The sequence below is a fragment of the Hordeum vulgare genome, chromosome 6H (assembly GCF_904849725.1).
Source record: "Hordeum vulgare subsp. vulgare chromosome 6H, MorexV3_pseudomolecules_assembly, whole genome shotgun sequence".
Lineage (NCBI taxonomy): Eukaryota > Viridiplantae > Streptophyta > Magnoliopsida > Poales > Poaceae > Hordeum > Hordeum vulgare.
The window spans coordinates 495,643,869-495,715,957 of NC_058523.1; the positions used below are offsets into that span (position 1 = coordinate 495,643,869).

The 72,089-nt window shown below is 45.4% G+C and overlaps 1 protein-coding gene across 1 annotated transcript; it reads left to right on the forward strand.

Annotated features, from left to right (window-relative positions):
- Positions 1–28,412: 28,412 nt before the first annotated feature.
- Positions 28,413–36,041, forward strand: LOC123401429 (microtubule-associated protein 70-2). Its single transcript, XM_045095238.1, has 11 exons — positions 28,413–28,771; positions 28,893–28,978; positions 31,369–31,434; positions 31,510–31,680; positions 31,843–32,013; positions 32,108–32,263; positions 32,359–32,505; positions 33,585–33,656; positions 33,747–34,277; positions 34,360–34,547; positions 35,501–36,041. Exons 1-11 carry the CDS (start codon positions 28,609–28,611, stop codon positions 35,538–35,540), a joined length of 1,791 nt encoding a protein of 596 aa, XP_044951173.1. The 5' UTR covers positions 28,413–28,608; the 3' UTR covers positions 35,541–36,041.
- Positions 36,042–72,089: the final 36,048 nt, after the last annotated feature.

Below are 72,089 nucleotides of genomic sequence, written 5' to 3' on the forward strand. Positions count from 1 at the left end.
CATAAACACTAGCATCACACATAATTTCAAATGGTAAGTTCCAATTAGGTGGTTGAACAATAGGTGCAGTGATTAAGGCTTTCTTAAGTATTTCAACGACTTCTACACAATCATCATAAAAAATGGAATATCTTTTTGAAGAATATTAGTTGATGGCCTAGAAATCTTTGAGAAATCTTTAATGAAACGCCTATAGAAACCAGCATAACCAAGAAAACTTCTTATATCTTAACATCTGTAGGACATGACATTTTATATATTACATCAACTTTAGCTTTGTCTACCTCAATACCTCGTTCAGAAATTTTATGCCCAAGTACTATAACTTCATTCACCATAAAGTGGCACTTCTCCAAATTGAAGACAAGATTAGTTTCTTCACTTCTCTGCAAAACTCGATCAAGGTTGCTTAGGCCATTATCAAAAGAAGTCCCATAAATGGAAGAATCATCCATGAATACCTCAACAATATTTTCACAGAAGTTAGAGAATATAGTAGCCATACATTATTGAAAGGTAGCACGTGCATTGCATAGAGCAAAAGGCGCACGTCTATAAACATAAGTTCCAAATGGGCATGTAAAAGTAGTTTTCTCTCGGTCTTCTTTTCACACACACATTTGAGAAAAAAAACCCGAGAATATTCATCAAGGAAGCAAAAGTGTGTGTGCTTAGATAATCTTTCTAACATTTGATCAATAAAGGGAATGGGGTAATGACAGTTTCTAGTAGCTTTGTTTAATTTCCTGAAATCAATTACCATCCTATAACCATTCACAATTCTTTGTAGCATAGGTATTTTTATCATTACGAATAACAGTTATACCTCCTTTCTTGGGAACACAATGAACAAGACTTACCCATCTACTATCAACAATAGGATAAATTATACATGCCTCCAGAAGCTTTATTATTTCAGTTGTTACCACTTCCTTTATTTTAGGATTCAAGCGACGTTGATGATCAATAACAGGTTTAGCGTCCGGTTCCATATTAATCATGTGTTGTCATAGAGTGGGACTAATGCCTTTAAGATCATCAAGAGTATAACCAATAGCAGCTTGGTGCTTCCTAAGAGTTTTGAGTAATCTCTTTTCTTCATGTTGTAAAAGGTTAGCACTAATAATAAGAGGATATATCTTCATTTCATCAAGATAAGAATATTTCAAAGTATCAGGTAATTTCTTGAGCTTAAACACGATATCTCCTTTAGGTGGGGGAGCATCTCCTAGAAAGTTAACATGCAAGTTGTTTTAAGAATAGGTGTTTGTCTAAAGAGTACTTCATCTATTTCATTCCTTTCATTCATGTACATATCATTCTCATGGTCTAGCAGATATTGTTCAAACGGGTCAGTAGGAGGTACGACAACAGAAGCAAGACAAATAATTTCATCCTTACTAGACAATTCTTTCTCACGTGGTTGTCTACCAAACTTAGAGAAATTTAATTCATGAGACTCATCACCAAATCCCACTTTAACCTTCTCTGTAACACAATTAATTTTAGCATTAATGGTATTCAAGAATTGTCTACCAAATATAATGGAACAAAAATTATCTTGTTGTTAACCAAGTACTAAGAAATCAATGGGGTACTTAATTTTTCCACACAAGACTTCAACTTCACTAACAATCCCAAGTGGTGAAATAGTGTCTCTATTTGCAAGTTTAATCATGAAGTCAATGTCTTCAATCTTAGAGGGTGCTATGTCATTCATAATTTTTTGGTATAAGGTAAAAGGTATAGCACTAACACAAGCACCCATGTCACACAAGCCATGATAGAAATGATCTCCAGTCTTAACAGAAACAACATGCATGCTAACAAACTGGTTTGTTTTTATCTAACTCATCATGCTCGTTTCTAACAGGTTTCAAAATTCTAGGAGCTTCATCACAAAAGTAAATAACATGTCCATCAATATTATCAACTAGGAGATCCTTAACCATAGTAATCTTAGGTTATACATTTATTTGTTCAGAAGGTTTAGGTGTCCTAATATGGCTTTTATTAACCATAGTCGTAGCTTTAGCATATTCCTTAATCCTAATAGGAAAATGTGGTTTCTCAATATAACCAGTAGGCATAACTGGATCAACATGGTAAATAATTGTTTCTTCTTTAAATTTAATGGGCCCCTCTAATAATTCTTCAATATATAGTAAGCAACCCAATCACTTACACTTTTGTTTGTTGCCTCCGCAACAGTTCCTCTGATACTTCCTTCGTCCGAAATTAGCTAACGCTCAACATCTAGCATTTGAACATCAACTGGACATGTTTGGTTACATGCACGGATTTCTGGGTGGTTGCATTGAAAAAACAAGAGAGGCTAAATGGAGACTGACTGAGAGAATACATGGGAAAAACATCATTTGCGTGTTGTTTGATTGCGTGCATGAGGGGTCTTGTCACTAAAAACCAAATTCTACCTCATGTTTAATAGCCTACCTCACATGGTTATTAGGACTTCACAACTACACTTAAACTAAAGCACCTCGGCCAGCACAAAGGCGAAAGGAGGCCATGTTGCAGAGGAGCACGAACGCTGGTGCGAGGCTCGACTCTTCTCCTTGATCCATGGCGCGGCCACCAAATCCAACCGCCCATCTGCAGTCGCCCGAGCGCCACCACGTCTAGCAACACACCATGGCGGATGCTGGCTAGCTAGCAAGCAAGCAACGTAGAAGCTAGCTAGTAACGAGGCATGGCAGACGTTGACCTCGAGAGCTTGTCCGGCCTCGTCTTGCACGCACATCCTTCAGCTCAACGGAACAAATAGCCTTGTTGTAGCTCGCCCCATGTTCGTCGTGCTTGCGCGCTCATACTCTGTCGCACCCTGTCGCAATAACTCACCTCACGACCGCCACGCCCGCGCGCTCCCCATTGTCGCGCATGCCCCGTGCTTCCGCCACCCGCCGCAGCCCTTGCTGGTCGACCGTGTCATGCCTGGCTCCCTGCCGGATCTGAAGCGAGCAGGCGAGATCGATGGCGTGGACAATAACGCCTAGAGGTGCTTTAAGAACCGTGCAAGGCACACCCAATAGTATATGAAGGTAAACCAAATAGCCCAATACCAGAAAAATGTTGCATCCAACGAGCCTGGTTGCAGCTTTGTGGGCAACCAAACGTGCCCTTAGGAGCAACTCCAATTCGGGCGACCCATTTCGTCCGCCACACTGTGTTTGGGTTGCCGCAGACAAAAGTGAAGGCCCAAAGTGCCGACCCATTTCCAAAACGCGTCCGTTCCTCGTCGGCGTGGACCCATTTTAGGCCCAAATTTGGGGCTAAAATGCGTCGATGCAGATGCGGCGCGCGCCCTCTCATGTCTGCGCCCATCCACATGTGGCGTCTAGTCAACATATTTATTAATGACGACTGCCCACCATGGGCCCACATGCCAGCGATCTGAGCTGTCCTTTTTTAATCCGAGCGTGCGGGAGGGATGGCCTCATCCTCTTCAAGAAGTCGTCCCCATCTAGCCACCCGTTGCTCCCCGTCGGCGACAAGACCTAGCCACCACCATGGGTTTCTTATCTGGCTCGAGCTATCGCAAAGACAAGGGCAAGTCCCCCGCCGTCCCTGTCCAAGCGTTCCCCTCGCCGACGTCTCCTCGTCCGCCTCGGCAGCGGATCAGTGTACGAGTGCACCAAGCGAGGTGGCACTTGGAGCACGACACCGCCCTCCCCTATCATGATGTCATGCTGCCACACGACTCATGTTTGGGTCCACAGAGGATTGATACGTCTCCAACGTATCTATAATTTTTGATGGTTTCATGCTATTATCTTGTCAAACTTTGGATGTTTTGTATGCCTTTTATATCTTTTTCGGGACTAACTTATTAACTCAGTGCCAAGTGCCAGTTCCTGTTTTTTCCGTGTTTTTGACCCTTTTCAGAGGAGGATTTTAAACAGAGTCCAAACAGAACGAAACTTCCAAAAAGATTTTTTCCGAAACAGAAGAAGTTCAGGGAACCGGAGAACCAGGGCAGGGGGCCACTAGGGACCCCACAAGCCCCCTAGCCGCAGCGAGGGGGCCCGCGCCTCCGAGGCTTGTGGGCTCCCTGGGCCACCTCTTCCCTAGGTCTTTCGCCTATATATTTCCAAACATTCTAGAAAAAATTAGGAGATCATCGAAAGTACTTTTCCGCCGCCGCAAGCTTCTATCTCCGCAAGATCTCATCCGGGGCATGTTCTGGTGCCCTGCCGGAGGGGGGATTCGGATACGGAGGGCTTCTTCATCAACACCATGACCTCTCCGATGATGCGTGAGTAGTTCACCATAGACCTACGGGTCCATAGCTAGTAGCTAGATGGCTTCTTCTCTCTCTTGGATCTTGAATACAAAGTTCTCCATGATCATCATGGAGATCTATCCGATGTAATCTTCTTTTGCGGTGTCTTTGTCGAGATCCGATGAATTGTGGATTTCTGATCAGATTGTGTGTGAACCTTATTTGAGTTTCTTCTGATCTCTTATATGCATGATTTCATATCCTTGTAATTCTCTTTGAGTTGTGGGTTTTGTCTGGCCAGCTTGACCTATGATTCTTGCAATGGGAGAAGTGCTTGGTTTTGGGTTCATACCGTGCGGTGACCTCCCCTAGTGATAGAAGGGGTAGCGAGGCACGCATCCTGTTGTCGCCATCAAGGGTAAAAAGATGGGGTTTTCATCATTGGTTTGAGATTATCCCTCTACGTCATGTCATCTTGCTTAAGGCGTTACTCTATTCGTCATGAACTCAATACACTAGATGCATGCTGCATAGCGGTCGATGTGTGGAGTAATAGTAGTAGATGCAGAAAGTATCGGTCTACTTGTCTCGGACGTGATGCCTATATGTATGATCATTGCCTAGATATTGTCATGACTTTGCGCGGTTCTATCAATTGCTCGACAGTAATTTGTTCACCCACCGTAATATTTGCTATTTTGAGAGAAGCCTCTAGTGAACACTATGGCCCCCAGGTCTACTCCACACCATATTTTCAGCCTTACTCTGTTACTTCGTTGCACTTTCCGCCTTCAGATCTCACTTTGTAATCAATCTTAAAGGGATTGACAACCCCTTTATAGCGTTGGGTGCAAGCTCTTTGTGTTTGTGTAGGTACTCTGGACTTGACGAGATTCTCCTACTAGATTGATACCTTGGTTCTCAAACTGAGGGAAATACTTATTGCTCCTGTGCTGCACCACCCTTTCCTCTTCAAGGGAAAAACCAACGCAAGCCCAGTCTCCGTCAACGTGTCAATCTCTGGCGCTGTTGTCTGTTGCCGTAGCACAAGAATTTCTCGCGCCGTTGTCGGGGAGGATCAAGTCAAGAACTCATCCAAGTAAGTGTCGCAAACTCATCTCTTGCATTTACTTTTTTGCCTCTCGTTTTCCTATCCCCCACTTCTGAAAAGCAAAAATTTACAAAAAAATATTTGCCTTTTTCGTTTGCCCTTTTCTCTCGCTTGCTTTCTGTTCGCTTGCCTGCTTGTTTGCTTGCTGAAGTCACCATGACTTAAAGCACCAAACTTTGTGACTTCTCTAATACTAATAATAATGATTTTATTAGTACTCCGATTGCTCCCGCCACTAGTGCGGAGTCATACGAAATCAATGCCGCTTTGCTGAATCTTGTTATGAAAGAGAAATTTTCCGGCCTTCCTAGTGAAGATGTCGAATCCCATCTTAATACCTTCATAGAGCTTTGCAATATGCAAAAGAAGAAATATGTGCATAATGATGTGATTAAATTGAAGCTTTTTCCTTTCTCATTGCGAGATCGAGCAAAAACTTCATTTTCGTCTTTGCCCAAAAATAGTATCGATTCTTGGGATAAGTGCAAAGATGCTTATATATCCAAGTATTTTCTGCCGGCTAAGATTATCTCTCTCCGTAATGATATCATGAATTTTAAGCAACTTGATCATGAACATGTTGCACAATCTTGGGAGAGAATGAAATTGATGATTAGAAATTGTCCCGCTCATGGCTTGAGTCTTTGGATGATTATACGAATCTTCTACGCTGGCTTGAATTTCGCTTCTAGAAATATCTTGGACTCCGTCTCAGGTGGAACGTTCATGGAAATGACGTTAGTAGAAGACACAAAACTCCTAGACAATATCATGATGAACTACTCTCAGTGGCACACTGAAAGGTCACCTACTAGTAAGAAGGTACACGCTATAGAAGAAATTACTCGTTGAGTGCTCAGATGGATGAGTTAATGAATTTGGTTGCTAGTAAAAGTGCTCCTTTAGATCCTAATGATATGCCCTTGTCTTCCTTGATTGAGAGTAGCAATGCTAGCTTGGACGTTAACTTTGTTGGTAGGAATAATTTTGACAACAACAATGCTTTTAGAGGAAACCATGTTCCTAGGCCTTTTCCTAGTAACCCCTCTAATAACTTTGGCAACTCGTACAACAATACTCATGGAAATTACAATAGATTACCGTGTGATCTAGAGAGTAATATCAAAGAGTTTATCAACTCGCAAAAGATTTTCAATGCATCCATAGAGGAAAAACTACTCAAAATTGATGATTTGGCTAAGAGCGTTGATAGAATGTCTAGTGATATTGATGCTTTGAAAGTTAGATGTGCTCCTCCCGAGATCAATATGGATGAAACTTTGAAAGCTATGCGTGTTTCCATGAGTGAGAGCAAAGAAAGAACCGCCCAAATTTGGGCTAGACATGAATGGCTTAAAAAAGCGTGTTCTCGTGATAAGAATCACGAAGATCTTAAAGTGCTTGGTGTGACTCCCATTGAATCTCCGTGGATTTCATTGTGCTTGACATTGATTGCAATCCTACATGCCCTATCATTCTTGGTAGACCTTTCCTAAGGACTATCGGTGCTATCATCGATATGAAGGAAGGGAATATTACATTTCAATTTCCTTTAAAGAAGGGCATGGAGCAATTTCCTAGAAATAAAATAAGATTGCCTTATGAATCCATGATGAGGGCTACTTATGGTTTGAGCACCAAAAACGACGATACGTGATTCTATCGCCTTATGTTGGGAGGCAACCCAATGAATTTATTTCTTTTTGTTTTTGTTTTGTTGCGTCCACACTATCATAATTCTGTTATGATTGTGTCTTTTGTGTTTCTTTTTGCGTTTGAGCCAAGCAAAACCTTTATGACTAGTCTTGGTGATGGTTGTTTGATCCCGCTGGAAAAAGACACAAGCTTTTCGCTCACGAGATTATTTTTAATTTTATTCAGAAAGAGCTTTTGAGTTGATTCTTTTTGCTGCTGGTTGATATGCCTTTTTCCCATACAGTCAAAATTATTCAGAATTTTTTAGGTAACAGAAGTATACGAAGTATACAGATTGCTATAGACTGGTCTCTTTTTGATAGATTCTGTTTTTCTTGAGTTGGTTGCTTGTTTTGATGAAACTATGGATAGTATCGGGGGGTACTAGCCATGGAAAAGTGAGAATACATTAATCTAACACCAATATAAATAGAAATCAAGATTGCTACACTACCTAAAGGGATGGTAGTTTGTTTTCTTGTGCTAATGATATCACGAGTTTTTGTTTAAGTTTTGTGTTGTGAAGTTTTCAAGTTTTGGGTGATATTCTCATGGACAAATAGATAAGGAGTGGAAAGAGCTCAAGCTTGGGGATTCCCAAGGCATCCCAAGACAAATTCAAGGACACCAAAAATCCTAAGCTTGGGGATGCCCCGGGAAGGCATCCCCTCTTTCGTCTTCAATCCATCGGTAACATTACTTGGAAATATATTTTTATTCACCACATGATATGTGCTTTGCTTGGAGCGTCTTGTATCTTAGGAGTCTTTTCTTTTTGTTGTGTCACAATCATCCTTGCTGCACCCCTTTAGAGAGATACATGCACTCATCGTGATTTTGCTAGAATGCTCATCGTGCTTCACTTATATCTTTTGAGCTAGATAATTTTGCTCTGTGTGCTTCACTAAGATCTTTTAGAGCACGACGGTGCGTGACTTGGTAGTTGGCTTATGCTATGAAAGTAGTCCCAAAGGTGATAGGTACCAAAAGAGGATACAAAAACTTCCATCTTCATGTGCATTGAGTAGAAAGAGAAGTCTTGATTCCTCTCAATTAGTTTTGAGACATGGATTTGGTAATATTAAGAGTTACGTTAGTAGGGTGTTGTGAATCTGGAAATACCTGTGTTAAAGTTAGTGATTCCCATAGCATGCACGTATGGTGAACCGCTATGTTAGGAAGTCGGAGCATAATTGATCTATTGATTGTCATCCTTTGTGTTGAGGTCGGGATCACGCGACGGTTAACACCTACAACCCTTCCCCTAGGAGTATGCTTTTAGCACTTTGTTTCGATTACTAATAAAAACTTTCGAAACAAGTATATGAGTTCTTCACGACTAATGTGAGTCCATGGTATAGATGCACTTTCACCTTCCACCATTGCTAGCCTCTCTAGTGTCGCGCAACTTTCGCCGGTACACAAACCCACCATATGCCTTCCTCAAAACAGACACCATACCTACCTATTATGGCATTTTCATAGCCATTCCGAGATATATTGCCATGCAACTCCCACCGTTCCGTCTCATTGATACGTCCATTTTGCATCATGTTTTCATGTTGATATTTATCGCTTCTTGGGCTGTTATTTCACTTCACGGTACAATACTTATGCCATTTCTCTCTTATTTTGGAAGGTTTACATGAAGAGGGAGAACGTCGGCAGCTGGAATTCTGGCCTGAAAGTGGAGCAAGTTTGAGATACCTATTCTACGGAACTCCAAACGCCGTAAAAATCAACGATGATTTTTATCTGGATTTATAAAAATACTGGGCCGAAGAAGTGCCACAGGAGCGCAACCAGGGGGGCACAAGCCTGGTAGGCGTGACCACCCCCCTGGTCGCGCCTAGGGGGCTTGTGGGCTCCCTGCTGGCCCACTGGCCCCCTCTTCTGCTATATGAAGGGCTTCGTCCGGAAAAAAATCAAGAGGAGGTTTTTTCGTGGATTCGCCGCCGCCACGAGGCGGAACTTGAGCAGAACCAATCTAGAGCTCCCGCAGGACGATCCTTCCGGGGAAACTTCCCTCCAAGAGGGGGAAATCATCGCAATCGTCATCACCAATACTCCTCTCATCGGAGGGGACTTATCACCATCAACATCTTCATCAGCACCATCCCATCTCCAAACCCTAGTTCATCACTTGTAACCAATCTCCGTCTCGCGACTCCGATTAGTACTTGTAAGGTTGCTAGTAGTGTTAATTACTCCTTGTAGTTGATGCTAGTTGGATTACATGGTGGAAGAGTTTATGTTCAGATACTTGATGCTACTCATTACCTCTCACTACTGAAATTCAGAAATTTGCCGTCTGTCAAGGCGGACGGCAAAGGGGGCAACCACGGACGGCAAAGGCTTTGCCGTCTGCCCCCTCATGGCAAAGTAGACGGTAAAAATAAATCCGGTGAAGAGGCTCTTTGCCGTCAGCTTTCACACCACGGACGGCAAAGAATCTTTGCCATGAGGGGACAGACGGCAAAATAGATGGGACGGCATATATTGCAACGTCCCCGTTAAGTGTTAACGGCATGCCTCCTCTCTTTGCCGTCTGCCTTACCCCCTTTGCCATGTGGGGGCAGACGGCAAAGAGGGGAGAGAGAGGGGCTGATTCCCCCCTTTGCCGTCTGCCTTCCCCCCTTTGCCATGTGGGGGCAGACGTCAAAGAGGGGAGAGAGAGGGGCAGATTCCCCCTTTGCCATGTGCCTTCCCCCTTTGCCATGTGTTGGCAGACGGCAAAGAGGGGAGAGAGAGGGGGCAGATTCCCCCTTTGCCATGTGCCTTCCCCCCTTTGCCATGTGGGGGCAGACGGCAAAGAGGGGAGAGAGAGGGGGCAGATTCCCCCTTTGCCATGTGCCTTCCCCCCTTTGCCATGTGTTGGCACACGGCAAAGAGGGGAGAGAGAGGGGGCAGATTCCCCGTTTGCCATGTGCCTTTCCCCCTTTGCCATGTGTTGGCACACGGCAAAGAGGGGAACCAGCCCCTTTTTTATTTATTTTTTGTTATATCCAGCATTTTTAACAATAATCAGGATATATATATATATATATTTGACATAAATAAATTTCTTTCCGTACTCATAACCATATTAAAATAACTCTCATCCATAGTGCATACATATTATGCAAGTTACATCCATACCAAACCATATATTACACCAGTTTCATCCACGTGCATACAAAGTTTCATATATTCATATACTACAATAGTTTCAATACAACCCATGGTACAAGAAATCATCTTCAAGCATTCCATCAACCAAGCTTCCCGTGAAGTGAAGGTAATCTGCAAAATGACAAATAAGAAAGTTAGAAAAATAATACTAGATGAAGTAGTGTATATATAGGTTATTTCAGAGAGAAATTAGCTAAGTATAGACCATTTAGGAGCTAACTAAGCTAATTATGTCATTTAGGTGGAACCCTAGATAACTATAGGAGAAGAGAAAGAGAAGAAGAAGTAAAAGAAGGAGGAGGAGGAGGAGGAGGAGGAGGAGAAGGAGAAGGAAGAGGAGAAGAAGAAGTAAAAGGAGGAGGAGGAGGAGGAGGAGGAGAAGGAGAAGGAAGAGGAGAAGGAGAAGGAAGAGGAGAAGAATAAGAAAAGAAGAAGGAGAAGGAGAAGAAGAAGGAGAAGGAGAAGGAGGAAGAAGGAGGAAGAAGAAGGAGAAGGAGGAGCTCCTTCTCCTTCTCCTCCTTCTTCTCCTTCTTCTTCTCCTCCTCCCTCTCCTCCTTCTTCTTCTTCTCATTTTTCCTCTTCCTTCCTTTCATTTTTCCTCTTTTTCTCTTCTTGTCCCCTTCTTCGGGCAAAATTGGCTAAGAATGCCTTTTTGGAGCTAATTATGTCATTTCGAGGATAATTAGCTAAGTATAGGTCATTTTTTATTAAATAGGCCATTTTGGAGCTAACTAAGCTAATTATGTCATTTCGTAGGATAATTAGCCAATTTAGCCTTTCTTGGATGAGTCTAAGCTACGTAGAAGAAGAGATAGAGAAGAAGAAGTAAAAGAAGGAGGAGGAGGAGGAGGAGGAGGAGGAGAAGAAGGAAGAGGAGAAGAAGAAGAAAAGAAGAAGGAGAAGGAGAAGCAGAAGGAGAAGGAGAAGGAGGAAGAAGGAGGAAGAAGAAGGATAAGGAGGAGCTCCTTCTCCTTCTCCTCCTTCTTCTCCTTCTACTTCTCCTCCTTCTTCTTCTTCTCATTTTTCCTCTTCCTTCCTTTCATTTTCCTCTTTTTCTCTTCTTGTCCCCTTCTTCGGGCTAAATTGGGTAAGAATGCCTTTTTGGAGCTAATTATGTCATTTCGAGGATAATTAGCTAAGTATAGGTCATTTTTTATTAAATAGGCTATTTTGGAGCTAACTAAGCTAATTATGTCATTTCGTACGATAATTAGCCAATTTAGCCTTTCTTGGATGAGTCTAAGCTACATAGAAGAAGAGATAGAGAAGAAGAAGTAAAAGAATGAGGAGGAGTAGAAGAAGAAGGAAGAGGAGAAGAAGAAGAAAAGAAGAAGGAGAAGGAGAAGAAGAAGGAGAAGGAGAAGGAGGAAGAAGGAGGAAGAAGAAGGAGAAGGAGGAGCTCCTTCTCCTTCTCCTCCTTCTTCTCCTTCTACTTCTCCTCCTCCCTCTCCTCCTTCTTCTTCTTCTCATTTTTCCTCTTCCTTCCTTTCATTTTTCCTCTTTTTCTCTTCTTGTCCCCTTCTTCGGGCTAAATTGGCTAAGAATGCCTTTTTGGAGCTAATTATGTCATTTCGAGGATAATTAGCTAAGTATAGGTCATTTTTTATTAAATAGGCCATTTTGGAGCTAACTAAGCTAATTATGTCATTTCGTAGGATAATTAGCCAGTTTAGCCTTTCTTGGATGAGTCTAAGCTACGTAGAAGAAGAGATAGAGAAGAAGAAGTAAAAGAAGGAGGAGGAGGAGGAGAAGAAGAAGGAAGAGGAGAAGAAGAAGAAAAGAAGAAGGAGAAGGAGAAGAAGAAGGAGAAGGAGAAGGAGGAAGAAGAAGGAGAAGGAGGAGCTCCTTCTCCTTCTCCTCCTTCTTCTCCTTCTTCTTCTCCTCCTCCCTCTCCTCCTTCTTCTTCTTCTTCTCATTTTTCCTCTTCCTTCCTTTCATTTTTCCTCTTTTTCTCTTCTTGTCCCCTTCTTCGGGCAAAATTGGCTAAGAATGCCTTTTTGGAGCTAATTATGTCATTTCGAGGATAATTAGCTAAGTATAGGTCATTTTTTATTAAATAGGCCATTTTGGAGCTAACTAAGCTAATTATGTCATTTCGTAGGATAATTAGCCAATTTAGCCTTTCTTGGATGAGTCTAAGCTACGTAGAAGAAGAGATAGATAAGAAGAAGTAAAAGAAGGAGGAGGAGGAGGAGGAGGAGAAGAAGAAGAAAGAGGAGAAGAAGAAGAAAAGAAGAAGGAGAAGGAGAAGGAAGAGGAGAAGAAGAAGAAAAGAAGAAGGAGAAGGAGAAGGAGGAAGAAGGAGGAAGAAGAGGGAGAAGGAAGAAGTAAAAGAAGGAGGAGGAGGAGGAGGAGGAGGAGGAGAAGGAAGAGGGGAAGAAGAAGAAAAGAAGAAGGAGAAGGAGAAGGAGGAAGAAGAAGCAATTATGTCATTAGATGGAAGTCTAGCTATTTTGGAGCTAACTAAGCTAATTATGTCATTAGATGGAAGTCTAGCTATTTTTGAGCTAACTAAGCTAATTATGTCATTAGATGGAAGTCTAGCTATTTTGGAGCTAACTAAGCTAATTATGTCATTAGATGGAAGTCTAGCTATTTTTGAGCTAACTAAGCTAATTATGTCATTAGATGGAAGTCTAGCTATTTTGGAGCTAACTAAGCTAATTATGTCATTAGATGGAAGTCTAGCTATTTTGAGCTAACTAAGCTAATTATGTCATTAGATGGAAGTCTAGCTATTTTGGAGCTAACTAAGCTAATTATGTCATTAGATGGAAGTCTAGCTATTTTTTATTAAAACACTAGAAATAACATACCTAAGTTAGGGTGAAGCACGGTGGCTCTGGCTTGTTTCACCTGGAGAAGGCTGCCCTGGAGAAGGCTCGAATTCCGGTACCATGCTCGTCGGCCATTTGCAGATTCCTCCATCTCATCGTCCGAATCACGAGCATCATCAAAGTCTTGCACCATTTCTTCAATCCCGGTACCATGCTCGTCGGTGCGACGACGAATCACCTCAGCTCTGGCACGTTGGTCAGACTCACCATGAAAAGTCCACACCGTATAATTAGGCGTAAAACCCCACTTCTGCAGGTGTTTACCCATTTCAAACTCTGTCTGCTTTTTCCAGTTGTCGCAGTTGGGACAGGGGCACCATGTTTTATGCTGGCCATTTGCAAATGCGGCTCTCACAAACCCCCTGGTTTTTGTTAACCATTCATGGGTCATGTCTTTCTGACTAAGGTGACCAGTGTATATCCATCATCTATATTCATACGCTAATCAAGTTTGTCAGTTTTATTACATCCATGCAACCTACACGCTAATAGGTAAAGATAGGTCCTAATCCCACCCGAGTATGTGTAGACTGGGGTCGTTTTCCCATGCTCTGCTCCAGATGCGACGCAGAATTTCGACAGCACCTCCCCGCTGTTCTCCTGATACACGTCTCGGCAATAAGCAGAGAGGATGTGTACCCGGAGAACAACAGGGGAGGCACTGACGAAATTCCGCATCGGATCCGGAGCACAGCATACGGGAAAACAAACCCAATCTACACATACTCGGGCTGTCCATGGATAATGTTGGACAATTCGAAAGGATGGCGGTTATAAATATGCAAAGAAATGCATATTTATAGATGTCGCCCTTTCGAATGGGAGACGCATACTGGTCACGCATACTCATGATTGAAAAAACCTATAGCTAGCAAGTTTCATCGGCACGAAGACCGGGACAGAGCAAATTAAGGGGGTAGGAGGAGAAGTCATTTGTGCTCACCAACAAACGCAAGGGCGGAGCTCGTCCAACGCACGTGGAGGTCGTCGAACAACTGCACATTGAAATTCACCCGATCAACACAAATATGATGTTTTTATAATTAACATAACTATATGACCTAACTCATAACTATGTGGGTCAGTGTCATCGGGGGTCGAAGGTCACTAGCGTCGGGGATTGGGGTCTTTTCGGTCAACAAGAGGCCGAAGAGGTGTCGGGGCTCGGGGGTTGGGGGTCAGTGGCGTCGGGGGTCGGGGTAGGGGGTCGGGGGTCGAGGGTGAGTGTTGTCGGGGTCGGGGGTCAGTGGCGTCGGGGGCCGGGGTAGGGGGTCGGGGGTCGAGGGTGAGTGTTGTCGGGGGTCGGGGGTTGAGGGTCAGTGGCGTCGGGCGTCGGGGATCGGGGGTCAGTGGCGTCGGGGGTCGGGGTAGGGGGTCGGGGGTCGAGGGTGAGTGTTGTCGGGGGTCGGGGGTCGGGGGTCGAGGTTACCTATAAAACTTTCCAGGTCACCTATAAAACTTTCCAGCTCCAACTAGCTAAAACTAGCTCTAGCGGTGGCATCCAAACAGGGCCATTGTGTCGTGCTTTCTTACCATGTTCTCCTAATCTTTTCAAATGTGACGTGGTAGTAATTTTAAATTATTTTATTCACAAACCAGATTACTTACTCAGTCTTCTATTGTATATACGATGCACTTTTTTCCATGACCTCTACTTATACATTGGTTTTGTTCACTAGATTCCTGAATTCAGGGCACGTGCGTCTGCTCGGATTGATGCATGGATAGTACTTGATGTCCTCTACATGCGCGATGAGTGTATAACTCTTTAACATCACATATTAGGGGCACTTCTACCCATCTTAACATCACATTGAGTTGGTGTAAATATAGAGAGTCGATGCCAGGGTCTATATAATTGATATGCATACAACCAACAGGAAGTTAACACGCGCATATCAAAACGGCCAAACATAGAGCCATGACACAAACTAAGCGCCATAGGGTATGGAGGGCTAATGACATGCTCCACATGCAGACACGCACCATTATTCGCAGCAGTCCCAGAATTTATTTTGTTGAACACTAAATCATTAGGAAAATCAATTAAACCAAAGTTGTCACATGTCACTGTAAATTTTGGGAACTTGGTATGGCCTTTGTTTAACACAACGCATTAAGTAAAACTGACATTTATATGTTAATCATATTTCCACAGCAGACAAAAAGATATTTGTATTTGCATAATTTCTATAACAACATTGTGCCATTCTACATATTCGAAGGTGTCACCTCCTTTATTTTGTATCATTTATTCAAAGAGAATAGATATTAGCATGAGAATATTTTCTTTGTGTAGGTATGATGTGTCATGTGTCCAAGAATTACTACCAAATTGATGGTAAATAGCAGTACGAACTCATTTTTTTCATTTTCTCCTATACAGATGAATCTCACCGTTTTTGCTGGCAGGGGAGAGGAGTTCCTCCGGGGAGGTGGCTGCTCCGGCTAGGCGGCGGAGGAGGGCGCGGGCGACGGAGGGGGGTGGCGACGAGGCTCCAGGGCGTCCGAGGCGAGGAGGAGCGTCAGGGGGGCTGCTCGTGCTCCTGACGGCGTGGCCGGATCGGAGGAGAGATGCGGCCTGCAGGGGGGAGCCGATGAGGAGGGGAGCCGATGGGGAGGGGGGGTGGCGACGGTGGGGAGGGCGGGGAGGCGGGGAGGCGCTGGCCGGTGGGGGAGGGCGGGGAGGCGCCGGTCGGTGGGGGAGGAGGTGGCGACAGTGGGGAGGGCGGGGAGGGCGGGGAGGCGCCGACCGGTGGGGAGGGCGGGGAGGCGCCGGCCGGTGGGGGAGGCGCCGGCCGGTGGGGGAGGCGCCGGCTCGTGGGGAGGGCGGGGAGGCGACGGCAGGTGGGCGCAAGCTGGATGGGGGAGGGAGCGTGCGGGAGGAGGGCGACGAGGTGGGTTTTTTCTTCTTTTTTTTGAAACAACGAGGTGGGGTTGGAGCGTTAGTGGGCAGCCGTTAGTGGGGGAAGAAGCTCTTTGCCGTCCGCTGTGCTCCAAGGCAGGCGGCAAAGGAGCTTTTGGCGGACGGCAAAGAGACGGCGGATGGCAAACGTAATGGCTACAACTCGATTTTTCTTTGCCGTCTGCATGGGTCATCTTTGCCGTCAGCCGTTTCTTTGCCATCAGCTTGGTCCATCTTTGTCGTCCGCTAGCTGACGGCAAAGAAGCGACTCATGGCAAAGCACTTCTTTGCCATCTGTCAGATCTTTGCCATCTATTTTTTGGTAGCTGACGGCAAAGAGCTTCTTTGCCATCAGCCAGCAGACGACAAAGACCCGGCAGATGACAAATTCTCTGATTCCAGTAGTGTCTCTTGTCATGAATATTAGTATGCTTTGTGAGTAGTTACTTTTGTTCCCGAGGACATGGGATAAGTCATGCTAATAGTAGTCATGTGAATTTGGTATTCGTTCGATATTTTGATGTGTTGTATGTTGCTTTTCCTCTAGTGGTGTTATGTGAACGTCGACTACATAACACTTCACCATTATTTGGGCCTAGAGGAAGGCATTGGGAAGTAGTAAGTAGATGATGGGTTGCTAGAGTGACAGAAGCTTAAACCCTAGTTTATGCGTTGCTTCGTAAGGGGCTGATTTGGATCCATGATTTTAATGTTGTGGTTAGACTTTGTCTTAATTCTTCTTTCGTAGTTGCAGATGCTTGCGAGAGGGGTTAATCATAAGTGGGATGCTTGTCCAAGTAAGGGCAGTACCCAAGCAACAGTCCACCCACATATCAAACTATCAAAGTAACGAACGCGAATCATATGAACATGATGAAAACTAGCATGACAGAAGTTCCCGTGTGTCCTCGGAAGTGTTTTTCCTCCTATAAGACTTTGTCCAGGCTTGTCCCTTGCTACAAAAGGGACTGGGCCACTTTGCTGCACCGTTGCTACTTTTGTTACTTGTTGCTTGCTACGAATCATCTCACCACACAATCACTTGTTACCGACAATTTCAGTGCTTGCAGATTTCACCTTGCTGAAAACCACTTGTTAGATCCTTCTGCTCCTCGTTGGGTTCGACACTCTTACTTATCGAAAGGACTACGATTGATCCGCTATACTTGTGGGTCATCACTCATGACTTGTGTCGTCACTCTCATATTGCCATTGCATGATCGTAAGATAGCTAGCGAGATGTTTCAACGTCATACGCCAAGCTAGGTCGTTGCACATCCCGGTACACTGCCGGAGACATTTCCCATAGAGTCATCATCGTTCTAAGCTTTGAGCTGTGAGTAAATAAAAGTGTGATGATCATCATTATTAGAGCATTGTCCCATGTGAGGAAAAAAGAGAGCCCAAAGAGCCCAAATAAAAAAAAGAGAAAAAGAGAGGCCCAAGAGCCGAAATAAAAAAAAGAGAAAAAGAGAGAAGGGACAATGCTACTATCCTTTTCCACACTTATGCTTCATAATAGCACCATGTTCTTCATGATTGAGAGCCTCTCTTTTCGTCACCACCATATGCTAGTGGGAATCTTTCTTATATAACTTGGCTTGTATATTCCAATGATGGGTTTCCTCAAAATTGCCCTAGGTCTTCGTGAGCAAGCAAGTTAGATGCACACCCACTAGTTCTCCTTTTGAGCTTTCAAATACTTATAGCTCTAGTGCATCCTTTGTATGGCAATCCCTACTCATTCACATTTATATATATTAATGGGCATCTCCATAGCCCTTTGATACGCCGAGTCAATGTGACCATCTCCTCCTTTTTGTCTCACAACCACCACCACATTCTATTCCACCTATAGTGCTATATCCATGGCTCATGCTCATGTATTGCGTGATAGTTATAAAAAGTTTGAGAAAGTAAGAGTGCGAAGACAATTACTTGGCCAATACCGGGGTTGTGCATGATTTACATTAGTTGTGTGAGGATGATGGAGCATAGCCAGACTATATGATTTTGTAGGGATAACTTTCCTTGGCCTTGTTATTTTGAAAGTTCATGATTACCTTGCTAGTTTGCTTGAAGTATTATTGTTTTCATGTCAATAGCAAACTATTTTTTTCAATATTACGGATATGAACATTCATGTCACATGAATGAAGTTACAAAGGACAACTATGCTAGGTAGCATTCCACATCAAAAATTCAGTCTTTATCACTTCCCTACTCGAGGACGAGCACGAGTTAAGCTTGGGGATGCTTGATACGTCTGCAACGTATCTATAGTTTTTGATGGTTTCATGCTATTATCTTGTCAAACTTTGGATGTTTTGTATGCCTTTTATATCTTTTTTGGGACTAACTTATTAACTCAGTGCCAAGTGCCAGTTCCTGTTTTTTCCATGTTTTTCACCCTTTTCAGAGGAGGATTTTAAACGGAGTCCAAACAGAACGAAACTTCTAAAAAGATTTTTTCCGAAACAGAAGAAGATCGGAGAACCTGAGAACCAGGGCAGGGGGCCACCAGGGACCCTACAAGCCCCCAAGTCGCGGCCAGGGGGGCCCACGCCTCCCAGGCTTGTGGGCTCCCTCGCCCACCTCTGCCCTAGGTCTTTCGCCTATATATTCCCAAAAATTCCAGAAAAAATCAGGAGATCATCGAAAACTTTTCCGCCGCCGCAAGCTTCTGTGTCCGCAAGATCTCATATGGGGCACGTTCTGGTGCCCTGCCGGAGGGGGGATTCGGATACGGAGGGCTTCTTCATCAACACCATGACCTTCTCGATGATGCGTGAGTAGTTCACCATAGACCTACGGGTCCATAGCTAGTAGCTAGATGGCTTCTTCTCTCTCTTGGATCTTCAATACAAATCATGGAGATCTATCCGATGTAATCTTCTTTTGCGGTGTGTTTGTCAAGATCCGATGAATTGTGGATTTATGATAAGATTATCTATGAATCTTATTTGAGTTTCTTCTGGTCTCTTATATGCATGATTTCATATGCTTGTAACTCTCTTCGAGTTGTGGGTTTTGTTTGGCCAGCTTGATCTATGATTCTTGCAATGGGAGAAGTGCTTGGTTTTGGGTCCATACTGTGCGGTGACCTCACCCAGTGACATAAGGGGTAGCGAGGCACGCATCGTGTTGTCGCCATCAAGGGTAAAAAGATGGGGTTTTCATCATTGGTTTGAGATTATCCCTCTACATCATGTCATCTTGCTTAAGGCGTTACTCTGTTCGTCATGAACTCAATACACTAGATGCATGATGGATAGCGGTCGATGTGTGGAGTAATAGTAGTAGATGCAGAAAGTATCGGTCTACTTGTCTCGGACGTGATGCCTATATGTATGATCATTGCCTAGATATTGTCATGACTTTGCGCGGTTCTATCAATTGCTCGACAGTAATTTGTTCACCCACCGTAATATTTGCTATTTTGAGAGAAGCCTCTAGTGAACACTATGGCCCCGGGGTCTACTCCACACCATATTTTCAGCCTTACTCTTTTACTTCGTTGCACTTTCCGCATTCAGATCTCACTTTGCAATCAATCTTAAAGGGATTGACAACCCCTTTATAGCGTTGGGTGCAAGCTCTTTGTGTTTGTGCACGTACTCTGGACTTGACGAGATTCTCCTACTGGATTGATACATCGGTTCTCAAACTGAGGGAAAATACTTACTGCTCCTATGCTGCACCACCCTTTCCTCTTCAAGGGGAAAAACCAACGCAAGCCCATTCTCCGTCAACGTGTCAATCTCTCGCACGGTTGTCTGTTGCCGTAGCAAGGATCCAGGCGCATGCGGAGGAGGTGAGGTGTTGGTGGCGGTCCGATGGCAGATGATACGTCCCAAACGTATCTATAATTTCTCCTTGTTCCATGATCTTTTGGGTGACATTGTTATATGTTTTGTTACACATTTATATCTTTTTACACATATTTGGACTAACCTACTAACTTAGTGCACCAAGTGCCAGTTTCTGTCTGTTGATGTCTTTTTTTGCACGGACTTTTAGCCCAATTTACAAAGTGCCAAAAATCCCAAGAAAAATATAAAAAAATCAGCGTGACAGAAACTTCCAGAGCACCAAAGGTGGGCCAGAGGGGAGCTAGGGCCTGCCCAGGCTGCCTCCCTGCGCGACCTACCCCCTGGCCGTGCCCACAGGTCGCGTGGGTGGGGTCCACCTCCTCTGGTGCCCTCCTTCGGCCTATATTTACCTCCCCGATCGAAAATCCTTCCATCATACCGAGAATCATGAATTTCTCCATCGTTCCGCCGTCGCAGCGCTCCTGAGATCGGGAGCGCCAAGAGACCTCTTCCCCGCACCCTGCCGGAGGGAGGATTGACCTCCGGGAGCTTCTCCACCACCATGGATGCTTCTCGGACGTGCCGTGAGTAGTCCTTCTTGGACCATGGGTCCATGACCAATAGCTATGTGATGTCTTCTCTCCAATCTTGTGCTTCAATGTTTAGCCCTTGTGAGTTGCCCTACATGATCAAGGCATCTATGTAATTTTCCTGCTATTGCTATGCTTGGTTTGTTGGGATCCGATGGATTATGAGATTATGTTCAGATTGTCATGAGTTATATATTTGATTATTCTTTTATATTATGTGCTTTAGTGATTCATGCATGTTCTCCGTTGCTTTTTATTTCTTTGGCCGAGTAGTAGATTGTAACTCCAAGAGGGAGCGTTATGCATGATTGTGGGTTCATGACCCCTGATGTCTAGCTTGAGTGACGGAAACATGAGACTAGGGGATGTGTTGTTGCCACCAGGGAGAAAACAACAGTGCATGTGATCGCGGTTGCAAGTATTGTTTACCTTACGCAAAGTTCGTTAATGCAGTTGTCCGTTGCTTTGAGTTTACACTTTGGGTGGGGCTCGCAACTTAATACTAGCGAGATGTTCTGGATAGATATCTCAAGGTGGATGATTAGTAAGTAGATGTTGATGAATAAACGGTCTACTTGTCCTGGCGTACTGCCCATTACTTTTGAGCCTCTAACTTTCTAGTAGCATGATTAGCATTGCGGTGCGTTCATAATTCTGTTAATTGCCCAGCTATAATTTGTTTGCCCATGCATATTTGTTTGTCGTATTTTGGGAGAGAGACATCACTAGTGAACATCATGTGACTCCGGTTCGTATTACCATCATTGCTTACACCTCCACCATTTACTGCTTTCATTTACTTTTCCGTTGCAATCACTATCAGTATTCCCGCTTGTGTTTTGATCCTTTGCAAACTACAAGGCCGGAGAGATTGATAACCACTCTGTACTTGTTGGGAGCAAAGTCATTTGTTGAGTGTGTAGGTCCACGTCTTCTCCTAGCACCAGAGTAGTGAACGCCTACTTGTTGATCCTCGGAGTCCTCCTGGTTCGATAAACCTTACAGTCCCTGTGTAAGGGAAATCTGCTGCTGACAACATCTCCACCTTCCACTTGGGGTAACCAACGACGGGCGAGAAGTATATCCATCAACTCGCCATCAAGCAAATTTCTGGCGTCGTTGCCGAGGACTCCAGTCTTCAAGATAGGGGAGTTGCACGCTATCCTTTACCTTTGCTTTTTAGTCTTGTTAGTTTACTTTCTAGTTTTTGCTTTAGAGTCTTATACCAAAAACCAAAAAAAATATAGTTACTTTGTTTTGTCAGTATGCCTAAGTCCTTTGCCTTTGGTGTTGCACCCGAAGGAGAGATTATTACCTTCAAACAAAGGGTTGGAGAAAGTTTGAAAGATGCTTGGTATAGAATTAAAGATTCTCAAGATAGAGCCACCAAGAAGCAATGCACCACTATTTTGCTTAGGAATTTTTATGTTGGTATTACTTCTTGGAATAGGTTTGTTCTAGACACAACAATAGGTGGGAATTTCTTGGAAGCTCCCGTTTGGGAGGCTCTTAACGTTATGGAAAATCTTGTTGGAATCCCACCTATTGTTGACATAAAGAATGATATCACTTTAGCTCACATTATGAGTAAACTTGAGAATATAGAGCTAAAGATGCCAAGCATGGGTAGAATAAATGAAGTAGATCGTAGGATTCAAGGGAACTTAAATAGACTTAATAGCTCCATGCACAAAATTTACAAAACTTTGGAGACCCTTAAATCCCATGATGTGGATCCTTCTAGGATTGATAAGATCGAGGATATTATTGAAACTTTAGGAACTACTCTATCCTCCATCAAGACTAAAAAGGTAGAACCCCCCGCAAGTAAGGAACCTAAGTTCATTCACATACCCAAGGTTCCTCAACCCAAAACGAGTATACCTATTGCTAGTGGTATTGAAACTGTGAAGATCTTGGAAGAGATATCTCTCTTAAGTAGAATTATAAATGAAATTGCAATCGGTCTTACTACCTTTTCTTTTGTTCCTAGAAGTGTTTCCACTAAGCCTCTCTATAAGAGTCCTCTTAATATTAGTTGTACTATTGAAGAGCTTTTTGATGATCTTTGTGATGGTCCAATTGATACAACTTGATCTTTTTGCATTATGCCTAGCTCAAAGGCATAAAAGAAAGCGCTTGTTGGGAGGCAACCCAATTTGTTTTTACTTTAAGTTTTAGTGGTCTTGATGCTTCTTACTACTATAGCAACTTCATTGTATCTTTATTTTCAAGCTTTGTGCCAAGCTTTAGCCTCCGATCGCAAGAAAGTTCAAAAGTTGTGACATGTTGTCCACAAACAGATTCTGTCTGCTTGACGGAAAAAATCTCCAAAAATCACCACATCATCTTTTTGATCTGAATTGTTTTGATAGCATGCTCTATATAATTTTCTTTTTGGAGTCTGTTCTGAGCTTTTTTATTTGAGTTGCAGAAGTGCCCCGAAAAAATTATTTACTACACGTTGTTCTGTTTTTCACACATTCTGCCACGTTTTGCGTTTTCATCATTTTGCAAATCTTAAGCTTGCCTTTTCTTTGCAAAAAACTTTTTGCAATCTTGAAAAACATTAGCTCTTCATGAAAATATTTATTTCCAGTAGAGAGTAAATTATTTTATTATGGGCACTAACTACTCTAATCAGCTTATGATGAGTTTCGTATGAAGGGAGTTTTCATGTATGCGACGGAAGATGATGAAAGAAGATCCAGGAGTGTCAAGCGCTCAAGCTTGGGCATGCCCCCATGCACCCCCAAGAAATATTCAAGACTCAAGCGTCTAAGCTTGGGGATGCCCCCGTGCATCCCCTTCTCCATCAACAATCATTAGTTCGTCCATCTCCATGCTATATTTTTATCACTTCATATGTTATGTGCTATGCTTGGAGCGTCCCGCTCTTTACTTTTTAGTTTGTTCTAGTTTTTATTGCTGTTCATAACAAGTTGGAACCTAGCCTTCTTTGTTTGGGAGAGAAACACGCTCCAATTCACCCTAGAACACAACATAGGTTTTCATGCTTATCTTTTTGTGCGTTCTTTATCTTTTTATAGATGTTGTCATGCTTAGATCTTAGTTTTCATGCTTTATATTTTAAGAGCTTTTATTTAGGTTGCTTTTGGAACTCTCTTTAGTTATCATGCTTATATTGTTTAGAGAGTTGGCTTGTTGCACTGAGTTGTGTGTCTTGCATGAGTAGGTAATTGAGGTTGCTATTTAAGTATAGTAGTAACTTGCAATAGTTTTGAGGTATTGATTTGAGTAATCTTTGGACTATTGGTGCCAAGAGCTTGAGCCTATTAGTGATAGTTGTCGTATTTTGGGAAATCCATGTGTTTTTCAAAACTAAAAAATTAGTTGAGAACTCTAGCTACTAGATTGATCGCTAACCTCTGGAGGGGTTGGAATATATAGAGTACCCTCACGTTACCATGGGTCGAGGATGCACAAGGATAACCAAACCCCCAAACACTCCTCCTCGGGGTACTTGTCTCTTTGTGAATCTCCTGACTAGATAGAGAGTTGCCGATAATAAGTGCATGAGTTCTTCAGACTAATGTGAGTATTCGATTGTTGGCACTTCCACCATCCATATTTTGCTAGCCTCTTCGGTACCGTGCATTGCCCTTTCTCATCTTGAGAGTTGGTGCAAACTTCGCTGGTGCATCCAAACCCTTAGCATGATACACTCTATCATCATAAGCCTCATTATATCCTTCCTCAAAACAACCACCATACCTACCTATTAAGGCATTTCCATAGCCTTTCCGAGATACATTGCCATGCAACATCCACCATCTCATGACTTGATCTTCGTGTCATACATGCTTTTGCTTGATCGAGGAGCCGCATGCTAGTTGGGCTTTGCCCTTATTATTGCTACATGACGCGCTAGTATCATTGCATATCCCGCTACACTGGCAGAGGCATATATTTGCATACATCATGATAGTTTTCATTTGTCTTTATGTTGAGTACTTCTTATAAAGTGCTAAGATCTTCTTTTTATTCTTGTAAAACATAGAGTGTTGCGCTTAAGTGAGTAAAATATCCCGAAGAGGACAAATTAAAAGATCCCAAAGAGGACAAATTAAAAGATCCCAAAGAGGACAAATGAGAGATAAATAGAAAGAGCCAAAGAGGCCACAAAAAATAAAATAAATAAATAAAAAAGAAATAAAAAGAGAGAAGGGGGGCAAGACTACTATTCCTTTTGAAATATCCACACTCGTTCTCCATTGTTATAATTGTACTCCATAGAGATTATCATTCATGCATAACTATGCGGGGACCCTTACATTATAGAACTTGGCTTGTATATTCCAATGATGAGCCTCCTCAAATGAGCTCTAGGTCTTCATGAGCAAGCAAGTTGGATGCACACCCACTAGTTCCATTCGACAGCTTACCTTAGCTCATATGTGCATCCGTTGCATGGCAATCCCTACTCCTCACATCATATCTATCATTTGGCTTTCTCTTGCCTATGATTGTCCTCATTGATGTGAGCCTTTCACACCCTTTTTGTCTTCCTTCCCCATCATTATTCTCTTTGCCATCCTAAGTGCCAACATATCTTGCTTGCGCTCATCCATTGCATGAGTGCTCAAAATCGAAAGGGAGAGGATCATGTTGACTTGTGCCTGACTAGTGGTCTCGGGATGAGTCAAAATAAGATTCCGAAGGAGACCAAGTGTGAAGTTTTAGTAGATTGAGTTCTCAATTAAAAACTATTTTTATGCTCTAAACCCATCTCCCACTTCTTGCACGCAAACACCATTTGGAGATATATTCGAGTCACGGACAGCGAGAGCTCTTGCACCTCTACGTTCTTACTTTGCTAATTTCAATATTAAATATAGACTCTTGCTTGTTATTGTCTTGACTTGAATTGCATATCTCACTTTCTTTACTTTGAAGTTCTTATATGTGTGTTAGCATGTCACCACATAAATTATTTGTGTTATCATTTACCTACTCGAGGACGAGCAGGAATTAAGCTTGGGGATGTTGATACGTCCCAAACGTATCTATAATTTCTGCTTGTTCCATGATCTTTTGGGTGACATTGTTATAGGTTTTGCTACACTTTTATATCTTTTTGCACATATTTGGACTAACCTACTAACTCAGTGCACCGAGTGCCAATTTTTGTGTGCTGATGTCCTTTTTTGCACGGACTTTTACACCAATTTACAGAGTCCCAAAAATCCTGAGAAAAATATATAAAATTCAGCGTGACGGAAGCTTTTGGAGCACCAAAGGTGGGCCAGAGGGGAGCCACGGCCTGCCCAGGCGGCCTCCCTGCGCGGCCTACCCCCTGGCCGCGCCCACAGGTCGCCTGGGTGGGGCCCACCTCCTCTGGTGCCCTCCTTCGGCCTATATTTACCTCTCCAATCGAAAACCCTTCCATCATATCCAGAATCGCGATTTTTTCCAACGTTCCGCCGCTGCAGCGCTCCTGAGATCGGGAGCGCCAGGAGACCTCTTCCCGGCACCCTCCCAGAGGGAGGATTGACCTCCGGGAGCTTATCCACCACCATGGATGCTTCCCGAACGTGTCGTGAGTAATCCTCCTTGGACCATGGGTCCATGAACAGTAGCTATGTGATGTCTTCTCTCCTATCTTGTGCTTCAATGTTTAGCCCTTGTGAGCTACCCTACATGATCAAGGCATCTATGTAATTTTCCTGCTATTGCTATGCTTGGTTTGTTGGGATCCGATGGATTATGAGATTATGTTCAGATTTTCATGAAGGATCACAAGCATGATTGTGGGTTCATGCCCCCTGATGTCTAGCTTGAGTGACAAAAACATGAGACTAGGGGATGTGCTTTTGCCACCAGGGAGAAAACAATGGTGCTTGTGACCGCGGTTGCAAGTATTGTTTACCTTACGCAAAGTTTGTTAATGCAGTTGTCTGTTGCATTGAGTTTACACTTTGGATGGGGCTCGCAACTTAATACCAGCGAGATGTTCTGGATAGATATCTCAAGGTGGATGATTAGTAAGTAGATGCTGATGAATAAATGGTCTACTTGTCTTGGCATACTGCCTATTACTTTTGAGCCTCTAACTTTCTAGTAGCATGATTAGCATTGTGGTGCGTTCATAATTCTGTCAATTGCCCAGCTGTAATTTGTTTACCCATGGATAGTTTTTATCGTCTTTGGGAGAGAGACTTCACTAGTGAACATCATGTGACTCCGATCCATATTACCACCATTGTTTACACCTCCACCATTTACCGCTTTCATTTACTTTTTCGTTGCAATCACTATCAGTATTCCCGCTTGTGTTTTGATCCTTTGCAAACTACAAGGCCGGAGAGATTGAGAACCTCTCTGTACTCGTCGGGAGCAAAGTTATTTGTTGTGTGTGCAGGTCCACGTCTTCTGCTAGCGCCAGAGCAACGGACACCTACTTGTTGATCCACGGAGTCCTCCTGGTTCAATAAACCTTACAGTCCCCGTGTAAGGGAAATCTGCTGCTGACTACATCTCCACCTTCCACTTGGGGTAATCAACAAGGGGCGAGAAGTATATCCATCAACTCGTCATCAGTAGAGCAGCGGTACAACCCCGTGTACGATGTAGACTCCCCCGAATGGGAGGTTTGGTTTGTGTGGGAGCACGAGGAGCAGCGCCGGTGTGAGGTCCGCGACGTGGTGGCTGGACCTCCGTCGCCCCTCGTCGTGCGCGAAGAGAGTGAGGAGGCGGAGGCCGCGTACCAGAATCCGTTGGCGGTTGTCGTGCGTGCAAGTGAGGAGGAAGCACGCCTCAAGGAGGAGGAGGAGGAGGAGACTTACCAGGCGCATATGGCGGAGGCCATGGCGCTTTTCGCTGCACGTGACTCCATCGTGCCGCCGTTAGCCCCGCCGTTCCCCGCCAATGCCGAGCCAGGGCCGCTGGCCCTCAAGTCCGAGCAGTATGTCTGGGACGGGGTGGTGCGCGAATGGGTCGGCGTGTCACCCGTCTAGTTTGGTGCGACACCGAAGCAGGAGACGACCTACCTGGAGCACCGGCGGCAGCGACGGCTGGCGGAGGAGCGTGTAGAGGGCCAACAGCTCGAGTGCGAGGCCGAAGCTGAGGAGGAGGAGCGTCGTGTTGCCCAGTCAACGCCGGTGCAGCCACCGGCGAACGACGTCACCGCCGTGTGGAAGAGGGCCTCCCCTGGGCTGGCCCGGCACCAACGCTCGTCGACCTCACCGGCCCTGACGACGAGGAGGAGGAGGACGCCTAGGGCAGCGCGCCTCCTCGGTTTTAGCGTACTTAAAGTTTTTATTTATTGTAATGTGAACTCGTAGGACTATCGCGGGCCTTTGAGGCCGGCATTAATGTTTAACTAACTTTTTTATATTTTCAAAATATTTATTATGTTTTTTTGTCACCTAAAAATGAGTCATGATCGTATTGGACGCGAGCACCGGCCCAATCATAAAAACGGACAAGAGTGTCCGCCGGGACGAGCCAAACAGATAAAATACGGACAAACCGCGTCCGTTTGGATCACGCGGTTGTAGTTGCTCTAATTCAGACGGAGGTAGTAGTTTGCTTTGTTGAGGACATGTACAATGCATAGCCTCAAGGTGATGACCCATATGCCACGTAGGATCGGATGTGAGAAAAAGTAGTTTCACATAAGGAAGCGAGATTCTTTCGAGGAGGCGGGTGCTTGAAGAGAAAAATGTATGGTCCAGTGTAAAAAGATGAAAAATTTAGAGTGGAAAATAAAGATGCATATGCATTAGAGTTTTTATTTTTTGATGAGGCATCCTGATGATAGCTTGTATTGAAGAATTTTTTTAATATAAATGCCTCATTGTCATGAAACATCTGTATTCATATGCCATCATTGTACATGCCCTGAGTCATTTGTATCCATATACTCCGTATGTCATAATTCTACATGGCCTCTCATGCTCATATGTGACCTCCCCCTCCCACCTCTCGGGCCGCTGGCCCAACGGTTAATTAGCTCGGCTTTAAGCTAATCACTGTCGAAAAGCCGACGCTTTAAATCCCCCGAACACCGCCCCCTCACCCTCTCCGCTATTCAAACACGCTCGAGCAAGACAACAAACAACACGCGAAGCAAAGCAAAAGCAAAGCAGAGCCCCGACGCCGCGGCTAGGGTTCCCCACCCCCGGACGGCATTGCGGCCACCGTCGCCGCCGGCGGACCCGGAGCTCGCGGCCGCGGGGCGCGCGATTTGGATGGTGGGCTGAGGCGCCGGTGCCCAGATCTGAGATGGCCGACGGCGGCGAGGAGGGGAATGCGTCGGCACAGAGGGGCTCCTCGCGCAGGCGCGGGGCGGCGCAGGTGGGCCTGGACGCCGACGAGCTCCTCACGCTGATGCACGGCTCGGATCCCGTCAAGGTCGAGCTCAACCGGCTCGAGAACGAAGTCAGGGGTGAGTTCGGTTCGCGGCTCGCCGTACCTCTGGTTCACGCTCGTGTCGTGGGAATGGGCTGCCGCCGCCCTCTCGAATCCTACTTACGGGGGAATGGTTGGTGTTTTTGGTGTGGTCTTAGACAAGGATAGGGAGCTGGGCGAGGCGCAGGCGGAGATTAAGGCGCTGCGCCTGTCGGAGAGGGCGCGGGAGAAGGCCGTCGAGGAGGTAAATCCCCAAGCCTGCTTCTGATTCTTGCCTTGTTTTTCTACGACCATTTCTTTCAGTTTCGAGCTTGGAATAGTGTCGGTGCAATAGAATTTATAGCCAAATAGGAGATTTTGGGGGCATATTTGCTCGATGGGGAGGTTAGTCTGGCAGAGTGTCAGGGACAAGATATATTAATCTTCCCCTTGTTTTTGGTGGACATTATTTTGTCCGATTCATGGATTCGGAGGATTCTGTCTATCGATTGCGGCATACTGAAACTCTGAAAGTTCAACATAAGCTTACTGTTTTACTCAACATGTAACAAGACTGAATGTGATTTGTTTTTTTTCCCTGTTAGGCTGTGCTTTTTTTCTTCTTTGTTTCTTTTTGGCTGCGCTTGATGTGAGTATATATGTAACAGCATGTTTGCTTGTTATACTGTCTCATTATTTTTTCCATCTTATACTCTGGTTGTCTTGTTCATTGTTAGATGGTACTAGTGAATCAGAGTGTTATGACCGTTCACGCAGGGCTATGAAGTCCCTGTCTTTTGCAGTAGATTTTCAAGATATGTTTGAGCTAAACCAACTCGAAGAATGTGTGAGGTCGCCAGGAGGGCAAGAGCTAAATGAAGCTGCCCCTGTCTTAGTTCATAGAATTGATTCCCATTACCCTTGTTCTGAAGCTGTACTTTTGCAAGTGCTAACATCTGTGGCACTCAAAGCAATTTTGATGCTGAGTGCTATTAGATATTTTGATGTTCTGTACTTCAATCCTGGTTGCAATATCTGGTGTTTAGTTTGCATGTTTGTTGAGCCTGCTCAGTGCCCACTCAAATTTCTTAATATACACAAGGGATGAATATGATGTACAAATTGCTCTAGATACGATGAGCAAACTGCAATAACCAATACTTGGAGGTATCGAGGATTCAAGGTTAATTCCTTGCCTTGATTTTCGGGATTCCTTAGGTGCTGCCACAAGACAAATATCCTGTCAGTGCAATTTAACTTCATCTTATTATTGGCATAATGTCAGAGGAAATCTCGCAATGTTACAGTCTTTAAAAAATGTATCATCTTGAAAACATGGATTTGAATATAAAATTTGAATTGGAGGCGTGTGAATTTACAATTGCTAAATATTTTAATTTGTATTTTTTTTAAAGATTTGATGAAGGAAAAATGACGGTTACATGATTTCATCTAAATGATGGTCAATTTGGAGTAGGCATATATGTTGCCTATTATAATTTAGGTATTTTAGAATCTTCAAAATGCTTGGATATTTTGTTCAAATAAATGTTTTTTTGTGAAAAATAGTATGTTGTTTTCTTAGAATTCATTTTGAAAATTCGGACACATTTTATCATAACTTTAGAAGTATTGAACAGCTACAAATTTTGTAGAGCTACGTAAATTTTGGCTGCTGACTTGGGGATCCCACATGACAGATATGTATATCTTTCAGACTCCGTTTCATACAAACGAACTGATGGATGTGAGGTGTATTGAAACGTTTATGTAAATTTTCTTTGGAATGTAAACTTAAATGTGTACCTATATGATTTGTTATGAAATTTACTTGTTTTTTAAGGTCCTTGATTCCTTTTCCCCCTTTGGAACTCAACTTGTAAGCTTTCTGACCAAATATGTATCCTATCCTCACATACGTTTTAACTTCCCAAATGAAGTAGCTCCTGGAAAAGTGAGTTACCTAAGTTGTGTTGTTCAGATCAACTAAAGATCCTTTAACTGGGCCTTTTTTCAGTTAGATATTGTTTGATCTTTAGTGCATCTCTGGTTGCTGTGTTTGCTTTAATGATGTTTCTGCCTTTTCTGTACCTTTTGGCCATGTTAGTGCTGTGTATTCTATTGCCCTTGCATTTGATCAACTGAGTCTGACTGTTTCTTCATAAATGAAGTAACCGGGCTTGCTAAAAACCGGAAGTAAAATTTGAATCTTATTCGCGAAGGTTAGGATCTGTCTCTGCTGAAGGTGATTGTGCATATGGCAGTATGAGACACCTACGCATGAGCAATGAATGTCATGTCGAGTAATGCTTGTTTGTTTTCATATGTCAGATACTGCTTCTTTGTCAAATGAAAGTTATCTTACTATGCTCATTTTGAATTGGATAATAATCTATCTCTGTGCCCCCCTTTTGACTACTTCTGATTGAAGTGTCCCTCTCAAGGAAATTTGAACTCAGAACTTTAAATCACTAAGGTTTGTTAAGATGACCTGACACACATACCAAGACTAGCATTAATGCATATGTTACTTTTGATTGTTGTCATAGTGCAAATTGGAACTTTCCCTTGAACAGAACCAGGGATCAAGTTTTAAAGATCAATTTGTTCTACGTTTGTCAACATGGTTGCTGATTTGTTACATTGTGATGGCAGCTCACTGATGAATTGGAGAAGCTGGATGAGAAGCTCAAGTTGACAGAGTCTCTCCTCGATAGCAAAGTATATTCCCAACCTCTTTTAGCCCACCCCCCCCTCCCGAGTGCTCTCTCATAAGCATTTGTTCTATTTGTGCAGAATCTAGAACTGAAAAAAACAAATGATGAGAAGAAAGCAGCTATGGCAGCCCAGTTTGCAGCAGAAGCAACACTGCGTAGAGTACATGCAGCCCAAAAGGATGATGATATGCCACCTATTGAAGCCATTCTAGCACCACTTGAAGCCGAGTTAAAGCTTGCTCGGCAAGAGGTATGCTGTGTTACCCACATCTTAACTCTCTTGTAGACTGTGATGAAATTGTCATATTTTTATCCTACTCTGCACCCAGCATATTCACGGATCCAAGCCCTTGTGTCCACTGGATGCATGTTTGGTATATAATTGACAAAAGCCTAACTTGCTTCTTTTTAGATTGCAAAGCTCCAAGAGGACAATAGAGCATTAGATCGTTTGACAAAGCAGAAGGAGGCAGCACTGCTAGAAGCAGAAAGGACTGTACAAACTGCATTAGCGAAAGCTGCTATGGTTGATGACATGCAAAACAAGAACCAAGATCTGATGAAGCAAATTGAGATCTGCCAGGTATGAGATACCTTGTATTTTCCAAGCTTGTTCTGAGAAAAGAACTCAAGTTATTCAAATATAGCTGCTCAAGTGGTTTCATCCCTGATTGCAGGAAGAAAATAAGATTTTGGATAGATTGCACCGCCAAAAAGTTGCGGAAGTCGAAAAGCTTAGTCAAACAGTCAGAGAGCTTGAAGAGGCTGTCCTTGCTGGTGGTGCAGCTGCTAATGCTGTTAGAGATTACCAGCGGAAAGTCCAGGAAATGAATGTAACATACTACCATTTTACTGTTGTATTTTCTTTGAATATTGATTATTTATGCAAAAAAATGACCCATGCTATTTTGTGATCATGGCACACCAGGAAGAAAGAAAAGTTCTTGACCGTGAACTTGCTCGAACAAAAGTTACAGCAAACAGGGTTGCTGTTGTAGTTGCAAATGAGTGGAAAGATGGCAATGACAAAGTAATGCCGGTTAAACAGTGGCTTGAAGAACGCAGATTTCTGCAGGTAAAGATGATTAAAGTTTTCTTTGTTTATTGAGACACAACCTGTGGTTATTTATGCGAAGTTGCATATTCTGAGGCACAATCCGTAGTTGTCTATGCAAAGTTACACATGCTCTTCCTTTACTAGAAGATACCACCCGTGTTGCCGCGGAGTTGGGCATATTGTGTATGAATTCGGTCCTTACGATTTAAACATGAAAAAATTGTGCATGCCACAATTAAATGCAATGTGATTCTAAACCCACTTAGAATGCACTAATGCATGTTTCATGGTAGAGGATTATCATGCGTATGTCACACGGATGCTAGTGGATCAAGCTAGTAAATCAAACGGCTACAATAATCTTGATGAAGTGGAAGCAATGAGATTTAAAGCCCACTTATAATGCACTAATGCATGTTGCATGGTAGTGGAAGCAATTAGATCCAGTGACTTTATGAAGTGAAGTCATGCTGCGACTTTAGCCATCTAATCTCCCTTCAAAACACATCCAACGGTCTACATGTGATTCGTCTTTGTCAGAGTACATATTTGTTCCAGATCATGTATTTGGTAGTCCTAATCTTTCAATTTGTGCCTTGTTTTTTGTCTGAATGGTGACAGACAAGAAAATGTTTAGTTACTCACCAGGATAATTTTGGTTCAGAATTTCTAGATAACTCACTTTACTAAACTGAAACTGATTTATTTTACTGATATGTAAGTAAAACTACATCTTCAGCGTACTAACTAAACTTTTTAGCATACAAATATTTTCACTAACTGAACTTTTTGGATAAAGATTAGATGGCTAAATGCTCAAGTTTTTGCTTGTGTCTCATATAGACCGTTGGATGTGTTTTGGATGGAGATTAGATGGCTAAAGTTGCAGCGTGGCTTTACTTCGTGAAGTCACTGGATCTCAGTCCGGTCTGTACGTCAGACGGATGCTAGTGGATCAAGCTAGTATATCTAACACCACACCAATTTTGATGATGTGGAAGTGCATGTTGGGATAATTAGAATTAGTGGGGGTCACTCTGTCTTAGGTATATAGGATTCAAGTTTCATGCAATGCTTTTTGTTTTCTTTTTCTGCAGGGTGAGATGCAGCAACTTCGTGACAAACTTGCTATTGCAGAGCGAACGGCTCGATCGGAAGCTCAAGTGAAGGTAAAGGTGTCGGCCACGTTGAATTTGAGCTAAACTTCTAAGAAAAAACATCTTTTGTGGAATAAGTTCTCATATATTCTTTGGATTCAGGAAAAGTATCAGTGGCGCCTAAAAGTTCTAGAAGATGGATTGAGGGGGCCGCCAAGTGGTTCTAGCCGTCCTCCTACAGAAGGAAGGAATACAAGTAGTGGATCTTCCCGTCGTCTATCGCTAGGTGGAGCTGATAATTTGTCCAAAGTCTCCCCGACTGGTGCGTTTATGAGGAGATCTCCATCTTTCAATTCGAGACCCTCTCTTTCTACCGGCAGCAGCTTGGTCCTCAAGCATGCAAAAGGAACTTCACGGTCTTTTGATGGTGGTACGAGGTCTCTAGACCGGGGAAAGGTCCTTGTGAATGGACCTCATTTACTCAATAGATCTACAGATGCTGTTGGGGATTGCGAGACTACTGATAGCTGGAAGGCTAGTGGAGAAGAGAGAAGTACTGAAACCACAAATAGTGATTCAACCGATATGGTCTCTGGTGTACTCTATGACATGCTGCAGAAGGAGGTGGTCTCATTGAGAAAGGCATGCCATGAAAAAGACCAAAGTCTAAAGGACAAGGATGATGCAATTGAGGTATAATGCTGGAGTTTCTGCTTATTGCATTTTGAGGAGACACCGTGGTACAATGCCTTTTTACTTACCCCCTCATTTACAGATGTTAGCAAAGAAAGTAGACACTTTAACCAAAGCCATGGAAGTGGAGGCTAAAAAGATGAGGCGAGAGGTAGCTGCTATGGAGAAAGAGGTTTCTGCTATGCGCCTCGAGAAGGAACAAGAGAACAAGGCCAAGCGTCTTGGGAGTTTGAGAGGACCTGGCACAGTTTCTCAGGCACTTCCCGGAAGGTACGCCTCACATTTTGAAAACACTGAATTTTTTGTTTAAACTCCAAGTATGCCATCTGCCCTACAACTCCCAATATAAAGTATTCTTACCTTGAATTATAGATCATGTTCCTATCAATCCTGCTTAATGACTTCAGGGACAACTTTAGCCTAGTATGGTTCTTCCATCATTGGATCCCATGATTTTTGTCGCGATAACTCCCTCATATTTCTAGAAAATTTGTACTTATGTGGGATGAGGTGGCGATGGGCCAACTGGTCCTCAAACCAATCTAGTTCTATCTTAATACATTGAATTGCAGTTCCCCTGCATGGTCTCAAGAAAGAAACAAGTGAGTTAGGTTTGGAGTTTGGATCAGATGTTTCATTCACCATTTGGCCCCTCAAACCAAACCTTACAAAATATCATTAGGTGGATTGAGAGTTGCTTTTATTAGTTGTTACTAGTAAGCAATGATCCCCCCCTCCCCCCAAGAAATAATGAGCACCGGCCCTCCTAGTCCTGCTGACATCACTTTCTTACCTCCGTCCCAAATTACTTGTCTAGTTACATCCGTACCTAGACAAATCTAAGACAAGTAATTCGGGATAGAGGGAGTACCTCTGTTCACTACTGTGAGATGTTCTAATTTTTTTCTAAATTGAATGTATGTAGACATGTTTTAGTGTGTTTGTTCACTCATTTCAGTCCCTATGTAGCCCATATTGAAATACCCAAAACATCTTATAATATTGAAATGGAGGGAGTAGTTATTACTTGCTACTAGTTAATGCAGACATTATCTGGTACAAAAATAGCATCAGGGCCTGTTTGGAAGAGTAAAGTTTCGGTATTCAGTTAAAATTTGATACCTCAAGCTTACCAAGAAATACTACTACCATTCTTCAAAACAGCCAGTTTTAGTACTACGTAGCTTTACTAAACCATCTCCCATTCTGTTGCTTTGTTGCAGAAGTGCACCACGTGGCGGGTTGGCGCGCAACGTCCAATAACGCATCGCACCTCTAACACCAGGCAACATGAAATTCTTTGATAGGTTCTGTTTCCCTTTGTGTCCCCCCTTATTAATTTTGTGGTTGAGATAGCACAGATGACCCTCTGATACCTAGATTTGGGGGAAAAGAGTAGGAGGCTTGCATCATCTGACACCGGCTCGCTGTAATGTAGTGGTGAAGGTGTAGTAAACCCTTCGGGTAAGGCTTACTTGACCTTGCGGCACGCTCTCATTTTGTCAAGGCGGTGCGCGTTGTGGTTGTATAGGCTGGAAGAAGACCGACCCCGCGTCTTCGTGGATATTCTCCCCATCTGTAATTTTTTTAGCTAGTGTGGTTTTTTGATTGTTCGGGTTGTGGTTTGTGAATATCATTTGTACCCTGCTGTGGCCACCCATGTACCAGTCGTTCGTTTGTTGTTGCTGGGCTGGAGTCGTGGTTTTGGTCTCGAGCTGTATCAAAGGTTTCTTAGTTGAGGAGATCTCCGAGAAAGTACCCTTTTGAGCTCGAGTAATTTTTTTTGTGATGAACTTTGACAGTTTTTTTAAGTGCTTGCAAATTTTCATCATGAGATCATGTTCGTATAAGGTGTGACAAAAAAACAAAATCGGTGTTTCAAAATGCTTTTGAAAGTAGCATTTTTAGAGCATTGTTTTTATTTTTTTGTCACGCTTTCCTCGAATGTGATCTTATGATAAAAATTTGCAAGCACGTAGAAAATTTGTCAAAGTTCATAAAAAATCAGAAATGGTTTGATTTTTTTTTATTTTACTGTTCATATGGGTGCATTTGAGCTCCCGGTCCCATTGGGTACCTAACTAGGAAATGTAGCGAGTTCATTCTGTGTAGTGTAGTACTAGTGGTGTGTGGTGCCTACTGTGTAGTGTAGTAGTCTCTGTCTTAGCATGACAGGTAGCATCTGTATGCCAATCCACTTTCCACTACGGTTTGTTGTCCTCCAGCCTGTGTCCGAGACTCGAATGGAGTCTTCCACCGCTGGAATCTTTAGTGGCCCTGGCTGCGTTGCTTTGCTAATGCTTGCGTGGATTGTTGTTTGGCCCTTTTCGTTGTCGACCTTCCATTCGTTGAGTGACATGCTCTCTCATCATCATTTTCGATTCTTTGGCTGGTAGAGCCCATGATTTCACGTCCAAGTGCCGAATCCCTTCTACTTGGGCATCTCATCACCGAAGCACCCGCAAATGCCTACACGGGGTCGTCCGGACGCTTTTAGCAATCTAATGTGAATCATCAAATCAGTATTTTTTTTGAAAAAGGAGGTTCAAACCCCCGGCCTCTGAAATCATCAAATCAGTACAGACTGGTTTGGAATTCTGCATCCGTATCCCAAATCGAAGGGCCCCTTCGGGAGTTCGTATGTCCGCTATATCAGAGTCCGACATCCGTGTCACATCCACATCCAAAACCCGACCCCGTGCTTTGCATGTGTTCATAGTTTGCCCTCCTCTTTCGCTTTCCTATCTCGTGCTCCCAAGACACCATCGTATCCTCTCTCCCCTTGGATGCCGCCTAGCCCTTGACAGTCCCTATTGATGTCGTTTGAGCCTTGGTGAAAACTGACGTCGTACTATTCCGGATCAAGTCGATGCCCAGACACCCTCTGCCCATGTGGATGTCGTCTATGGCAGACACCACCCCAACAAATGTTTGAAAAAAAATGTCGTAATGCTAAATTTTGAAGTCCTCTCATTCACTTTGAAACAAACACGATGGATTCAAACGAGGAGTACTTCTACGCCGAGTTGATGGATTCATCTTCATCAGATGACGACGATGTTGATGGTGACTCTTGAATAACGAAGCATGCAGAGGAGCATGTTCTCACCTTCAAGGGTTCAACAAAGGGACATCGAGTGTTGAATCGAAACATGGCACATGGGCATATGGGTGCGTATGATGAATACTTTGCCACGAATGAGCTATTCAGAAACTATTTCTGATGTCGATTTTAGATGCAACGACCATTGTTCATGGCTCGGTCTCAGGGTCTATGATGATTACTTCAAGATGGAGAAGGATCTCATTGGACACATTGGGTTCTCATGTCTCCGGAAGTGCATGATTGCTCTGAGGATGCTTGCTATGGCATAACTGCATATTCATGCGATGAGTACCTCTGAATATTTGAGAGCACATGCCTGGAGGACATGGTTAGATTTGCTACCGAAGTGGTTAAGGTGTTTGTACCCGAGTACTTAAGAGAACCAAATACAACCCCTGCTCATGGCACTTCGAGAATCAAGAGGGTTTCAGGTATCCTTGGATCTATGAATTGCATGAATTGAAAATGGAAGAAGTACCCATATGCTCAACCAGGAAAATACTAGAGTCACTATAAAAAGCCGATGATCATTCTTTAAGCAGTTGCATCACAGATCTATGGATTTGGCACCCTTTCTTTGGCAAGTCAGGGTCTCATAATGACATCAATGTGTGCAGGCAAAGCTCTTGCATGCAAGTAAATTATCAATGGAGATAAGTTCAACATAGGCACTATCTTTGTGATGGTATCTACCTCCGTGGATGACCTTTGTCAAGACCATCTCCGAGCCACAAGGTAAAAAACATTCCACTTTGCTGCAAGATAAAAAAATGCCAGAAAGGATATGGAGAGGGCATTTGGAGCAAGTGCTTCAAGCCAGTTTTGCAGTTTTTTGTGGGCCTGCTAAATAATGAGACACAGAGACATTGTGGGAGGTGATGAGAACCTCTATGATAATGATAACATGGTTACCAAGGATGAGGGTGAGGGAGTTCGCCATGGTGTGGAATTTCAAAACATGTGTGATCCTATACAACTTCTAGAGCAAAATCCACTGACATTTGAGGAATTTCTAGAATAGATCATTAGATTCACAATCCACAAACTCATGCACAGCTTCAGAATGATCAATTAGAACATGCATTCAAATAATTTGAATCCAAATTTGAATAATTTTATTTTGAAACTGATGTTTGGATTGTAATATTTGTATTTGAATTATTGTTGCATTGTAATATTTATCTTTAAGTTACTGATGGACCATTGTATTATCTTTGACTATTCTCAATATTCGGACTACACCAAGAATAATGGATGTGGATGGACATTTGGTAATTATAGTTGGATGGCCTGTGCCCACCGGGTGGGACCTCTTCAGACGCGTTTGTGGACATTTGGTGATGTTCATTTGGTGATCCGTGTTGGAGATGCCCTTACTAGCACCAGCTTCTCGGCCAACACCAAGCCCTTTGTCCCTTTGCGTTGGACCTTCGACAAATCCAAGTGGACTAGAGAATGTCGTCTTCTACCGCCCTTAGAGGCGGAGGACAGAAAAAAAATTTAAGGTGTGGCGAATTCTTAAGTAATTTTTTTGTACATGATCAAATCTAACATCATCTTTAATGTTAAGGGTGAATCTATCAAATGGGATGTGAAGTTCTGGATCATCATTTATGTAATCGAGACAAAAAAACAGATACATGTTCGACATCGAGAACTTCAACATTATTTTATCATATCTGCAATTCACAACACAAAATTGTAAAATCATTGGAACTACATATCACAAGCCGTAAAAATGCTACTAGAATTCAGACAAATATACCTTTTCTCGTTTCCTTTGACGCCCAGTAGGCTTCAGCCGCTCGCTGTCACTTTGCATGTGCCGCCGCTCGCCACACCCCACTCGCAACCACTGTTTGCTCGCATGTGTAGTAGCACCCGACCACCGTTGCTCGACGTGACGAGGCCCACAGCCATCGCCAACCTACCTATTTGCTACCTGGTCGTGGGCTCGTGGCCAGCCTTCGCCGCCGGCCATGCTAGGTCGCTAGCTAGGTTGCTCTGTGCATGGAGCCTGGTGCGTGTCTTTGTTCATGTATGATGGTCTCGGTGTGTGTTTGGGTGTGGGAGGCTAAGTCCCTATGAGTTCGTGGCCCAAGGCCCACACTATGGGTTGCACTACGTCTAGGCCTGTTGGAAATATGCCCTAGAGGCAATAATAAATAGTTATTATTATATTTTCTGGTTCACGATAATCATTTATTATCCATGCTAGAATTGTATTGATTGGAAACTCAAATACATGTGTGGATACATAGACAACACACTATCCCTAGTAAGCCTCTAATGGACTAGGTCGTTGATCAAAGATGGTCAAGGTTTCCTGGCCACAGACAAGAGTTGTCACTTGATAACGAGATCACATCATTAGGAGAATGATGTGATCACATCATTAGGAGAATGATGTGATGGACAAGACCCAAACTATGAACATCGCATGTGATAGTGTCAGTTTATTGCTACTGTTTTTCTACATGTCAAGTATATGTTCCTATGACCATGAGATCATGTAACTCAGTGACATCAGAGGAGTACCTTGTGTGTATCAAACGTCAGAACGTAACTGGGTGACTATAAATGTGCTCTATAGGTATCACCGAGGGTGTTTGTTGAGTTGGCATGGATCAAGACTCGGATTTGTCACTCCGTGTGACGGAGAGGTATCTCGGGACCCACTCGATAATACAACATCACAACAAGCCTTGTAAGCAATGTGACTAAGGAGTTAGTCATGTGATCTTGTATTACAAAACGAGTAAAGAGACTTACCGGTAACGAGATTGAACTAGGTATGGAGATACCGACGATCGGATCTCGGGCAAGTAACATACCGATGGACAAAGGGAACAGCATACGAGATTAACTGAATCCTTGACATAGAGGTTTAACCAATAAAGGTCTTCGTAGAATATGTAGGAGCTAATATGGGCATCCAGGTCCCGCTATTGGTTATTGACCGGAGAGTGTCTCGGTCATGTCTACATAGTTCTTGAACCCGCAGGGTCTGCACACTTAAGGTTCGGTGACGTTTCATTATTATTGAGTTATGTATGTTGGTGACCGAAAGTTGTTCGGAGTCTCGGATGAGATCCAAGACATCACGAGGAGCTTTGGAATGGTCCGGAGGTAAATATTGATATATAGGAAAGTGGTATTTGGGTTCCGGAAAAGTTCCTAGCATTTTCGGTAGTGTACCGGGAGTGAAGAATGGGTTCCGGGGGTCCACCGGGAGGGGCTACCCACGCGGGGGGGGGGGGGGGGGCACATGGGCCTAGGAGGTGGCGCACCAGCCCTTGGTGGGCTTGGATGGCCAGCCCCAAGAGGCCCATGCGCCAAGAGGCCAAAGAGGAGGTGGAGGAGGAGTCCTCCCAAGGGAGTCCACCTCCCTTGTGGGAGGAGGACTCTCCCCTTGGTTCGACCGAACCTCTCCTCCTTGGAGGAGGGGCCAAGGAAGCCCACCTACCTCTTCCTCCTATATATAGTGGAGGTTTTGAGGGCAACACACACGTGAAAAGCTGCATGCTGCCCTCTTCTCGAGAGATCGTCTTCTTCGTCTAGATAAGTTCGACAGAGCTTGGCGAAGCCCTGCTGGATTAGTTCACCATCACCACCACCACGCCGTCATACTGCCGGAGAACTCATCTACCTCTCCACCCCTCTTGTTGGATCAAGAAGGCAGATATCTTCATCGAGCTGTAGGTGTGCTGAACGCGGAGGTGCCGTCCGTTCGGCACTAGATCGTGATTGGATCGCGGGACAACTTGCGATTTGGATCGCGAAGACATTCGACTAGATCAACCGCGTTTCTTAACGCTTCCCGCTTAGTGATCTACAAGGGTATGTGGATCCGATCTCCCCTTTCGTAGATGGTCATCACCATGGATAGATCTTGTATGTGCGTAGGATTTTTTTTGTTTCCCATGCAACGTTCCCCAACAGTGGCATCATGAGCTAGGTCTATGCGTAGATGACATCTCAAGTAGAACACAAAGAAGTTTGTGGGCATTGATATTCAGATTACTTCCCTCCTTAGTCTTTTTTTGATTCGGCCGTATTGTTGGATGAAGCGTCCCGGACCGACCTTACTCGTACGGTTACGAGAGACCGTTTCCATCAACTAATATGCAACTTGTTGCATAAATATGTCTGGCGGGTGTCTGTCTCTCCTACTTTAGTTGAATCAAGGCGGTCCTTGTAGAAGGTTAAATAGCAACTTGCTTATCACCGTTGTGGTTTTGCGTAAGTAAGATGTGTTCTTGCTAGATACCCATAGCAGCCATGTTAAACATGCAACAACAAATTAGAGGACGTCTAACTTGTTTTTGCAGGGTATCTTGTGATATGATATGGCCAAGAACATGTTGTGATATATTTGATGTATGGGATGATCATGTTGTAATAGTTAAATATCGACTTGCATGTCGATGCTACGGCAACCGACAGGAGCCATAGGGTTGTCTTTAATTATTTTGCGTCTGGAGATGCCTTAGTTTATCGCTAAGAGGTAGAAATAGTAGTACAAGCATAGTTGGCGTGACAATCTCGATGGCAACACGATGAGGGAGATCATGATGAATGAGATCATGGTGTTATACCGGTGACGATGGAGATCATGCCGGTGCTTCGTGATGGAGATCAAAAGCACAAGATCATGGCCATATCATGTCACTTATGAATTGCATGTGATGTTAATCCTTTTATGCACCTTATTTTGCTTAGGACGACGGTAGCATTATAAGGTGATCCCTCACTAAAATTTCAAGATAAAATTATGTTCTCCCCGAGTGTGCGCCGTTGCGAAAGTTCGTCGTTTTGAGACACCACATGATGATCGGGTGTGACAGAATCTGCGTTCACATACAACTGGTGCAAGACAGTTTTGCACACGCGGAACACTCGGGTTAAACTTGACGAGCCTAGAATGTACAGACATGGCCTCGGAACACAAGAGGCCGAAAGGTCGAACTTGAGTATATAGTAGATATGATCAACATGGATATGTTCACCATTGAAGCCAACTCATCTCACGTGATGATCGGACTTGGGTTGGTGAATTTGGATCATGTGTCACTCTAATGACTAGGGGGATGTCAATTTGAGTGGGAGTTTTTAGTAATATGATTAACTAAACTCATTATCTTGAACAATAGTCTAAGTAATCTTTGCAAATTTATGTTGTAGATCAATAGCTCGCGCAGTAGCACCCCTGAATTTTAATTCGTTCCTAGAGAAAGCCAAGTTGAAAGATGATGGACGTAACTTTGTAGACTCGGCCCGGAATCTGAGGATTGTCCTCATAGTTTCCCAAAAGGCTTATGTCCTTGATGCACCGCTTGGTGATGCGCCCCCAACCGGCGACACAAGATGTTATGAACGTCTGGCAGTCGCGTCTGGATGACTACTCGGTAGTTCAATGTGCTATTTTGTATGGCTTAGAACCGGGACTTCAAAGACATTTTGAAAGTCATGGAGCATATGAGATGTTCGAGGAGTTGAAGTTCATTTTTGAAAAGAATGCCCGGATCGAGAGGTACGAGACCTCAGATAAGTTCTATGCTTGCAAGATGGAGGAGAACGGGTGTGTCAGTGAGCACATACTCAGAATGTCTGGGTATTCCAACCGTCTAGCTGAATTGGGAATTGTTCTCCCGCCAGAAGCAATCACCGAGAGAGTTCTTCAATCACTACCACCTAGCTATAAAGGCTTTGTGTTGAACTATAACATGCAAGAGATGAATAAATCAGTCGCCGAGATGTTTGCAATGCTGAAATTTGCCGAGTCAGAAATTCAGAAAGAACATCAAGTGTTGATGGTCAATAAAACCACTAGTTTCAAGAAAAATTGCAAGGGAAAAAAGGGTAACTCTAAGAAGAGTGGAAAAGCAGTTGCCTCTCCCATGAAGAAACCCAAGGCTGGATCCAAGCCAGAAACTGAGTGCTTTCATTGCAAAGGGACTGGTCACTGGAAGCGGAATTGCCCCAAATATCTGGCCGACAAGAAGGCGACCAACACCAAACAAGGTATATATGATATACATGTTATTGATGTCTACCTTACCAACTCTCAAAGTAGTGCCTGAGTATTTGATACCGGTTCGGTTGCTCACACTTGCAACTCAAAAACAGAACTGCGAAACAAACGGAGGTTGGCGAAGGATGAAGTGGCGATGCGCGTGGGAAATGGTTCCAAGGTTGATGCGAACGCCGTCGTCATGCCCTCACTTCATTTACCATCGGGATTAGTGATGAACCTACATAATTGTTATTTAGTGTGTGCGTTAAGCATGAACATTATATCTGGATCATGTTTATTGTGAGACGGTTACTCATTTAAATTAGAGAATGATGGTTGATCTATTTATATGAGTAATATCTTTTGTGGTCATGCACCCAATGTGAGGGGTGTGTTCTTATTGAATCTCAATAGTGATGATACACATGTTCATAACATTGATGCCAAAAGATGTAGAGTTGATAATGATAGTACCACTTTCTTGTGGCACTGCCTCCTAGGTCATATTGGTATAAAACAAATGAAGAAACTCCATGCTAATGGACTTTTGGAGTCACTTGATTTTGAATCACTTGACACATGTGAACCATGCATCATGGGCAAGATGACTAAGACTCCATTATCCGGAACAATGGAGCACGCAAGCGACTTGTTGGAAATCATACACACTGATGTGTGCGGTCCGATGAGCATTGAGGCAAGCGATGGATATCGTTATTTTCTCACCTTCATTGATGACTTAAGTAGATATGGGTATATTTACTTAATGAAACACAAGTCTGAAACGTTTGAAAAGTTCAAGCAATTTCAGAGTGAAGTTGAGAACCATCGTAACAAGAAGATTAAATTCCTAGATCTGATCGAGGAGGAGAATATGTGAGTTATGAGTTTGGCACTCACTTAAGACAATGTGGAATTGTTTCATAGTTGACACCGCTTGGAACACCACAGCGTAATCGTGTGTCCGAATGTTGTAATCGTACCTTATTGGATATGGTGTGTTCTATGATGTTTCTTACTGATTTGCCATTATCGTTTTGGGGTTATGCATTAGAGACAGTCGTATTCACTTTAAATAGGGCACCATAAAAATCTGTTGAGATGACGTTGTATGAAGTGTGGTTTGGCAAGAAACCAAAGTTGTTGTTTCTTAAAGTTTGGGGATCCAATGCTTATGTCAAAAATCTTCAGCCTAAAAAGCTGGAATTCAAAGCGGAGAAAAGCGTCTTCATAGGATACCCAAAGGAGACATTTGGGTATACCTTCTATCTCAGATCTGAAGGCAAAGTGTTTGTTGCTAAAAATAGAACTTTTCTTGAGAAAGAGTTTCTCTCAAAAGAATTGAGTGAGAGGAAGATAGAACTTGATGAGGTTACTGAACCTGTACTTCAACGGGTGAGTAGCAAAGTGCAAAAAGATGTTTCTGTGGAGCCTACATCAGTTGAAGAGGAAGGTGATGATGATGATCATGTAGCTACGGGTCAAGTTGCTATCGAGCCTCGTAGGTCGACAAGGGCACGTACTGCTCCTGAATGGTATGGTAACCCTATCTTATCAATCATGTTGTTAGGCAACAATGAACCTACGAGCTATGGAGAAGTGATGGTGGGCCCGGATTCCAACAAATGGTTAGATGCCATGAAATCCGAGATAGGATCCATGTATGAAAACAAAGTGTGGACTTTGGAAGTATTACCTGAAGGGCGAAAGACCATTCAGAATAAATGGATCTTTAAGAAGATGGACGCTGACGGTAATATCACCGTCTATATAGCTCGACTTGTGGCAAAGGTTTTTTCACAAGTTCAAGGAGTTGACTATGGTGATACTTTCTCACCCGTAGTGATGTTTGAGTCTGTCAGAATCATGTTAGCAATAGTTGCATTTTTCGATTATGAAATTGGCAGATGGATGTCAAAACAACGTTCCTTAATAGTTTCCTTAAGGAAGAGTTGTATATGATGCAACCATATTGTTTTGTCGATCCACAGAATGCTAACAAAGTATGCAAACTCCAGCGAACCATTTATGGACTGGTGCAAGCATCTCGGAGTTGGAATCAACGCTTTGATGAGGTGATCAAGGCGTTTGGGTTTATACAATTTTACGGAGAAGCTTGTATTTACAAGAAAGTGAGTGGGAGCTCCGTGGCGTTTCTAATATTATATGTGGATGAAATATTGCTGATTGGAAACAATATATAACTTTTGGGAAGCGTAAAGGATTATTTGAATAAGAGTTTTTCAATGAAGGACCTAGGAGAAGCTGCTTACATATCAGGCATCAAGATCTATAGAGATAGATCATGACGCTTAATAGGACTTTCACAAAGCACATACCTTGACAAAGTTTTGAAGAAGTTCAAAATGAACAGTCGAAGAAAGGGTTCTTGCGTGTATTGCAAGGTGTGAAGTTGAGTAAGATTCAATGCCCAGTGACTCCAGAAGATAGAGAAAAGATGAGTGTCGTCCCCTATGCTTCAGCCATAGGCTCTATCATGTATGCAATACTGTGCACAAGACCTGATGTCAGCGTTGCCATAAGAATGGCGGGAAGTTTTCAAAGTGATCCAGGAATGGAACACCGGACATCGGTCAAGAATATTTTGAAGTACGTAAAAACGACTAAGGAAATGTTTCTCGTGTATGGAGGTGATAAAGAGCTCGTCGTAAAGGGTTACATCGATGCAAGCTTTGACACTGATCCGGATGACTCTAAGTCTCAAACTAAATACTTATTTATTCTCAATGGGGGGTGCGGTAAGCTGGTGCAGTGCCAAGCAAAGGGTGGTAGCTAATTCTACATGCGAAGCGGAGTAGATAGCTGTCTTGGAGGCGGCTAAAGAAGGTGTCTCGGTGAATGAGTTCATGACAGATCTTGGATTTGTGCCCAGTGCACTGGATCCAATGACTCTGTTATGTGACAACACTGATGCCATTGCTCTAGCCAAGGAACCAAGGTTTCACAAGAGGACTCATACGTCTTCAACGTATCTATAATTTTTGATTGTTCCATGCTGATATATTATCATTCTAGGATTCTTTTTGGGAATTTATATACCAATTTATATTATTTTTTGAGCACTAACATATTGACCCAGTGCCCAGTGCCAGTTCCTGTTTTCTGCGTGTTTTTTGCTTTGCAGGTTTACCCTACCAAACGAAGTCCAAATGCCACGAAACTTTAATATGATTTTTTCTGGACTATATGAAGAGGTGCAAGCATCGGAAGTGGACGAGAGGCCGCACAAGGGAGGCACAAGCCAATAGGGCATGACCTTGATGGCTTGTGGCCCCCCTATATGCCTCCCAATGTCCCTCTCTCGCCTATAAATTCACAAATATTCTGAAAACCCTAAGAGCACTCCTGAAACACTTTTTCTGCCTCCATAAGTCTTTGTTCCGATGGGAGGCCATCTAAACCTCCGTTCCGGCGATCTGCCGGAGGGGAGATCAATCACGGAGGGCCTCTACATCAACCTTGCTACCCTCACCATGATGTGTGAGTAATTCACCACAGACCTACGGGTCCGTAGGCAGTACCTAGATGGCAATCTCTCTCTCTTATGATCTTCAATACCATGTTCATCGCATCTTTGCTTTGATCTATCTGATGTGATCACTATGTATGGTGTGTTTGTTGGGATCCGATGAATTGTGGTTTTATGTTCAGATTATTGATAAAATATATTTGAGTCACATGTGATTATTATGATTCTTAATTGCATGATCATCATAGCTCCGTAATGCTCTCTGATCTATTGAGATAGTTTGGCCAACTAGATTAATATTTCTTCAGTGGGAGTGGTGTGCTGTAATAGGTTCAACCTGGCGAATTTCTATATCCTAGTGACATAAGGGACAAGATGCGTCTTTGTGTTGCTGCTACTAAGGATAAAACGATGGGGTTTATTTATATTAATTGAGTTTACTTTGTCTACATCATGTCATTGTTCTCCAAGCATTACTCTATTTTTACTTAATACGTAGAGAGGCAAGCATAAAAGCACTCTTGAAGTGGAGTAATAGTAATAGGTGCAGGCAGGAGTCGGCCTATTTGCTTATGGACGTGATGCCTATATACACATGATAATTGCTGTGAAAATCGCATAATTATTCGATGTTCTATCAATTGCCCAACAGTAATTTGTTTACCCACCACATGCCTTTGCCATGAGAGATGCCACTAGGGAACACTATGGCCCCCGGGTCTATTCACTTATATATTTACCAATGCTACTACTACCTTGCTACCATTATTTGTGTTTTATTTTATTTTGCAATTTAAAATTATCAACAATTATCTACACACATCATTTGCTTGCAAATAACGAGATCAAGGGGATTGACAACCCTCTTGCCCGCGTTGGGTGCAAGTTATTTGTTTCTTTGTGTGCAGTCATTGAAGACGGTTGAGGGTTGGTATTCCTTTTGGTTCGATAAACCTTGCCGCGATAACCCGTTCCTCTTCACGGAAAACGCAACGCAGATCACAGTCACAAGGAAGGATATCTGGCGCCGTTGCCGGGGAATACCATCACAAACTATCAAGTAGATTCTCACAAATTCTCGTTCACTTGTTCTTTTTTTCTGTTATATTTAGTTTGTCACATAAAAAATAAAATACTAAAATATTTACCTTTGCTTGTTACTTGTACTCTTGTTTGAAGTCATGGCTAGTTCTTCTTCTGTTCGCTTTACTCCTGATAATGATGTTATAAATTTTAAACAAAGGGGAGGAGAAAGTTTGAAAGATGCATGGTATATGATTTGCAATGCTTTGTGTGATCTTGGTGCTAGTGTTTCAACCATACCAAAAACTTTATATGATGTGCTTGGTCTCACAAATATTGAAGCGTGTTCCCTAAACTTGCATCTTGCAGATTCTACCATCAAGAAACCTTTAGGTAGAATTAGTGATGTGCTTATTATTGCAAAAAAATTGTGTGCTTGTAGATTTCATTGTGCTTGATATTGATTGCAATCTTTCTTGTCCTATGATACTTGGAAGGCCATTCTTACGAACTATAGGTGCAATTATTGACATGAAGGAGGGAAACATAAGGTTCCAATTCCCATTAAAGAAAGGGATTAAATGCTTTCCTAGAAAGAGAATTAAACCACCTTATGAATCAACCATAAGAGCCACTTATGGGTTGAGTGTTAAAGATGACAACACTTGAAACTATGCATTATGCCTAGCTATGGGCATGAAACAACAACGCTTGTTGGGAGGCAACCCAATAGTTATCTTAATTTTCGCTTTTTACTTTTTGTTCTTTTGTGTTGACATGATTATTGCCTATGTAATGATTATGTTTTTATGTTTTAATTACTGTTTGTGTGTCACACCCTCTTTTCACTGCACTTCTTCTGTAAAAAAAAAACTACGAGTTTATTAAAACTTTTCCAAAATCAATGATATGAGTGCCATGGTTGTCATTGTATGCTTGTATGCTTGATTGTGTATTATCAAACCTATGTTTTTCATAACTTAAATATTCTCAAAACCCTTTTTCTTATTCTGGTTATTTCAAAACCCTGCTTTGGGTTGCACTACAAGTCCTTGATAGCAAGGAGTGCTTTCACCCAAAGTTGGTGATTTGGTTCTAAAACTATTTATGTTCACCAAAACCATAAGATAATTATTTTAGAAATTATTTTCCTATTTTATTTGCATGTCCATTTCTGAGGCAAAAAATGATATTGCTATATGGAAAAATACTTTTCTGCCTTAGAAAAATCTGAGAAAATTTAGAGATACTCAAAGGACATATATTTTCCATACATAAGATTTTCAACCCCTATTTATATTATAAATATTTGAGTAAAACCCTGAAAACCTATTCTGTCAGTTTTGACCTTTTGAAATATTTCCAAAGGAAATATTCACAATAAATTCCTAGAAAACTCCAGTGACCTTCCTAAGCCATATTTGGTGCCCATATAAAGTTTCACCTTGATCCAAGGTGGTTAGGGTCACCAAATAATGCCAAAACCCTTTCTGTCCAGTGTGAAGTTAGAGCAACTATATATAGCAAAGTTTATCCAATGGAGCTGAAACTTTGCAAGAGTGCCTAATACCTCAAATGAGGACTCCATGCCAAAAATGGGATTTGTGGGACTTGATTTTCCCACACTCCCTTTGGAAGGATTAGATCTAGCCATTTAGGAGTGATTTCAAGTTTACATAGCTAAACTTATCCAATGGAGCACAAACTTGGTGTAGCCTCATGTTTTTGCACCAAACCTAGTCCTGTTAAGTTGCATAGCCAGTGGTGGGGTGCAACCACCCAAACCACTGTCGAGCACCTTCTGACAGTTTGGCAAAACCCCTCTTATCCCCAGCTACATCCACCCCTTTCTCGCAAACTCCTATATTAGGTGGCTAGCATCAGTGCCCAACTCCAGTCAAGTGGCTCTTCTCTGGTTCTAAGTAGAAAATCCCAAAACTCCAATCTAAGCTTCAGCCCAAGGCTGACAGCACCTGTTTTCCTCCCCTCCTTTGACTAGCCGAAGCTCCTACGGGATTCAAACAGCTAGGCATCTCCAAGCAAGGGCCCAGGACACGCCAGACGCATCCAAGGTGCCCCAGAGAGCGCCAACATGCCGTGGCATGCCAAAGCTGCACTCTGGGCGCGCTACAGAGAACAACCGAGGTGGGGGCGACCTCCCACGGCCAGTTCCAGTCTCCCCGCGGTGTCTCTCCTCTCCCCCGACATCTCCTCTGCATCAGGCAGCCCCCAGGGCCCCTCCTTTCCCGTGCTGAGAGCCGGTGCGACGCGTGCCCGCGCGCACCAGGTTCGGCCAGAGGAACACGACCACGCAGGCACGCCACTCCTCGCTCCTCTCTCTCTTGTAGTGAGCTCGGAGGTCCAAAACCACGTCCTGAGACCATGGTTTTGATCCCAACCTCTCTCTGTGCTCCCCTGAGCGCCACGGTGAAACCACCGGAGCTTCCCGCCCGGTGCACCGTCGCGGGCCTATATAAGGCCACCCCTCGCTCCAGTTCCCTTCACTCCACTCCACCTAGACCCCAATCACCTCCCTAGCCAGCCCATTGAGCAAGCAGAGCCCCGGTGCTCGAGATCGACCGAGGCCCCTCCGCCTCGGAGCTCCGGTCGATCTCCGGCTACACATCGGTTCTCGCACCCCTCTGCCCGCCTACACACTCCCCATGACCCCAGGATCATTTCCCCTCTGTTCCCCGAGCAATTCCGTGCCCGTAGCCACCATCTCCTCCATTGACCGAAACCTCTCCGTCACGGCCACCTCGTCGCTGGTGAACCAGGACCCCCCGCCCCATCGTCGACTTGACCACCGACAGGTAGGCGATGACGAGCCGGACCCATTCCCGCCGTCGTTAGGGCCTCAGGACGTCGGTAGCCTCGCTGGCGTGGTCCCTCCTCTCTGTCCAGAGGTAGGAGACGACCCCGACAGGTGTGCCCCACGTGTCGGTGGCCCATCCCCCTCTCCCTCGCTCCCGCAACCGCTGACAGTAGGGGCCCGCGCGTCAGGTTCAAACCTGACGGCGTGCGCGCGTGGGCAGGCAGGCTGGCTGGCCATCTGGGCCGGCCCAGCCCCCAGGTCGAGTCAGGCCAGGGTTGTTGCCCTTTTTCTTTTATTCCAAAAACTCATTTTTGACAGATTTTTATAAAAAGATTTAACGAGAGAAAATTAATGATTCTTCCACTGTTATTTTTCTAAAAATGAGGAGTATTTAATAGATATGTTATATGAATTTTTAGGACAACTTCTCTGTTTTATAATAATTAAAAAGGCTAATTTGGAATAGTTTAGCTTCTGTTAAATTGATTTTAAAAATATTCCTTTCACTAAACGTGAGAAAAATATTTTTAAAATAACAATATGGATTTATCAGAATTTAAAACATTTTTAAAGTGACTTTGTGATCTGTTTTGGTGTGAGCTACTTATTGCTTTTTATTTATTACGACGATAGAAACCCCGTGTGACGAAGGAGTTGGACTTGAAGACCCCGAAGACCCCGGATACTTAGCTGACCAAGGCAAACAGGCCTTTGACCATGTTGAGCATATGTTATATTGCATGCTAGTGTAGCAAATATTTTTGTTGCATGTGATCATAAGTATTCTGTAAATCATTGAAGTAATGTTACCGATGGCTTCTGCGGAGCACTTGCATTTTAAGCATGATCCTACCACCTATGAGGGTCACACTAATATCATGTTGACAAGTAGAGCTAAGCATAGTAGCATGAACAAGATGATGGTATAAAATCAAAGGTTTATGGAAACCCCGTCGGGTGCCACTAATGCCCGAGGGTGATGATGAGTTAGGTGGCCACTTTTGGTGAAGTGGTGCACCGGGTATTTTGTGTGTGTATGGTTTCGGAAATGGGAATAGATTTATGATGATTACACCGTACCAACCTTAATTGTACGACCATGTTACCCCTTTATGGGACGGAGCTTTGTTGATTACTCTGGTCGATGCTAGCAAAGTTCCACATTACTAGTGGCGGGAGTGATGTGTGGTCACTCTCGTGACGGGGTCGTGCCAGTTAGGGCGACTATGCCGTTTCTATGTGTTCTGGGCACACCGTTGGTCCCCGCATGGATGATACTGTCCAGAGTCAGTGCTCGTAAGACGTACATCATGTGGGCTGGGTACCAATCGAGTGGATCTGTTTGTCTTGTATCGTCAAGGGAAAGGCATTGATTGGTACTTACCTTGGGTATGTTATATACCGCGAGTCGTGGATGACACGAAAGTTTCCCGGATCTCGTGGGTATAGCGTACAACCTCTGCAGAGTGTCAAACTATTCGAATAGCCGTGTCCACGGTCAAGGACAGTTGGGTGGTGCTGCTTAAACTACATCTAGTCATTTCCGCATAAACCAAGTGTGTGTGTGTGTTTGATGGTGTTATGATTAAAGAGTTGATAGGACCAAGTTTGGTGACTTGGCATATCGGGTGAACTCGGAGTGTTCAGCCCTTAACAGATATATTGATATCTGTAACCTGTTCTTCTAAACAACATCTAGCTTATGTTGCATACCCATGAACATGTTTAATTACAGTTAAGTTGCTATCCACCAAAACTGCATATTACTTGTTATTCTACCAATTGCATTGTTCATATCATGGTGGTGGCCATGGACGCGCCGGGTGCGGCCCATCCACCTCCCGTTGAGGAGGCAGCGCCGGTCGTGATATTGGCGGAGCCGGCCGTCGAGCCGGCACCCGGAGCCGGCACCATCGTCGTTCCCCACCACGGTCCAGCTGCGTCTGGAGCTGGAGGCCGGGTCGGGAGCCGGCCCATGAAGTCGTGGCGGGCGGCCAATTCGGCACGCGCGCGACTGCCCGCCAGCACTGCGCTCACCGGTGTCCCGGAGCTGGTGTCGATGTTTTCCAGCAGCCGGAGCAAGGTGGAGAAGCCGGCCCCGCGTGGCGGGCGGCGACCTGGAGTGCTTGGAGGCCTGCACCATGGTAAGTGCCTTATCTTGCCTTTGAATTTTTCATCTTTCTTCTTCTTGCGTCAGTGGGGGCGCGACAGCGCACCCACTGGGTGTAGCCCCCGAGAATCGGGTCGGCCGATCATCGGCCGGATCGAATCTCTTTGAGCTTCTTTTCTTGTTTTTCTTCTTTAGTGGGGGCGCGCTAGCGCACCCACTGGGTGTAGCCCCCGAGAATCGGGTTGGTTATGTCTTAACCAGGCCGAATCTTATTCTTGCTTCTTCTTTTGCTTTTTGCAGGAGCTCTTTGATGCTCACGCGCAGGCTTATAATGAGCTGCGAACTCAGCACCAGGCGGCCGATGGCCAGATCGCCGGGCTCGAAGTCCGGCTGGGCGAAGTTGCCATGGAGCCGGACGCCCTGCGAGGCGCTGGCAACCGGCTCCAGGAGCAACTGGCTCTTCTCCAGACGGAGAAGAAGGAGGTCGAGGCGGCCACCCGGTAGGAGAAGGACGCCTCCCACTCCGTCGATATGGAACGCCTCGCGTCGGCTCATCTCGAGGAGATGAAGCTCAAGGATGCCGCCTTGAGAGAGAAGGAGGAGGCCCTTGTCCAGAAGCAGGCACAGCTAGTCAAGGCCCTGGAGTCTGCGGCGGCTCTCCACGAGGAAGTCGCCCGCCTTACTCAAGCGAGCAAGGTGCGGGAGCGCGAGGTCCTGGAGAGCGCCCATGAGACCGATGGCGCCTTCCATCGTGAGTCTCTTTATTTTTTGGGTTTGTCTCGAGCTTTCTTGGCCGTCCTCTCTTCTTACTTGCTTCCGCGCCTCTTTTCCGGTCTCAGGCCTCTTTCCTGAGACCCAGGGCGCGGCCGACACGGCCGTCGAGGTGAGCCATGAGGAGCGCCGCGCGGTCGGGCAGGAGGTAGATGCTACCTCTGGCTGGAGCGTGGAGGAGATCGGAGTGGGTCTCCGGGCCCGCTTGTACGCCCTGGGCGAGTCTGTGGCTCGGCTCCAGGTCACGGGCTCGTCGATGGTGGCGACCCTGTGCTCGTCTGGCGTGGAGCTGGCGTCGATGAGCCGACTTGCCCGCTGGCTTGCAGCTGGCGATGAACGCCTGGATGCGTGGTGTGCCTCGGCCGCGCGCGCTGGAGCCTATATGGCTCTGCGCTTGGCCAAGTCCTAGTATCGAAACCTGGACTTCGGCAAGCTCGTCGCTCAACGCGACGATTTGGAGGCGGAGCTGCAGGCTATGGAGGAGGCGCTGCGCGTGAGGGCCAGCTGCATCGCCGAGTACGCCGCTTGGGACGAACTCGTTTCGGAGCGGGGTGAAGATGGCAGTGTGATCCCTGAAGATCTGCACGACCTTCAGCCCTATGACACCGATGGCAGCTCCGACGAGACGGCCCACGGTGTGGATACTGCTGCCGCCTCCAGCGGTGCGGCGTATGCCGACTTCGGTGAGGATGGAGCCAGGAGCCCTCACGAAGGAGACGGCGCAACCGCCTCGGGAGCAGCCGGGGATGGTGAAGCCACCACTTCAGGAGCAGCAGCCGGGGTGACCGATGAGGCCGCAGCCCCGTAGCCGGTGTCCTGTTTGTTGTGTGCAATTTTCTTTCTTGTCAGTCCAACAGTTCCACCCACTAGGGGTGTAATGAACCTCGGCCGTGGGCCAATGCATTTTGAATGTATGTATTCAACATTATATTCGTATTTCCATGCATGTTGTTTTATATCTTTATCTTTTTGATTCCTGGTTGACTTCTTTTTCTCCAATCCCTGTATTTCCGAGTTTCCACCCCGCCAGCCCGACAGCCGGGAGTCGGTCTGTGACTGGGTCGAGGTTTCTGGCCTTGGAACACATGACTTAGATTTTTCGAAGCCATCAAGACTTAAGGATTTAGACATAAACCAGCAGAGGCCGGCCTGGATGAGATCGTAAATTTGATCGAGCCAACCCGAGCCGGCAACCCTTTTGTAGTCAAACTTTGCATGCATCCGGCCTTACCTGGCGTCGCCTCGCAAGCCGGACGGCCGAAGCCGGTCTGCAAGCTGATACGAGGTGACCAGGGATCGGTCCGGCTTACACTATGTGTTCTTCTACAACATAGGGAAGGCATCCGGGCGGCTAGGGAGCCCCTGAGCTTATTAGAGCCAGCAAGGGGCGTCGCAGAGTGAGCACTCTAGATATGAATTCTAAAAAGAAGCATGAGGCATGCTCTTTCTATTGCATTCATCGAGGATCCCTGAAGGGGGAGAAAGATACACTTGTGCATGCTCTTTCCATGTTTGGTACTTGCCTTCTAGCAGTAGAACGGGCAAAGCAATGCCGCATTCCATGGGTGTTCCATCTCCTGGCCGGAGTCGTCCCTCTTGCGCTTCCTTGGCTTTTGGGCATCGACTAAGTAGTAAACGTTGTTGTGCAATGCCCTACTGATGATGAAGTGTCCCTCCCATGGGGATGAGAACTTGTGCTGGCCGGCAGTGCGCTGGATTCTTCTGAGGACCAAGTCTCCCTCCCTGAAAGAGAGAGGCTTGATCTTTTTGCTGTGGTAGTATCTCAGCTTCTGTTGGTAGATGGTCGTCCGGCTCAAGGCCAAGTCCCTTGCATCTTCGAGGAGGTCAACACCATCTTCTCTTGCCTCCTTCGCCTCCGTTTCCATATATAAGGTGACCTGAGGCGAGTCGAACTCGATATCAGTGGGGATAATAGCCTCGGACCCGTATACGAGGAAGAACGGAGTGAAGACGGTCGACCGGTTGGGCGTGGGGCGGAGGCTCCATAGTACAGCCGGCAATTCTTTGATCCAGCAGCCGGGCGACCTGACAAGTGGTGCCACCAGTCTTGGCTTGATGCCGGCCAGGATCAGGCCGTTGGCCCTCTCCGCTTGGCCATTCGACTGGGGATGTGCCACTGATGCCAAGTCGAGCCGGATGCCTACCTTGGAGCAGTAGAGTGCCAGAGCGCCTTTGGCGAAGTTGGTGCCGTTGTCGGTAATGATGTTGTGGGGGACGCCATATCGAACAGAGATGTCAGTGATGAAGTTGGCAGCCGTGGGGCCATCAAGCTTCTTGATAGGCCTGGCTTCAATCCACTGGGTGAATTTATCGACGGCTACCAAGAGATGGGTCATGCCACCACGAGACGTCTTGAAGGGTCCTACCATGTCCAGCCCCCAGACGGCGAACGGCCATGACAGGGGCATGGTTTTGAGGGGCGAATGCGGCATGTGGCTCTTTGCGCTGAAGAACTGGCAACCTTCGCATTTGTAGACCAGATCCACGGCCTCCTCGAGGGCCGTGGGCCAGTAGAATCTATGGCGGAATGCCTTGGCCACCAGGGTTCTAGAGGCGACATGATGCCCGCACTCCCCCTGATGAATGTCTCTGAGGATCTCTTGTCCCTTTTCTAATTCGACGCAGCGCTGGAACACACCCGTCACGCTCCGCCGCACTAGCTCGCGATTGATGATGGCGTAGGCTGCAAACCTGTGCTAGATCTGCCTTGCTTCCGCCTCATCTTGAGGAAGCTCACCGCAAAGGAGGAAGGCCAGGATAGGTTGAGCCCATGACGGAGCCGACACAAGGGCTGGCTCCGCCTCGACCGGACTGTTAGGGGCTTCTGCAGCCCCCGTGCTTGGTGAAGCGGTGGTCGTGGACTCGAGACGAGGTGTCTCTGGTGTTGCAGAGGAAGCTGGCTCGCCGTCAACCTCCATGACGTCCACCCACTAGGTGCCGAGACGACAAGATTTGAGGCAGGGCGGAGCCGGAGTTGTTGTTGTAGCCGGTGCCAATATTGGAGTCGGCATAGCCAGCGTAGCCGGCATAGAAGTTGTAGCCGGCACAGCTGTTGGAGCCGACGGTGCTTGCACTGGAGATTCAGCCGGTGCCGCTATTGGTGTCGGCGTGGCCAACGTAGCCGGCACAGGAGCTGTAGCCGGCGTAGCTGGTGGAGCCGACGACGCTTGCAGCGTAGAGTCAGCTGGCACGAAGATCGATGCCGATTCGGGAGACGACCTGATAGACGGCTTATGGAGTTGCTCGAGGGAGACGCCGGCTGGGATAGCCTGTCTCATGGAGCCAATTTTTGCCAGTGTATCGGCTGCCTCATTGTCTGCTCTGGGAACGTGGTGGAACTCACAGCCCTCGAAGGGGCCGCAGAGCTGCTGGATGAGGAAGCGGTAGCTTGCCATGTTGGCGTCCCTGGCGTGCCATTTGCCAAAAACTTGTTGTACCACCAAGTCTGAGTCGCCAAAGCATATGAGCCGCCGGATGCCAATCTCCTTGGCGAGCCGGAGGCCGTGAGGCAGTGCTTCGCACTCGGCGACGTTGTTGGAGGTGGCGAAGTGGATCTGCAGAGCATACTTGAGCTGGTCTCCTTTTGGAGACGTCAAGACGATGCCGGCTCCCAGACCAGTCTGCATCTTCGAGCCGTCGAAGTGCATCCGCCAATGCGTAGAGTTTGGAGGCGGCGACTCGAACTGGGTCTCAGCCCAGTCGACTAAGAAGTCGGCCACCACCTGAGATTTGATGGCGGTGCGAGGCTCGTAACGAATATCATGGTCCGCCATGGCGATGGACCATTTGGCAATCCTGCCCGTTGCATCACGGTTGCCCATGATCTCTGAAAGTGGAGCAGTGCTCACTATAGTGATGGCATGCTCTTGGAAATATTGCTTCAACTTCTTTGCCGCAAGGTAAACACCATAACACATTTTTTGGTAATGGGGGTAGTTCTGCTTGGAGGCGGACAAGACCTCGCCGAGGTAGTAGATAGGGCACTGTACTGACAGTACCTTGCCCTCCTCCTTGCGCTGAACTACCAACACTACACTAACCACGCGGGTGGTCGCTGCAATGTATATGAGTATGGGTTCCCTTTCAGCCGGTGCTGCCAAGATTGGCAGGCTCGAGATGACCCGCTTGAGGTCGCGGAAGGCTTCGTCCGCCTGGTCGTTCCACTCAAATTTCGTCGTCTTCTTCATGAGTTGGTAGAGTGGAAGGGCCTTCTCGCCAAGCCGGCTGACGAACCGGCTAAGGGACGCCAGGCAGCCGGCGAACTTCTGGACGTCTAGCATTCGAGCCGGCCGCACCATTCGCTCGATGGTGCCGATCTTCTCGGGGTTCGCCTCGATGCCACGAGTGGATACGAAGAACCCCAATAGTTTTCCGCCTGGAACCCCAAAGACGCACTTCTCCGGGTTGAGCCGGATCTTGTACTCGCACAGGTTGGCGAACGTCTCCCGTAGGTCGTCGAGGAGGCCGAAGGGCTGCTTCGTCTTGACGACGATGTCATCCACATAGATGTGGATGTTTCTGCCGATCTATGGCAGTAGGCACTGCTGCATGCAGCGTTGGAACATCGCACCAGCGTTCTTCAGACCAAACGTCATGGTGGTGTAGCAGTAAGCCCCAAAGGACGTGATGAAGGAGGTCTTCAGGCGATCAGCTGGATCCAGCTTGATTTGATGGTAGCCTGAATAAGCATCCAGAAACGACAGCAATTCGCAGCCTGCAGTGGAGTCGATCACTTGATCTTTCCTAGGCAACGTGAAAGGGTCTTTCAGACAGGCCTTATTCAGGCTAATGTAGTTGATACATATTCGCCAGGTGTTGTTCTTCTTCAGCACCAGGACTGGATTAGCCAACCAGTCCGGGTGGAAAACCTCCATGATGAAGGCGGCTGCAAGGAGCTGGGTGATCTCTTTTCCGATTGTGCGCCACTTCCCCTCGGCGAAGCGGCGCAAAGGTTGTTTCACCGGCTTTGCATCCGGTCGCACGTGAAGTTTGTGCTCGGCGTACTTCCTCGGAACACCCGGCATGTCCTTGGGGGACCATGCAAAGATGTCCCGATTCTCACGGAGGAAGTCGACGAGCTCGCCTTCCTATTTGGGGCTGAGACCAGCCCCGATGGTGACGCACTGCTTGGGGTTGGCAGGGTCGAGTGGGTCATGCTTGGTCTCTTTGGCCGGCTTGAAAGAGCCCTCGTCGGCCGACTGGGACGGAGGAGAAGGAATCGCCGGCTGCTCAGTAGCCTGGGCCACGAGCCGGTTCATCTGCCGCTTCTCCTCGGTGATCACCAGGGCGTCGGCGAGGCGGCTGCTATCTTGGGCACACTCGAGCGACTTCTTGTAGTCGCCAGCAACAGTGATGATGCCCTTGGGACCCGACATCTTCATCTTCAGGTAGGCGTAGTGCGGAATAGCCATGAATTTGGCCAGAGCCGGTCTGCCCAGCAGCGCGTGATACGGGCTGCTGAGGTCCACTACCTCAAACCATATGGACTCTCGGCGGAAGTGAGCTTTGTCGCCGAAGAGGACGTCCAGCTGGATTTTGCCAATGGGCGAGCAGGACTGCCCAGGCACGATGCCGTGGAAGACAGTACTGGTCGGCAGGACGTCCGTCTCCTTGAGCCCGAGCTTGAGGAGAGTGTTGAGGTAGAGGATATTGATGCTGCTGCCGCCATCGACCAGCACCCGGGAGAACCCGCAGGTGAGCCTCTTGGAGGCGAAGGTGGGGTCGAGGACGAGCTCGTATGAGCCCGGGTTGGGCATCACCGTAGGATGGTGCACCCGGCTCCATGTGATTGGTTTGTCACACCAATGCATGTACTGGGGAACCGGGGGAACCGTGGCATTCACCTTGCACCGTCTCTAGCGCAGGTTGTGCTTATCGTCGCCTTCACTGGTGAAGACGACGAATGCTCCGTCTTGATGAGGGTAGTCGTGATGGAGGTGGCTGTCATCGTGAGGCGGCGGCGGTGGAGCCGGAGCAAGACCAGGAGCCGGTGCGCGAGGCGCCGCCTACGCACCTGGCGGAGCCGGCAGGCCATCCTCTTGCGACAGTGACTGGCACTCTCTGGCAATAGCTAGATGAATGCTAATCCTGTGACAACAAACCTTCCCCGGCAACGGCGCCAGAAGAATGCTACTAGCACTCCCCAGCAATGAAACTAGAAGAATGTTGTTGATGGCCCACCAGCGCGTGGGTTCGCAGCAGTTTTTAAGGTAGAGTATTCAAACCAAATTTGTTGGTTCGCACGACGGGAGGTGAGAGAATACTCTCAAGTATTAGCAGCTGAATTTCTCAGATTCAACCACACCTGAAAGATTAGTATCTGCAAGCAAAGTAGTAACAGCAAAGTAGCGAGTAACGGCAGTGGCAAGGAACAACAGCAGTGCAGCAATAGCAAGTAGCAACAGTGGCAAGCGACAGTAGTAGCAAAAGTAGCAGCAGAGCAAGACAAGTATCAGCATCAGAGAAAGACAAGTAACAGCAGCAGCAACAGTAGTAATAGCAGCAGAGCAAGACAAAGTAACAACAGCAGCAACAGTAGTAACAGCAGCAGAGCAAGACAAGTAACAACAGCAGCAATAGTAGTAATAGCAGAGCAAGACAAGTAACAACAGCAGCAACAGTAGTAACAGCAGAGCAAGACAAGTAACAGCAGCAGCAACAGTAGGACAAACTCGTAGGCAATGGGTCGGTGATTTGTTTGGATGATATTCATCATGCAACAGTTATAACACAGAGAGATATGTGGCTAGCTCCCGTTCGTCAATGTGATGTAGGCATGCATTCCGTGTGTCGTCATACGTGCTTAGGGAAAAGAAGTTGCATGACATCTATTGTCCATCCCTCCCGTGGCAGCGGGGTCCAAAAGGAAACTACAGGATATTAAGGTTCTCCTTTTAATAAAGAACCGGACCAACACATTAGCACTTGGTGAACACATGAACTCCTCAAACTATGGTCATCACCGGGAGTGGTTCCGGTTATTGTCACTCCGGGGTTGCCGGATCATAACACATAGTAGGTAACTACAACTTGCAAGATCGGATCTAAAACACACATATATTGGTGACAACATAATAATTTCAGATCTGAAATCATGGCACTCGAGCCCTAGTGACAAGCATTAAGCATGGCAAAGTAGTAGCAACATCAATCTTAGAACATAGTGGATACTAGGGATCAATCCCCATCAAAACTAACTCGATTACATGATAGATCTCATCCTACTCATCACCGCCCAGTGAGGCTACGAATAGATTACTCACGAACGATGAAGAGCTTCATGGAATTGGAGAGGGAAGAAGGTTGATGATGACGATGGCGATTTCCCCTCTCTGGAGCCCAAGACGGACTCCAGATCTGCCCTCCAGATGAAGAACAGGTGGGGGCGGCGCATCCGTGTCGCAAACGCGACGAAAACTTCTCTTTTTATTTTTTCTGGGCGAAAGGGATCTTATAGACCTGAGGTTGGGGGCGACAGAGCCGTGTGGGCCCCACAAGCCTGCCCACCGCCACCAGGGGGTGGTGGCGGATCCAGGGCTTGTGGCCCACTGGCCCACCCCCTGAGGTGGAACTTGGCGCAGATATTTTTCTTATTTTCCAAAACTGCTCCCCGTAAATTTTTAGGACGTTTGGAGAACTTTGATTTCTGCACAAAAATAACACCAAGGCAATTCTGCTGAAAACTGCGTCAGTCCAGGTTAGTTCCATTCAAATCATGCAAATTAGAGTCCAAAACAAGGCCAAAAGATTTTGGAAAAGTAGATACGATGGAGATGTATCAATGGGCTTCCTCAAAATTGCCCTAGGTCTTCGTGAGCAAGCAAGTTGGATGCACACCCACTAGTTTTCCTTTTGAGCTTTCACATACTTATAGCTCTAGTGCATCTCTTGTATGGCAATCCCTACTCATTCACATTGATATCTATAAATGGGCATCTCCATAGCCTATTGATACGCCGAGTCAGTGTGACCATCTCCTCCTTTTTGTCTCACAACCACCACCACACTCTATTCCACCTATAGTGCTATATCCATGGCTCGCGCTCATGTATTGCGTGATAGTTATAAAAAGTTTGAGAAAGTAAGAGTGCGAAAATAATTACTTGGCCAATTCCGGGGTTGTGCATGATTTACATTAGTTGTGTGAGGACGATGGAGCATAGCCAGACTATATGATTTTGTAGGGATAACTTTCTTTGGCCTTGTTATTTTCAAAGTTCATGATTACTTTGCTAGTTTGCTTGAAGTATTACAGTTTTCACGTCAATAGCAAACTATTGTTTTGAATCTTACGGATCTAAACATTCATGTCACGTGAAAGAAGTTGCAAAGGACAACTATGCTAGGTAGCATTCCACATCAAAAATTCATTCTTTATCACTTCCCTACTCGAGGACGAGCAGGACTTAAGCTTGGGGATGCTTGATACGTCTCCAACGTATCTATAATTTTTGATGGTTTCATGTTATTATCTTGTCAAACTTTGGATGTTTTGCATGCCTTATATATATTTTTTAGAACTAGCTTATTAACTCAGTGCCAAGTGTCAATTCCTGTTTTTTCCATGTTTTTGACCCCTTTCAGAGGAGATTTTGAAACGGAGTCCAAACGGAAGAAAATCCCCGAAAAGATTTTTTTGGAACGGAAGATCGGGGAACTTGGGAGCCAAGGCAGAAGAGCCCCAGGGGCCCAACAAGCCCCCACACCGCAGCCAGGAGGCCGCGCCATCCAGGTTTGTGGGCTCCCTGGACGCCCTTTGCCCTAGGACTTTTGCCTATATATTCCCATAAATTCAAGAAAAAATCAGGAGATCATCGTAATCACTTTTCCGCCGCCGCAAGCTTCTGTCTCCGGAAGATCCCATCTGGGGCACGTCCTGGTGCCCTACCAGAGGGGGATTCGGACACGGAGGGCTTCTTCATCAACACCATGACCTCTCCGATGATGCGTGAGTAGTTCACCCTAGACCTATGGGTCCATAGCTAGTAACTAGATGGCTTCTTCTCTCTCTTGGATCTTCAATACAGAGTTCTCCATGATCTTCATGGAGATCTATCCGATGTAATCTTCTTTTGCGGTGTGTTTGTCAAGATCCAATGAATTGTGGATTTATGATCAGATTATCTATGAATCTTATTTGAGTTTCTTCTGATCTCTCTTATGCATGATTTCATATCCTTGTAATTCTCTTCGATTTGTGGGTTTTGTTTGGCCAACTAGATCTACGATTCTTGCAATGGGAGAAGTGCTTGGTTTTGGGTTCATACCGTGCGGTGACCTCACCCAGTGACAGAAGGGGTAGCAATGCACGCATCGTGTTGTTGCCATCAAGGGTACAAAGATGGGGTTTTCATCATTGGTTTGAGATTATCCCTCTATATCATGTCATCTTGCTTAAGGCGTTACTCTGTTCGTCATGAACTCAATACACTAGATGCATGCTAAATAGCGGTCGATGTGTGGAGTAATAGTAGTAGATGCAAAAAGTATCGGTCTACTTGTCTCGGACATGATGCCTATATGTATGATCATTGCCTTAGATATCGTCATGACTTTGCGCGGTTCTATTAATTGCTCGACAGTAATTTGTTCACCCACCGTGATACTTGCTATTTTGAGAGAAGCCTCTAGTGAACACTATGACCCCCACGGTCTACTCCACACCATATTTTCAGCTTTACACTTTTTACTTCGTTGCACTTTCCGCCTTCAGATCTCACTTTGCAAACAATGTTGAAGGGATTGACAACCCCTTTGAAGCATTGGGTGCAAGCTTGTTTGTGTTTGCGCAGGTACTCTGGACTTGACGAGACCCTCCTTATGGATCGATACCTCGGTTCTCAAACTAAGGGAAATACTTACTGCTCCTGTGCTGCATCACCCTTTCCTCTTCAAGGGAAAAACCAACGCAAGCCCAGCCTCTGTCAACGTGTCAACTTCTGGCGCTGTTGTCTGTGGGATAGCAACCATCTCCTCCTTTTTTGTATCACAACCACCACCACACTCTATTCCACCATAGTGTTATATCCATGGCTCACGCTCATGTATTGCGTGAGAGTTGAAAAAGGTTTGAGAAAGTAAGAGTGAGAAAACAATTACTTGGCCAATACCGGGGTTGTGCATGATTTAAATTAGTTGTGTGGGGATGATGGAGCATAGCCAGACTATATGATTTTGTAGGGATAACTTTCTTGGCGTTGTTATTTCAAAAGTTCATGATTACCTTGCTAGTTTGCTTGAAGTATTATTGTTTTCATGTCAATAGCAAACTATTGTTTTGAATCTTACGGATCTGAACATTCATGTTACATGAAAGAAGTTACAAAGGACAACTATGCTAGGTAGCATTCCACATCAAAAATTCTGTCTTTATCACTTCCTTACTCGAGGACGAGCAGGAGTTAAGCTTGGGGATGCTTGATACGTCTCCAACGTATCTATAATTTTTGATGGTTCCATGCTATTGTCTTGTCAAACTTTGGATGTTTTGTATGCCTTTTATTTCATTTTTGGGACTAACTTATTAACTTAGTGCCAAGTGCCAGTTCCTGTTTTTTCTGTGTTTTTGACCCTTTTCATAGTAGGATTTTAAATGGTGTCCAAACGGAATAAAACTTCCGAAAAGATTTTTTCCAGAACAGAAGATACGCACGAGACTTGAGAACCAAGGCAGGGCCACCAGGGGACCCCACAAGCTCCATAGGCGCGGCCAGGGGGCGCGCCAAGCAGGCTTGCGGGCCCCCTGTGGCTCGGCTGCCCTACCTCTTCCGCCTATAAATTCCTGGAAATTCCAAAACAGCGGGAGAGATCCACGAAAATACTTTTCCGCCGCCGCAAGCTTCTGTCTTCGCAAGATACCATCTGGGGCACGTTCTAGTGCCCTGTCGGAGGGGGGATTCGGATGCGGAGGGCTTCTTCATCAACACCATGGCCTCTCCGATGATGCGTGAGTAGTTCACCATAGACCTTCGGGTCCATAGCTAGTAGCAAGATGGCTTCTTTTCTCTCTTGGATCTTCAATACAAAGTTCTGCATGATCTTCATGGAGATCTATCCGATGTAATCTTCTTTTGCGGTGTGTTTGTCGAGATTCGATGAATTGTGGATTTATGATCAGATTATCTATGAATCTTATTTGAGTTTCTTCTGATCTCTTATATGCATGATTTCATATCCTTGTAATTCTCTTCGAGTTGTGGGTTTTGTTTGGCCAACTTGATCTATGATTCTTGCAGTGGGAGAAGTGCTTGGTTTTGGGTGCATACCGTGCGGTGACCTCACCCAGTGACAGAAGGGGTAGCTAGTGACGCATCGTGTTGTTGCCATCAAGGGTAAAAATATGGGATTTACATCATTGGTTTGAGTTTATCACTCTACATCATCTCATCTTGCTTAAGGCGTTACTCTGTTCGTCATGAACTCAATACACTAAATGCATGCTGGATAGCTGTCTATGTGTGGAGTAGTAGTAGTAGATGCAGAAAGTATCGGTCTACTTGTCTCGGACGTGATGCCTATATGTATGATCATTGCCTTAGATATCATCATGACTTTGCGCGGTGCTATCAATTGCTCGACAGTAATTTGTTCACCCACCGTAATATTTGCTATTTTGAGAGAAGCCTCTAGTGAACACTATGGCCCCTGGGTCTACTTCACACCATATTTTCAGCCTTACACTTTTTCTTCGTTGCACTTTCCGCATTCAGATCTCACTTCGCAATCAATCTTGAAGGGATTGACAACCCCTTTATAGCGTTGGGTGCAAGCTCGTTTGTGTTTGCGCAGGTACTCTGGACACTTGGCTGGATTCTCCTACTGGATTGATACCTTGGTTCTCAAAATTGAGGGAAATACTTACTACTCCTGTGCTGCATCACCCTTTCCTCTTCAAGGGAAAAACCAACGCAAGCTCAAGAGGCAGCAACAATCCCCTTGGCTTGTGCCAAGCTTGGGGGAGTTGTCCCGGTATCGTATCACCATCACATCTTTTGCATTTACCTTTTCTTAGTTCGTTCCTTTTTGGTTTTATCTTTCTCTAGTAGAATAACGTTCTTAGTGTTTTAGGCTTGAGTTTTGCATTGTGTCACCCCCAATGTATTCGAGTTCGTGAGTCATATAGTAAAGAGTGTTTTAGTTAAGGGCCTTGCTTCATTCCATGATCTAAAGAAAAGAATGATAAAAGAACAAAAGCATGAAAGATCATGTAATGATCTTATGGGAAGTGATGGATTCACATATAAAAAGAATGTTGATTGAAACTTGTTGTGGGTGGACAAACGTAAACCTTGGTCATTGCTGCAATTAATAGGAAGTAATAAAGAAAGAGAGGTTCACATATAAATATATCATCTTGGGCACCATCTATGACTTGAACACTCACTAAACTATTGCATGCTTAGAAGTAGATGTTGGACAAGGAAGGCAACATAATGAATTATGTTTGCTTGGTTCCGAACAATGATTATATGACTAGAGATCCCTTAGCATGTGATGCTTTCCTCCACCTCATATCAGCCAAAACTTCCGCACCAAGTAGAGATACTACTTGTGCATCCATAAACCTTCAACCCAGTTTTGCCATGAGAGTCCACCATACCTACCAATGGATTGAATAAGATCCCTCAAGTAAGTTGTCATTGGTTCAAGCAATAAAAATTGCTCCCTAAATATGTATGATCTATTAGTGTGTGGAAAATAAGCTTTGTACGAACCTGTGATGAGGAAGACATAAAAGCGACAGACTGCATAATAAAGTTCTTTATCACAAGAGGCAATATAAAGTGATATTCCTTCACACTAAGAGGGCACACATACAAACCTTAAAAGCGCATGACAACCTATGCTTCCCTCTGCGAAGGGCCTATCTTGTACCTTTACTTTTTGCCCTTGAATGAGTCATGGTGATCTACACTAATTCCTTATTTCGCCTTTATCTTGGCTAACGTCATATGCTACGGAAAGATCTATATTCATATGTCAACTTGGAAGTAAGTATTCATGAATTATTATTGTTTACATTACCCTTGAGGTAAATAGTTGGGAGGCGAAACTATAAGCCACTATCTTTCTCTGTGTCCGACTGAAACTTTGATCTCATGAGTACCACGTGAGTTGTAGCAATTGTAGAAGACAAAAGGATGATTGAGTATGTGGATTTGTTTTACAAACTCTTATTTGACTCTTTCCGATGTTATGATAAATTGCAATTGCTTCAGTGACTAAAGGTAATTGGTTGTTAACTCTCAATAACGTTCTTGATCCATACTTTACTTTGTGAAGGAATTATCACTTTAGCATAAGAGATTATATGATGTTATTGTTGTTCTGATTATGATCATGATGCATGCATGTCCATATTTTGTTTTGTCGACACCTCTCTCTCTAAACATGTGGGCATATTTATTGATCTCGGTTTCCGCTTGAGGACAAGCGAAGTCTAAACTTGGGGGGAGTTTATACGTCCATTTTGCATCATGCTTTCATGTTGATATTTACTGCTTTATGGGCTGTTATTACACTTCACGATACAATACTTATGCCTTCTCTCTTATTTTGCAAGGTTTACATGAAGAGGGAGAATGCCGACAGCTGGAATTCTGGCCTGAAATAGGAGAAAGTTTGAGATACCTATTCTGCGCAACTCCAAAAGCCGTGAAAATCAACGAGGATTTATTTTGGAATTTATAAAAAATACTGGCTGGAAGAAGTACCAGAGGGGAGACACCAGGAGGCCACAAGCCTGCTAGGCGCGGCCTACCCCCTCTGGCCGCGCCTAGGGGCCTTGTGGGCTCCCTGTTGGCACTATGGCTCCCCTTTCTTTCTATAAGGAGGGTTTTGTTCCAGAAAAAATCAAGAGGAGGCTTTCGGGAGGAATCACCACTGCCACGAGGTGGAACTTGAGCAGAACCTATCTAGAACTCCGGCAGGGTCGTCCTGCCGGGGAAACTTCGCTCCCGGAGGGGGAAATCGTCGCCATCGTCATGACCAACACTCCTCACATCGGAGGGGACTCATCACCATCAGCATCTTCATCAGCACCATCTCATCTCCAAACCCTAGTTCATCTCTTGTAACCAATCTTTGTCTCGCGACTCCAATTGGTACTTGTAAGGTTGCTAGTAGTGTTAATTACTCTTTGTAGTTGATGCTAGTTGGATTACTCGGTGGAAGATTATATATTCAGATCCTTGATGCTATTCAATACCTCTCTAGTCATGAATATTATTAGGCTTTGTGAGTAGTCACTTTTGTTCCTGAGGACATGGGATAAGTCATGCTATAAGTAGTCATTTGAATTTGGTATTCGTTCGATATTTTGATGCGTTGTATGTTGTTTTTCCTCTAGTGGTGTTATGTGAATGTCGACTACATAACACTTCACCATTATTTGGGCCTAGAGAAATGCATTGGGAAGTAGTAAGTAGATGATGGGTTGCTAGAGTGACAGAACCTTAAACCCTAGTTTATGCGTTGCTTCGTAAGGGGCTGATTTGGATCCACTAGTTTAATGCTATGGTTAGACTTTGTCTTAATTCTTCTTTCGTAGTTGCAGATGCTTGCGAGAGGGGTTAATCAGAGGTGGGATGTTTGTCCAAGTAAGGGCAGCACCCAAGCACCGGTCCACCCACATACCAAAATATCAAAGTAGCGAACGCGAATCATATGAACATGATGAAAACTAGCTTGACAGAAATTCCCGTGTGTCCTCGGGAGCGCTTTACCTTCTACAATAGTTTGTCCATGCTTGTCCCTTGCTACAAAATGGATTGGGCCACTTTGCTGCACCTTTGTTACTATTGTTGCTTGCTACTTGCTACGAATCATCTTATCACACAACTATCTGTTACCGATAATTTCAATGCTTGCAGAGAATACCTTGCTGAAAACCACTTGTCAGATCCTTCTGCTCCTCGTTGGGTTCGACACTCTTACTTATCGAAAGGACTGCGATAGATCCCCTACACTTGTGGGTCATCAAGGACCATGATCTGTAACGTGGCCAGGACTTTTGTAAACCCTAGGGCCTCGACCTGTATATAAAGGTGAGTCTCTGGGGCAGATACATCAAGTTAGAAATCATCGAGAGCTAGGTCAGGCGAGTTACGCCCTCCTTGTAATCGAATCCATCATCAATATAGACAAACAAGGACGTAGGGTTTTACCTCAACACGAGGGGCCGAACCTTGGCAAATCTGAGTCTCGCTTCCGCTCACCCCCTTTGAGTTGCGACCAAGGTGCGATGGCTCCTTCACTAAGTACTTTCATGAGGACATCTGCCGTGACAAAACCACGACAGTTGGCGCCCACCGTGGGGCTATTGCACGGTGAGGTGAGTTCTAAAAGGGGGCCCTTCCGGGATCAGGAAGCTATGCGGTCGGCATCATGACGAAGAGCCGCCGTGGAAAATACTACATCGACAACTCGTAGTGGGGGCCTGAAGCCGATTCAATCGAATCTGGTTACAGGGTCCCCTTCGGCAAGATCCACGTCTTCATCGGCATGTTTGGGGCGCCCGTACCTGAGCCGGACACCTTCACCGACATCATCAAGCCGGCCCGGTACGCCCACCCCACAGACACATCTAGGCAGGGGACACCATGTTTTCGTCGGCTTTACGGAGGGAGCCAGCCTACAGGATGAGCCGGTAGTCCAGGAGATCACCCCCGTCAACTCGGACGACAAGTCATCTATGGGCGACACAGATTCAATTCACCCCCTCTACAAGGGACAGCTCGGAGGGTTGCCGCGGGCGGCAAACTCCGAGGAATTTGTAGGACCCCATCGAAAAGTTGCCATCTACATGGCGGGGGCGGCACCACCTCAGCCAAACCCGGCGGGCAACAATGAGGCTGGCGGGTCGTCGAAAGCTCCGGCTCAGGTCATGGCGGACTTGGCGGCAGAGACAACCAAACTCATGGCGATCGTTGTAACAACAGAGAATTAGGAAACAATCAATGCTGAACTGACAAAGCTAAGGGAGGAGATGGCCAAGACTCAGTGGAACATGGAGGCGGAAGCCGCCAGGATGGCGACACAGCATGCCCAGATCACCGCGGAGAAAGAACGGTTGAACACCGAAGGCTGGCGGCTTGAGCGACAACATCGTACTTCCGATGCTATCCACCAGAGGAGACATCATGGTCGCCTCACGACCGATCTAAATCCAACTCGCCTCTTCGACATCCAGCACACTACCGGGATGGGACCCGATCGGCCTTGGCAGGCCGCTCCAAGGGATGGTCCGGCTCACCCGCCGCCTAACCCGCCGCCACCTCAGCCAACGGAGGCCCGCGCGCCCCGCTTACAGACACCAAGGGGTCACTTATCGAATCCCGTGGATAACGTGCTGGCGGCAACCCGCCACTTGGAGTCTCTCCCAATTTACAGAAACTCCCCGACCGAAGTGGAGGCGAGAAACGCCATCGAGATGTTGAAACGGCGGTGGTCCAACATGCACAATATTCACATAGCCGTGACCGGCTACACTCCACGCCCCAGGAGAGTCACACTAGGAGTCGCCATGATGATCTGTCTGTGGTGACCAGCGAGCAACGGCGTCTGCCACAGACCAACCTGCCCGGGATGCACGATACACGAGCCCAAGACCTTGTGGATGCGGCGCGAGCTGCCCGCCTCATGGAGACGGTAGCTGCGGCAGGTCAAGGCTATCCGGCTTACGCCCAGCCCCCTCCCGCGTCGACCGATACAGGTGGCAAGCATGTTGGGGTGACCTGCCTCATGCCCGCTCTCCGCAACGAGCGTATGCCAAAAGATTTCAAGGGACCAAGAAAGGTACCCAAGTACACACCAGATCTCGAGCCAGGGTCATGGATCGAGAGTTACGAGCTTGCAATGGATATGCTCGACGTGAATGAGGTGGTCTGCGCCAAGTATTATACTATAATGCTCGAGGGAACGGTGCGCACGTGGTTGAAAAACCTGCCGCCGAACTCCATCAACACTTGGACGGAGTTGAAGGAACGTTTCATCAAGAATTTCCGAGGAACTTGCAAAGGCCCGATGACTATCGTTGACCTATAGCACTGCGTCCAACGACCGGATGAGTCGGCCAATCATTGGACGCGGCGGGTTGCAGAGGTCATTCATTCATCAGATGGCATCTCGGTGGCTCAGGCGGTACTAATTCTGGAGAAAAAATGTCACTACGAGCCTTTAGTGTTGAAGCTTGGGCGACTCAAGTGTAAGGTGCGGGACATGGGCGAGTTGATGGACACCCTGACCAGGTATGCCGAGTCAGACGACACTAAAGATCCCGGAGAACATGATGACAAAGTTAGCACCGCCAGGAGAGGCGAGTCATCAAAAGGTCACTCCCAGTTCGAGGGGCGGGGCAACCACAACCACGCCGGGCAAAGTAAAAGGAGACAGCAAGAAGGTGCCACATATTTCATCGCTAATACAAATGCCGGCAACGGGAACCAACGCGAGAAGAAAAGGGGCTTCAGCGGGAAGAAACCACGCAACTATCATGAGTTGCTCAAAGGCCCTTGCCCACAACACGCCATCGCCGAAGGACTATCTACCCATTCTTGGGAGGATTGCTACGTGATGCAGGAGTTCCGAGCTGAGGTGCTCAAGAAAGGTCAGGGAGGTGACCAAGGCGAGCGACCGGAACTGTTCGGCACGCCCGGGTCACACCGAAGCCCGTTCGGTGGGTTCCCTAACCCGGGCCCGCAGGGCGGGTCACAAGCTAATGTCGGACAGTACCAGGTCCACAATCAACAGCGGTACAACCCGCAGGGCGTGTTTCAGCAACCACCCCCGCAAGGAGATCCCCAGCGACAGGATGACAATGGCGGCTTTCAGAATAATCCTAAGCAGTTGAACAGTGGGCAGTATCACGTGTTCACCACCAGCACTTGCAAACGGGACCAAAAGGTGAAACATCGAACTTTTAGCGTGGTTGACCCGAAGCTCCCTAGATACCTCAATTGGTCTGAGCAGCCCATCACCTGGAGTAGGGAAGATCACCCGCCCCGAGTTGATAACCCTGGCGACTTGGCTTTGGTCGTGGCTCCCCAAGTCGGAGGTTACACCCTTTCTAAAGTCCTTAGGGATGGTGGCAGCAACATAAACATCTTATATTTTGATACCTTTCGAAGGATGAACTTCCCAGAGAAAGACTTGATGCCATCTACCACGGTTTTCCACGGTATTGCTCCGGGCAAGTCGGCATACCCTATTGGGCGGATCAAACTTAGCGTAGCTTTTGGCACAGAGTCTAATTATAGGAGCGAGTCCCTCATGTTTGAGGTGGTCATAATCAAGAGCCCTTACCACGCATTGTTTGGAAGGCCGGCTTAAGCTCGGTTCATGGCTCGCCCATGTTATGTTTACCTCAAGCTCAAAATCCCTCGTCCTAGGGGGGTCTCACAATCAATGGGGACAGGAAAATAGCCCAAGAATGCGAGGAAGGAGACGCAGCTTATGCCGAGAC

Bases quoted from the DNA above. Each gene is read 5' to 3' on its own strand.
- LOC123401429 (XM_045095238.1), top strand. From the start codon at position 28,609: ATGGCCGACGGCGGCGAGGAGGGGAATGCGTCGGCACAGAGGGGCTCC. The intron at 28,772-28,892 runs GTGAGTTCGGTT...GTGTGGTCTTAG, and splicing joins GCTCGAGAACGAAGTCAGGG to ACAAGGATAGGGAGCTGGGC. The intron at 28,979-31,368 runs GTAAATCCCCAA...TTGTGATGGCAG, and splicing joins GGGAGAAGGCCGTCGAGGAG to CTCACTGATGAATTGGAGAA.